Source organism: Dysidea avara, chromosome 1 (genome assembly GCF_963678975.1).
Source record: "Dysidea avara chromosome 1, odDysAvar1.4, whole genome shotgun sequence".
In the NCBI taxonomy this organism is placed as follows: Eukaryota; Metazoa; Porifera; class Demospongiae; order Dictyoceratida; family Dysideidae; genus Dysidea; species Dysidea avara.
In genome coordinates, this window is record NC_089272.1 from 50,177,895 (window position 1) to 50,231,064 (window position 53,170).

The following is a 53,170-nucleotide window of genomic DNA, read 5'->3' on the forward strand; positions in this document are numbered from 1 at the left end:
AATGACATCCGAGATTTGACTGCAGAATTAATGTCAGAGGTTTGCCATGATGTATCTACTGAACCTCCCCTTCAGCCCTTGAGTGGTGAATCTCTCTCCCTACGTACAGCTAACCAAGATGTCGGTGCTCGCTTGGACATCAAGGCTTCTGGATTCTGGGGTTCTCGGTTTGAACCTACTTTTTTTGATGTTAGAATATTTAACCCTTATGCCCCTTCAAACCGTTGTAATCCCTATCGCCAGCATGAAACTTCGAAACACCGTCAGTATGAGGAGAGAGTGCGAGAGGTGGAACATGGTAATTTTAGTCCTCTTGTTTTTTCAACTTCTGGAGGCATGGGTGCCTCCACCACTGTGGCTTACAAACGCCTGGCCTTCCTCCTATCCTGTAAGTGGAAATCACCGTACTGTAGGGTGATAAGCTGGCTTCGCTGCCGTCTTGGCTTCTCCTTATTGCACTCTGCCATCATGTGCATAAGGGGTTCTCGCTCCTCCTCTGGTCATCCCTTTAAGGGTCATGTTCCAGCATCAGTTGACCTTGCACTGGGGGAGGGGCGTCTTGGGGCCGTTTAAGCCCCATTTCCTTTTTTTTCTATTCTGTGTTCTGTAGGTTCTGTTTCAGTACCTCTGTAGGTGTAGGAAAAGGCTAAACCCATTTTATAGAACATCTTAGAGTAGAGTAGAGTGTGGTGGATGGGAACACTATCAGGCGTGATACAAGTGGGCGTGTGTGTGCAATAGTCACGTGTGTGCGTAGTGCCTATATATTGTATAAGTGTTCTGTCTCTTACATCCCCCACCAAGCATGGTGTGGCTGGATAGTCACACATGCTGATATTAGTGCCAAGTAGGGTCTTCTATCAGGCGTTGCGGTGGTCTGTGCGGCCGGTCTGATCGACGCATGTCTGCTGTCTGATCCTGGGATGGTTCGTGACGGTTGCGTCCTGTTGAATTAGGTTCTTCGTGTGGTAGGGAGACATCTAGCTGGTGTGGGTTCCTCTCAGATGCATCCAGAGATGCTGGAGTGCGACGTCTTAGGAATCTTAGGTTACGTACCAGTACACGTCCACCCTGGGTCTTGATCGAGTATCGGCGATAGGGACTAATGTGAACTACTGTACCGTATATGTCCCAGAGCTTTGTCCTCGGGTTTTGAAGGGCGACGTTTGATCCCAACTGGATGTCAGGCAAGATTCGAGCGTGCGCATTGTAACATCTCTCTGATCGTTCTAAAGTGTGAGTTGCTTGTTTCTCTGCATCTGCCACGTTTCGTTGCCACTCTGGCGCAAAGGAACGTCGGTGCGCTGGTAGTGTGTCCTGTATGGGTCTACCGTATAGCTTTTGCGCAGGGGACTGTCCATCTCTGCGGGATGGTGTATTCCTGTATTGCAGTAATGCGCGGTATATCACATCTGTGTTCAAAGACCTTCTCCCCCAAGAGGTGGCGATTAATTTCTTCATAGACTTCACCGTGGCCTCAACTTTTCCATTACTCTGTGGGTAATGTGGGGACGAGGTCTTATGGGCAAACCCCCAATGTTTGGAAAACTTACTGAAGAGGTTGGATGTGAACTGGGGGCCACCATCAGACCACACGATGTCTGGAACAGCTGTACGGCAAAAGGCTTGAGTTAAAGCTTAGGTTAAGCGCTGTGTGGATGTGTTGAGCTGCATCGGGATAATGTCAGGCCAGTCGGTACAGCAATCTACTATGATGAGAAACTGCTGGCCCCCGTAGCTACAGAAGTCCATTGCAATCTCCTGGAAAGGTCTTGCGGGTATGGGTTTGGACATGATGTATTCCTTGTTATTCGATGGAAGCCGGTCTTGACACATTTTGCATGAGAGCACAACATTATCGATATCGTTATCGATTCCAGGCCAATAAATGGATAACCTAGCTCGTTCCTTGGTCCGTACTGATCCCTGATGGGACTCATGGAGGCTGATTAGCACCTGGCGGCGCATTGAGGCTGGGATCAACAGGCGACAGCCATAGACAATCAACCCATCATCCACTGAAAGGTGCTCGCGTGCACTCCAAAAGCACCGGCAAGACTCCGGCAGCTGGCTACGGTGATCTGGGAAGCCATGGGTGATTGTATGTTTCAGCTGTTGGTAGGCAGGGTCATGGGCCGCTGTCTCGCGTAAATCTTGGAGCCGGATGTTGTCATGTCCAGCACTAGTACCTGCTCTAAGTTCTGTGATTGATGGTTCTGGGTGGTGTTGATGGTCAAATTCTGCGAGTGCGTCATCCAACTGGGGGTTGGAGACTGGGTTACGTGAGAGGGCATCAGGGGCACTGTTGCTTTTGCCTTTAATCCATTTAGCTGTGAGGTTGTATGCCGTCAAGCGAGACTTAAGGCGTTGGAGTCTGGGGTTCTCAATCTCGTCCAATCTCTTGGTATTAAGTATAGGGACTAAGGGATTGTGGTCACTTACCACTGAGAATTGTTGAAGGCCTGCTAAGAACATGTTGCATTTTGCCACAGCCCACGCGACTGCGAGTAACTCCAGTTCTATGATGGCATAGCGGGATTCAGCATCGGACAGGAACCTAGAGCCTGCCTGAACTAAGGACCAACTTTCTCCATGCTGCTGTTGGAGTATATACCCCAGTCCCTGCCGGCTGGCATCAGTGCTAAGACGGTTTGGCTTGGTGAGGTCAAAGAAAGAGAGGGCTGGCTGTGTTGCTAGGGACTTTTTGGCCTCCAAGAATGCTACGTCATGGCTGGGCATCCACACGAACTCGTTTTTCGTGCTTAAAAGAGGTCGAAATGGGGCCAGGATTGAGGCAACCAAGTTAGTACTGGATGATAATTGGTTAATTAATCCGACGAAGGAGCGGAGCTCGGTACGGTTGGTTGGAACGGGGTAGTTTGATATTGCTGATGTGATGGATGGGTCAATTTGGTAACCCTCCTCAGATAGCAAGAAGCCGGAAAAGGTGGTCTTGGTTTGAAAAAACCTGCTCTTCTCCAGGTTCAGTGCAATGTTGTTGTCAGCGCAGCATTTCAAGAATTGTTTCACGTGTGTGACATGGTTGCTAAGGTCGCCGTCGTATATTACAAAGTCGTCCACCACGCGCCTAAACCCTGACAAGCCTTTAAAGGCTTCTGTAATGCGGCGGTTGTAATGCTCCGATATCGAGGAGACCCCGTAGGGTGCTCGAAGGTACTTAAACTTCCCAAATGGGGATATAAACGTTGTCAAGGGTTGGCTTTGTTCATCAAGGGGGCACTGGTGGTATCCTTTGAGGGCGTCAATGACTGTAAAGAATTTGGCATCGCTAGCGGCGATGTCAGCCACGGCCTGAGCTGGGGTAAGTGATTGGTATCGTTCGCGGACGACGAAACGGTTAAGGTGGGATAGGTCGACACACATGCGGATTTTGTCTGAATACTTCTTTGGGGCAACCACAATCGGTGCACACCATTCGGTGGCTTCTGTGACTGGTGTGATAATGTGTTCTGACTGCAACAACTCGAGATCAGCCTTCAGCTTGTCGCGATAGGCAAATGGAACAGATCGTGGTGTGCTTACGCAGAAAGGCCTTGCATTGGCCGATAGTGATATGTGGAATTGTTCCCCTTCCATGGTTCGAATTTTCCCACCAAAAACTGTTGGAAACTCTCTTTTCAGGGCGTCCACCGACGGTGGGGCATGAGGGAGGGTGGTGGCTTTGATACTTGGGGACGAGGGGAGGACTGTTGAGGGGGACGGGAGCGGGTAGTGCGGGGGCAGGACGTGTAGAGCCTTAGCGTCCTTCCAAGACATGATGACTCCATCCAAGGTTGGGAAGATGTACATGTCTTCTTTATGTTCTTTGCCTGCAAGTTGGAAGTGGACACACATCTTTCCTATGGGGCACATTCTCTGGCCATTGGCTACTCGGGGTCTAAACTCTGATGGTAAGAGGTTCTCTTTGTACTCATTCAGGGGCGGTAGGATATTCTCTCCAGCAGCTGAGATATCAGCACCTGAGTCTGGGAGTATCGCAGTACGAACGGATCCATGGATTGTACTGACCTCTACCATGATGGTTGGTGCGGGGTCGATGGTTGCCACTTGCTTGACACTGAGGACAGTCATTGATGAGGTCTCCTGATCCACTTCATCTTCCTCGGCTGTGATGGCTTTGGCAGCTGGGTACTTCTGTCGTGGATGTTTCTGTGGTGGCTGCCGACTGTGGCAGGCTCTGGAAAAGTGGCCAACCTTGAGGCAGAAACGGCAGGTCTGCTTGAATGCCGGACATTGTGCCCGCCCGCCTTGGTGTGCTTGGGCACCGCACCCTGGGCAAGACTTGAGGACTGACTGACTGGCTTTGGGTGACTTGTAGTGCGCGTGCTGCTTGGTGATGCGCTGGATGGTCAGCGCGGGGTTGTCGGAGATATCCTTTCGCTGCTTTTTAGCAGCTTCTTGGGCACGGCATATGGCAATGGCATTGTCGAGGGTAAGGTCTTGCTGCCGGAGCAGGTGTTCCACTGTGTCACCGTCTATGAGCCCTTCGATAATTTGGTCCCTGATGCTCTTCTGAGAGCATGGCGCGGAACAGAAATTGCAGGTTTTTACCAGTTCTCGTAGGGTAACCAGGTAATCGTCAAAACTTTCCCCCGGCTGCTGCATGCGGCGACTGCGCGTTCCATGGACTCATTAATGTGGCCTTCGACATGCCGTTTAAGGGCAGCTATAATTGCGCTGGAGTCGTTTCGCTCCTCCGTTGTAAGGCCAAGGTTATCTACCACCGTGAGTGTTTCGCGAGAAAAGCACAAAGTTAATGCCTGTACCTTGGTGGCTGCTGGTTCTTCACTCAGGCCGGATAGGGTTGAGTAGGAGGTCCATTGGGCTGTCCACGCCGTGAAGTCGGTACCGCGATCCACGTCGAGGTCCAACTTTGGTAGGTCGCTCAGTCGGAACACATAAGGCATCTGGCCCGCTAGGAAGAAAACACAAGGGAGAAAGATTGTGTAACAATATGGCGTCACCTTTACGGGTGCCTCACACCGGCACCAGGGATTAATTTGCTCCGAGGGTTAGGTAGGTTACCCACGCTAGAACGTGGCTGCTCGCAGCGCCATGTAGAGAACAGTCGAGAAGCGGTACACGAGGCCTTAAGGACGATCACGTGATTATATCCAAAAACATATGCAATCTTACAACACTATCTGGCGTGATACAAGTGGGCGTGTGTGTGCAATAGTCACGTGTGTGCGTAGTGCCTATATATTGTATAAGTGTTCTGTCTCTTACACCCCTTACCTTGAGTCTGACAATATTGAACATGTGTGGTGCTACATTAGTGAACATATCAAGGATGGGATAAAACAGTTTATACCCACTGTTAGAGTCAATCGCTACAATCAGCCTAAATGGTTCAACTCTTCTATTAGACCAACAGCTACTTCTATTTCTACACAATGCATTTTCTTCTCGTGACCAATTTGATGCCATCTACTTAGATATCAGTAAGGCTTTTGATTCGGTTTCCCATTCTTATCTATAGTCCAAACTTCATAACTTTAACATTTCAGGTAGCTTGTGGCTTTGGCTTCAAGCCTACCTTAGTACCAGATCCCAGTTTGTTTCTGTTAATAACTGTTATTCTGATCTTTTATCTGTTGAATCTGGGGTACCCCAGGGCAGTATTCTCGGTCCACTTCTCTTTATCATGTTTATGAATGATCTACCTAATTCTATTACTGACAGTGAGGCTTTACTCTTTGCAGATGACACCAAATGTTTCAGGAACATTAAGACACCTCCTGGCGAACAACTGTTACAAGGTGACATTGACAACCTCTTTAGCTGGAGTACATCCTCTAATTTACATTTTAACTCATCTAAAAGCTGCCATTTATCTTTTAACCGGAAGTCTTCTACATCATATACTATTAGTGGTAACATAATCATTACTAAACAATCACATAAAGATCTCGGAGTTACATTAAGTGATAATCTTGAATGGAAAACTCATCATGACATTATTTTAAGTAAAGCTTATAAGACATTGGGTCTTGTACGAAGAACCTTCAGTTCATCTATACCACCACTGACTAAAGTTAAGCTATACGTATCTCTAATCAGGTCTCAGCTCATGTACTGCTCCCCTATCTGGCGTCCATATTTAGTGAAAGACATCAGTAACCTAGAACATCTTCAGAGACGAGCCACAAAGTATATTTTGAACGATTACATTTCTGACTATAAAACTAGACTTCTCAAACTAGAGCTTCTCCCATTAATGTACACCTTTGAACTTTCAGACATCATGTTTTTCATCAAATCTATCAAAAATCCAACCAGTAGTTTCAACATTCACCATTTCATTTCCTTCTCTACCAGTGCCAGATCAGGAGGCTTCAAATTACATCACAATCCCTCCACCACTAACAAGCAACGACACTTTTACTTTGTAAGGATCTGTTGCTTATGGAATGCGCTTACATTAATTGACGTTAACCTGTCTATTGACAAAATCAGGAACAGAGTCAAGTCCCACTTCTGGAATCATTTCATTCATAACTTTGACCCCCTCAACCCCCATACACTGCACTACCACTGTCCCTGTAGTCCAATGGCGGATACAGGATGGGGCATTTGGGGCAAATGCCCCCCCTTCACGAAATTGCATACAAGATCGAGATACTCTAATAGAGCAGTCAATTACTCTAATAAAGCAGTCACAATGTTCATGAGGCAGTGTAGCTTACCTATGAAGCTATAAATAGGATTTTATTTTACATAACAGACGTGATATAGTTGGTAAGGATAACTAGCTATTATTGTCGTGACTTTTTTTTTTTTTTTGGTCTTCAACTGGTTTTCAGCAAGTTTTTTTGGTCTTCAACTGTTTTTCAGAAAGGTGCCCCCCTCTTTCCAAACTCTGGATCCGCCCCTGTAGTCGGTGTGTTACTGATCATTTCTCCATTAACTACACACTGTTTTAGACAATTTATCATGTGTTCTTTTATTTCTATTTTATAATTACTACTTTTGGCTGTAGGAACAAGCCTACAGACCTTAGTACACCATGTGTATTGTCAATTCTTATATCTGTGTGTGTACCTAAGCTCATGCTTGTATGTGTGTACTATAAAGCATTAATAAAAAAAATAAAAATAAAAATACTAGGTGTTAGAAACGTACTTCAAACTATGAGCCGACGCTTTGAGGGAATTTGCTGGGTGTGATAGGCCATAACTGGCTCAAGTAAACACCTCGAACAGGCTCTGCCTTCTGTGTACACCCTCCAGTGCCTAACTGGTAAAGTAGATAATAACAATATTAATAAGCAGCTACCTACGTACTCTATACAAGTGAAGATCGAGATTGGGTCGCGTGTTACACGACTGAAAGAGCCAGGGAGAAACGCGAGGAAAAACGAAGCAAGAAGATTTGGGTATCACTCTTTTCACCCTATTTCATAACCCTACAGAACTTAAGACAAAATACGGTGAACCAAAAAGGCGAAAAAAAAAGTGCAGTATTGAAGGGGGGTCGAACCCAGGATCCCAGTGTGATGGGCCAGTGTGCTACCGATTATGCCACCGCTGCTAGCTCCCTTGATTCCCTTCTTTTGTATCTTATAAATGTGACTAACGAAATAAGCTGTATATAGTAAGAAGAACCTAACCCTATTAAAAGGTGAAGAAGAAACCAAAGCTGAACTCTAACCCTAACGCTAACACTACTAGACGCTTCCCCTAAAGTCTACTACTCGTGGCAACTACTGGACGCTTCCCCTAAAGTCTACTAGCGGCAACTACTGGACGCATCCCCTAAAGTCGACTACTCGCGGCAATTACTAGATGCGTGCCCTAAAGTCGAAGAGAGAGAGCAACAACTACAGTAGGAAGTCTGGATGCTTTTGAGCTTAATATTACGTAAGGGTTATGAAAGGTGGTGAAAAGAGTAAAACCCAAGAAGATTTACAGCGCAAAAAGTGTTGTAAGTTGCTTAGATTAAGTAGCAGGGGCGGATCCAGGGGGTTCAAAAGGTTCCATGGAACCCCCCTTTTCAAAGGGCCTCTCTTACTCGAGATATACTCTAATAGAGCAGTCAAGATCGAGATACTGTAATAGAGCAGTCACAGTATTCTTAAGGGGAGCAGTGTAGCAGGCTATGCGTGGAGTTATAAATAAGGAAATATAGTTGGTGAGGGTATCTATGGTGAGGGGCAGCTATTGTCAGCAGATGATGACCTTTTTTATTTGTTTGTTTGTTTGTTTGGTCTTCAAACTTACAGCTAGGCTGAAGTTGCAATTCCAGAGTGGAACCCCCTTTTAATAAGTCTGGATCCGCCATTTAGTAGGAAAAGGGTCCAAGAGATAGCATAAGAGAGATGTCAAACGTGTCGGATATTAAAATAGAGCAACCTATAGATGTTTTAATATAACATATCTTAATAGAGTAGCCATAAGGGCTCCATTCATTTTTTATTTGTTCCTTTCTTTACTACAAAATTGGGATTTTCCAATTTATTTCCAGTGAAGATGACTTTCACTTTAGACTGTATCACTAGTGTTGAAGGCAGAAGAGGTCTGTAATGAATTTCAGCCTGATAAAAGTACTTGCCCTTTGGTCATCGCGTTGTGTACTTGTACTTCATACAGTTTTAAATGACTGTAGAGACTAGTCAGCCTTTGTATAGAGTAACGGTCTGGTCATGCTAACATTCAAAATTTGTAGTGTGTTACTGAAAACAGATAACACCAATCAGATTGCGTTGCTGGTATATACAGTAAATACAAATATCTGTTATGTTTGTTTTGGAGTTACCACTTGATGCGTGAAGAGTTTGTGTGAAGGTGTGATATAACTGAAGCTTATTGTAGTCATCAATAGGATGCTCTTTAAAATGAAAATATGAAAGTAGTAAAACTAGTAATGGAAAGAAATCTTTGGTTATGTCAATCCGTATGGAAAAATATCTTTGGTCGTTGATCTATTTTGAGAACTACTCACTGTGTGGATGTTGGATACCACACCATTTGAGCTATCACTAAGCAGTATCCACATTGCTAGATGAGTGTTAATGTCTAAAATACCTTACTCTATTCTGTGTTCTAAGTTGTTCTGAGTTTGGACCGCACCAAAGTAACTTAATCCAAATGTCCAAATGTAAACTGTCCAACCCACTACTGAAAGAGTTAATGCCAATACTTTGTTCCACAATACTGAGTAGTTTTTGTAATCATGCACCGCATCACATGATCTTGCTTCTATTTATTGCCTTCTAATATTCATACAGTCAAGTTATTCATAGAGAATAGCCCCATTTCTGTCCATTCACTATATAGCTGAAAATGACATCTGTGAAATTGAACTAAGTTGTGCTACTTATTGTTGTATAATGGTTAAGTACAGTAGACCCTCAGTTATCTGACCCTCATTTATTCGTACCCTTGTTTATCCGAAGTTGGAAATCACTGCTTTATTTGAGTATTTTGAGTACAAAGGTATGTTATATCAGAGTATTTCAACAGAGCTCTGTATATAAATGTATGGACTTCAGTTATCCAAAAAATTCACTTATGTGAATACTTTTACCATTGTTTGAAACACATTAGATAACCAAGGGTCCACTGTAGCTTCATCAGCCCACAACTTTAATTACTCTGGCTAGCTGATGATGGAACAAAAGAAGTGTGACATATTTGGCTACACCATTGCTGCTGTGAAGATCTCAATCATCATTGTTAAGATATAATCCTGCCTTGTCACTGTATACCAGCAACTGTTTCCCATTTTGATGTTTATTAGAGTATTTCGTCATTAGGTGAACATTCTATTAGAGTAACTGTATGTACTATTAGAATAGTTGAACAGAACACTATATAAATGAAACACATTCATTTGTCTGAACAAATTCACTTATCTGAACACTTTTGTGATTCAACTAGCACACAGGTGTTCAGATAATGGAGGTCCTACTGTACTTGCATTGGAACTAGCAGTAATGGGAAAGTGTGCAGTGTACACTGGAGATGTGATTGTCAGTTTGCTTTGTCTCACCCTTTTTGGTTAGAAGCAGGTGGGATTGTGGGTGATTATGCCATCTCATCATGCCATCGCCTGTGAATTACCTCATGCTAAATGTCTTCATGAGAATTAGTCTGAAGTGGTGTTTCTATTTAGGGCACAGATACCCCATACCTATGGACAGACAGACAGATAATATATATCCCAGTGAAATTCCCATAGTATATTGCTATATATATAACTGCATTTCAGATGTGGAAAGAAGCAGTTTTGTGTATAATATTTGTTTTGTAGCATGATGAATTAATGGAATGCCTGTTTCAAGCTACTGTTAAGGTTACGGAATAGTTTAAAATGAGTGGGCGGAGCAAATTACGAAACCTACTTTAACATAAATAATTTCCAACAACTGTGTTGAGTTAGCAATACAACAAATTGTGCTTGTTTGTTTTTACTGTAGAACAACGACTGTTCTTGGGTGTGTAGTCCACTATAGAGGATTGTGTTATAAAAACGTGCCGCCAAAAACCAGACTAACAAATTACTGAATCCTTATAATTTTGACACAAGTGACTAAACAACTAAAATATCTAGGTCCTGCAAAGCGATTTTTTAAGTTACTGGTTGTATAGATGTTTATTGAACTTTTAGTAGTTTTTTCGAGTGAAACAAGCTCTTTGAAGGTTTGTATCTGAGTCACTGGGAAGAAACATTCCAAAAATGCTTCCACAGGGCCTAATAAATTTAATATACATGCAGTATCACTATGCCCCAGAAATTCCAATAGAGCCTACAGCTTTTGCTGTATTTGGCAGCGGAAAAACATGGTAGTGGCAGCTGGGGCTGAGCGATGTACGGGTTGGCTTACTTTGTGTTACTACAACAAATTGTAGTGTTGCACCTGCCTCAAATGTAGCTACATATAAAACATTAAATCTGAAGGGCTTCACCTTCATTTAAAACTTTTCACGTTGCTAGACTGGTTTTATGGGCTTCTCAAAAGTATTGATAGGCATTCAAAATTTTGAATGATTGCCCGTGACTATACCGTAACCTTAAGGGATAAAGGATGTGATTGTCAGTTTGTCAGTTTGCTTTGTCTCACCCTTTAATGAGCCTTCACCAATAATGAGCTGTATGATTGTCATGCATCACCACAACATCACCTATTTTGATTCATGTAGTGTTTTTATTGGTAGTGGTACACTGTAGTGCTCTCAAATTGTCTCTTCTCCACTGTCTTCTTTACTAGTGTAGAATTCCGAATTGATGTTTGGCCCGCTTGGTCATGATCAATGTGGCAGTACTTGTGAATTCACAAAAAGACATTCATTGTAATTGTTGGCCATACAGCATGATTGTGTCAAAGGCTGATAGATTTCTTCCATCCCTTCCATGTGATCATAAATGTGCGATAAATGACAGTTGCCTTGATCTCTATCAACAAACATGCAGTTCTTCATACTTTCTGAAAGCCAAAAGGAATACAGTACTTAACAAATCAACTGTGAGTTCCAAATGTACTTTCCTTAAGGATGCATACGTAAAAGACTCAGACCTTACTTCATTCACTCCTTGTCACTACTGTACTTCGACTTGATTAACTCATCCACCTTTCATATGTCTCTAATAGTATATATGTAACTCTAACGCGAACTTCATGGGAACCTTGGTTATAATTACAGGGATGAGGTAACTATCATGAAACAGCCATCACACCCAGGGAAGGGCCGCCAACAGGGGAGGGTAAACTGGGACATTTTGTCCTGGGCCTCTGCCTGAAAAGGGCACCAGGGTGTCCCATCAAGAGCACCTTGAATACCTGTTAAAATGGTCGATATACTCTAATAGAGCAGTAAAGATTTAGATATTCTAATACAGCAGTCACTGTATTCTTTAGAGGAGTAGTGTAGCAAGCTATGTATGTATGTATGTACATGTATGTAGTTATAAATAAGGAGATCAAGTTGGTGAGGGGCAGCTATTGTCATTGTTGGCACATAGCGACCTTTTTTTGGTCTTTAACTTACAGGTATGCTGAAGTTGTGATTCAGAGTGGAACCCTCCCTTCCTCTGGGATCCCACTTTAACTCTTTGTCCTGGGCCCCTTAATTTCTCTGGGCAGCCCTGATCACACTTAAGGGTTCCAGTCCTTGAATCTTGTCATAGACCAATTGTAGGTGTGACAACTCCTCTGAACATTTTGGGACCAGTAGTAGCTTCTCCAGGTGAGCAGCAATGGTTATTTAAGTCTTGCTGAATCATTCTCTTAGTATCTCCTTGGCTGCTGAAAAGTTTGCATCTGACAACAAAAGTCCCTGTATACTACAAGCAGCAGCTCCATCCAAAAGGTAGTTAAACTTGTCTATAGTAGATACAGTAAGTGAGGCTTGTCATTTACTGCATTCTCAAAGCTGTTTCAAAACAATCATAATGTTGCCACTGAACTTTAGTAAAATGATCTTGGTGAGCTTCAACTTGACTGGCGCCATCTCCCTTTGAGAGAGTTGTATTCCTCACTGCCATCAATCACAGGTTCTTATTGATGCCACCGTTGAACAACGTATCTCTGTCAACCCATGTGTCACTGAAGGCTGGCATGATACACGCACACCTTCTGTTTTCTTTCCCCTTTCATCAAAACAGTACTAATTTCTAACTTCAGTTGGTTAATTTGTTCAGTTAGGTCCTATGCCTGTCTCATTTTCTATATCCTCTGTTAGACATTTGGCAAAGGTCAATTTGTCTAGTGGTCTGTAAGAGGGTACATTTCTCTCCAATGTCTTTGCAATCAATTCTAATCAATTTAAACATTCTTCTAACAGTTCCTTCTCTAAAAAAAAAGAGTTTGCTTCATGTGTGCACTTTGTTACATTGCCTCTATGTCCTGTCCGCTTCACCTTCAATCTATCTAGGTCCCCAGACTTCTTTCCAATTCTTACTATAATTCCTTTTACAGGTTCTCGAGTCCCACATTTGGTGCCATGTTACAAATACATGGGGTTAGGAAGACTACATTATCATGTGAAATAGTTTGATACAATGACCTCACACATACATAATAAATAATGGAAATACAGGAAAATTAAAACTAATTGCCCTAAAACTCCTAAGATGTGTGACAGAAGAAGAATGCATATTGTGCACGTGGGCTTTCATATAGTGAAGAAATCAAACCCATAGCCTTGAGTTTGTTTGGCGACTTTCATAAGAACTTTTGACAGTCACAGTAATCAGGAGTTAGCATAAAAGTCAACTAAATTTTAACATAGGAACTTGTTGGAAGGGTTTGGAGTCCGTCTGAAGACAATTTTGGGCACCGATACTGCCAAGCTTTCATAAAGGAAAAGTGAGGCTGGTTTTTGAATGATATTTTTGGGCAAGTAAGTCCAAATCTCAAATATACAGTACTATCATACTGTATAATGAAATAGACCAAAAACAATTACCATCATCATTCCTTTTTTGGAATGGCCTCCTACAGAGAAATATTAGTACGATTCACTGTAGAATGATAAGTATAACTGTTATTACGCCATTTTAACCAGTTTCAAAATAAATATTCATTTATGCATTTTAACAGTAGGAGAGGATGACAGTAATTCTTTATTGGACGTCAGCACTTGTACAACACATGCTGTGGTTATTATTTTGCAAACCCTAGTAGTTCTAATCTCTCCAGAACAAGGAAGTATTTTCGTTGCAGTGCCTCTACTTATGGAAATTCAATCAATTCAAGATCGTTTCCTAGTAGCTTGAAATTACGTAACTTGTATTTGTCATTTACACTAAATCAGTGTACTTTAAGTAATTATGGGTGTTAAATTTGTATGTGCCCTGCTTGCATTTGTGTGTAGTGTAGTTATTATTGTTTTAGAACTAATATACTCATTGTTCTGTGTTTTGTATTTGTTTCTGCTTTGTTCTTTGTGTTGTATATGTATTTAGTTGCTCTGGTAAGGAAGAACAGTGTATGCCGATTACCTAGAGGACAAACAATAAATCAAAATCAAATCAATTAATACTCTCTGAACCTTGTTGGTCCCTCACTTCCTTGCCTGATGATGGAGAAATAAGGCTGAAGCATTTGTATCCCACTACATCATTTTTACAAGAGCAGCTTTCTTCTTGCAGCACCAGTGATGATAAGGTGCTTGCAATTCTGTCATTTCATGACAATGATAATAACAATACATCATTCATATCATCTGGCGTGACCACAACAAGGATTGTCAAATGGTTGTTTTACATATTTATAAGTATCTGTGTTATATAATCTATACCAACACAGTCCGGAAAACTGTAAAAAAGAATGGACCTGCATAATGTAGAGGGTGCTGCAAACCATTTACTCTGTAGAAAGTTGAGTCACCCCATAGAGAGTTCAGTTACATATACGGGTACAAACAAGTAGATTTCAGCTACATTCGCTCTATATAGAGATTTCAACTACAAATAAGTCACCCTGTAGAGAGTTCAGCTACAATAAGAAGTTAACCTGTAGCTAGGGAAGAGTTCATGTGATGATTTATATAAACATTTGTTTTATGTAGTTACAGGCACAAGTGCTCTGCCTGATATAAATTCATGAGCCTGAAGACCATTAGGTCTGAAGGCGAGTGTGTTTATACAAGTAGAGCACAAGTGCACATTGTATAACTGCTGTGTACCACTTGCATAATAGGTGGGTGGGGACAGTCTCACAGGATAGGTGTATTCATCTCTCATAAAGGTCAGGTTTATAGCATAAACACTGCAGTGACCTCTACAGTATCTTGGCTACCTGAGATATTTAATTTGCAGTTGAACAAAGCTAGTACATTATGGGGTATAACACTAACCTGCATTCACTGTTCAGCTCTCATCATGTGGCTCAGCATGAGTGATCACTTGATCACCTGTGATTCTCTCAAGTAAAACTAAACTCGAATCTAGTGGCAAAACAAAACTGGTTTCGACAATTGATCATAATGGTGAGGACTATTTAGAACATAATAGTTTTATTGACTCAATGTTGAAGATGGACTATGGTTTAATGTGGGTTCAGATGGCACCAGACTAGTAAGGTTGAAGATGTTCAAAATAATGTCCACTTTCCATTTACAATAAAATTGATAATGTGAGCTAGTGTATCAGTATCAACCATTTTGGTATCAAATATTGATACTCACTTTTAATTGTATCATATTGCTAGTATTGATACGTTTGGTATCGACTGACACCAGACACTAGTGTTTTTTATATATTTTGCATTATTGTATGGATTTGATTATGGCACAGTAGAATAAGACATCAAATTTATTACAGTGATTACTTAGGCATGTATAAAGTGATTTTGGAAGGGGTTGTGATTCCTTAGGCATGTATAATTTTGATTTCAGAAGGGGTGTATATACAGTAACTGTATTGCTGAAAGTTTATTAATTCAAGGACTGCAGCACAAGTTGCAGCAGACCTTAAGTGCTGGTCACTATAAAGGAAAAGCTGCCTGTCTGTAATTTGAATTTATGCGTTCTTCTCTCAGGTTGCAACACATGATATCAAAGTAGTTTTGGTGCCATACAAAGTGTTTATCATCATAGAGTAAAGCAGCAAAGATTCTACTGTAGTTTTGTAAGAAAAGATAGAGTGAAATATTACAGCATAATCTATTAGGCCAGCATTCCATTTGCTGTAAAATTAGTGAGTTTACGTGGAAGCCAGATTATCCCACTTACCGTAATAATTACATGGATATACACACAGACATATCATATAGGCTGTTCATTTTTATATATATATATATATATTTGATCAGAGTTTCCATAACACAGATGTGGGTTTGGTAATTTAAATTTGTGTTATTGGCTGTTAATCAAACTTCTTTGTTGGACATGCTATTTATATGCAGTATCTCATTCTGTAGTTGCTGCTTATGGCACAGCTAATGGGAATTCTTCGCAAGAGACATATCCCCACAATGTTGACATTTACATTTACAGTTGTCCAGTATAGATCCTAGTATCTTTAAACAGTAGTTAGCTGTATAGGATGGTCAAGTCTATCCTTAGTACCTTATTATATTTAAGATAAAATTAATATTCATTCTTAGTGATTATATTGTAATTCTAGACATTGTATTTGCTGGTGCTAGCATACTGTATGTATTTATACTGTATACGCAAATTCTGAATCACGTTGTTTTGATATCGCTAGTAACGTTAACAGCTACAGTAATCAGTTTCAAAATGATCTCAAAATCCTTAAACAACTAAATAAAGTTGCAGGTGTATTCATAAAGCTGGCAGGAACTGTAGTGCTTGAAACGATGGGTTTTTTTAAAAAGTAACTTGTGTTTTTGTTTTATCATCCATGGATCCAGTTTTCAAACTTGTACCATACTTATAATGCTGTTTCTAGCAGCACTGTAATTTTTACAAGTCACCCAGTAGAGAGTTTATGCTACAGCTATGTAACAAGTCACCCAGAAGAGAGTTCAGACGCATTACAAGTCACCCAGTAGAGAGTTCAGCAACATAACAAGTCTCCCTGTAGAGAGTTCAGCTACAGGTGTACATAACAAGTCACCCAGCAGAGAGTTCAGGAACATTACAAATCACCCAGTAAAGAATTCAGCTACATGAAGTCACCCTGTAGAGTGTTTGGCTATGCTACATTATAAGGTACACAGTAGAGAGTTCAGCTACATAATAAGTCACCCTGTAGAGAGTTCAGCTATACACTCCCTGTAGAGAATACCAATCACCAAGGCCATAGCCAGTATAGAGTTCATGAAGAGTGACAAATAAGTCACTTCGCAGAAAGCTATGCATCATCTATACATATTTCTTAGTCACTGTAACTTATATTTCAAAAACATTATCCTCTTCTTCTCTTCTTCCTACAGTGAAGGAAAAACCAGTAACAATCAGCCAAAAAAAACCTAGACTATGCCTGGTTTAGGGACTTATAATTACAAAAGAAGTGATATCTATATATACCAAAAATGTGAATCATCACTGATCATAAAAAATGATTGATGTTGCATCATTGCAGCCATTACTTGGTTGCCACTTCTGATTTCACAACCTTTTTACCCTGGCCTTCTTGGAGGGCCACACCTTTTTTCACAGCTTGGCTTTTTTGGTATATAGACACTGCCGAACAAAGAGAGTGTTAATCATGTTATTATTGACATGTTTGCATGGGTAGCAGTTATGAAAGTCAGTCAGCTCAATGATTGTTTGTTACTGGCTGTACAAGGCATGCTCATATTAATGTACACAACTGCTGAATAGGTAACAAGTTTTCAACAAAGAACAATTATGACTTACTTATAAAGTCTCTGAAAGTTAACACAATAATGTTTACCTATACTAGCTACTTATTGGACGTGTGATGTTATGTATGTACATTTATAATAAGGAGACACGTACTACAGTATTACAATAAAATCTGTTGCCTAATGTTGTTGTGAAGATTTACTGCTAGAGAGCTGAAAAGATTGGACAGGATCATTCGGTCAGTTAGAGGATTACAATGTACATGTGTATACATGTACAGCTTGATAAGTACTCACTAAAATAGCTGTACCATATGTAGCAGTAAAGTAACGTTTAGTAGAACTTTGTATATATCATGTACCACGGTAGTGGTACATAATAGGGATCAGGCAGAAATTTTTCAAAACACTCTAATAGAACGCACGCCAAAAGCAGCCTTCCGGGCTTTAGATTTATTTCTAAAACATTCTAGACCTTTCTTTTGTGTTTACAACACTAGCCAACAAGTATTAAAAGTAAGGGAAATGGTTTTAGGTGTTTTTTAAAATTTTGAAAATGGTTAGATTCTCCATCTTCTTCTTTCTTCTTTCTTTCTTGTTTCGCGCGCCTACAGCTCGTAGGAAGTAGATATCAGCCCTAAAAACGTATGGCGTATTTAAAAAACATTCGTACCCAGGTCTGTGTGGTATTAAAATCTTCCCTCTCTAATGCGATTGCGAGATATAGAGCAAGAATCACTCTTCGAGACGCCATTCGATCTAGAAGCCATACAGATGATAATATAGAATTGTTTAAAATTCCATTGCTTTAGCTCACAGGACTAAAATGCATCAAGTTGTATCACACTAAACATTAAACATAACTATTGTTCACTGAAACTCGGGTTTTAGACTTCCTTCATTACGAGACAGTGAAGGGGGTGTGGCCCGCACCTCGTCACTTAAACTATTACTGTACGCCTTTCGTGTATACTTTCTATTATATTCTTCAGCTGTTTACCAGCTAAGAGTCGACATAACAAGGCTTGTAAGCTATTGGAACACACTGGTAAATTTCGAATTGAAAAGGGGTGTGTCCCTTCCGTACGCGATTGAAAAATAAAAAGCGGGATACTCCGTATACTCAGCACTTTAATTGGAGTCGACCACGTTTTGTCAAGCGTGTGTTTTACTCGTGTTGAGATTTCGCACCGCTTCGTTGCAGTAAACGGTCACACTAGTGGATTTATCTACTCGTCAAAGGAAAGTGGTATTGTTTACTGTATTGTTAACTGTATTGTTAACTAATTGTTTATTAAACTTATTTATGTAATTGTTTATTGCCAGTTGATATTACAATGGGTTTCTTTATTAAACAATCATGTACTGTTGAACGTATATTTAAGAAGTAGTCCATGTACATGGACATGAAAAAAATCATGAAACTAGTGGGGCAAAAAAATTATTAATTTTCAACAAGTAGAATAGGGATCAAAGATTTGATTTTGAAAAAAACTGCGTAAACAAGAAGTAATAGGGATGATAATCCACAAAATTCTATGCATCATCAGTTCAAAGCAAGTTATTTGAATAGTGTACACTCAATTTGCGATTCCTATTTCAACTTGTGGTTAAATTTTGTTAAAATGTTGAAATAGGAATCCCAAATTGAGTGTACACTATTCAAATAACTTGCTTTGAACTGATGATGCATAGAATTTTGTGGATTATCATCCCTATTACTTCTTGTTTACGCAGTTTTTTTCAAAATCAAATCTTTGATCCCTATTCTACTTGTTGAAAATTAATAATTTTTTTGCCCCACTAGTATGATATATACTTGTAGCCAAAAGCTAGCTAGTGCAATAATTTCTTTGTGACTTGTACTGCAATAGTGTGCTAGTTGTCTTTGTCTATACATAATCTACTAAAATACACAGACGGTACAACTGTCAGTACTGTAACTATACTTTTTTTTCAGTGTTTTCATTTGGCAACTTGTCCAACACATGTAAGTTGTAAACTTTAACATTATGTAATTATTTCATATTCTGATCATCAGTAGTGTTATCATAACCACAGTGATATTATGTGACCAGTCCTGGGCATGTGGGTACTTTAAATTATTTTGTAAAATTTTTATGATTCAACTTTTATTTAATAGTTATACCATGGCTATGAGGGATTTGCCTGATATATATGCCCAAGCCCGAGGGCCACAGGCCCGATGGCGCGGGTATATATATATCAGGCAAATCCCGAGTGGCCATGATATAAGTAATATATACCAGGGTATGCTCACCCAGTAGGTAAAGGAAGACAAACCTGCATTCACCACATTACTTTTATACAGAGGTTTACAAACATCGATAGTGGGTGTAAATTGTGGGCAAAAAAAAAGAGATGATTTTGGGTTTCACCGGTGGTAGTGATACCATTTTAAACCAAATAACTACTTCATGGATGAATAAAGTAATCTAAGGTGCTAAAATAAACACTTAGACATATAGGTTGTGAATGCTTGAGGAATCTTTTCATGTAGTTGAAATGTATTGTGTAGAAAAATAATCCATAAATTGTAAAAGCGATTTTTTATTGATGCTTAGTAACTGAACTATGCAATGTTGACTCACGCAATTCTTTTTGCTTCACAACAATGCCCCTAACTAAACCAACACAAATTTAACTCAAACCCACAATGCAAAACTTTAACCAGCTCTAATTCAAACCCACAATGCAAAACTTTAAGCAGCTCTATATACATAATCAAAGGGAACTAATGCTTCGTAACTGCCTCAGCATCAAAGGCAGTTGGGGCAGTTGGAAAAGGCGGATACGGTTGGACACGGATGGGGACATGGACATTTTCAAAAAGCATTTTTACATTTATATAACAATTATTTTTCATACCTAACGCTGTTTTTACAGCAGCATTCTCTTTCAGACCCAGGAGTCGATCTTGTCATAGCACTTATCCATATATAAGCGCATGTGCGAAGGATACACTAGCACTCTAAAGACCATATAGTGTTGTATACGTGTGCTAGAAATCAAATTCAGAGTCATAGAGATTGTCCCAACCTAATCTCGTAGGCCAGGTGCTTGAAACCCTCCACACTTGGTATAAGCACCTGCGCCATATACTAAAAGGCGTAAGATTGTGGATTTGGCCTGCTAAGCTAAGTTGCATGGGGCATACAAGCTAATCTCTACAACTATATAACTCTGTATTAGACTTTAGAGCATGTGTACAACACTATATGTGGCTGGATTTGCGAAAAGGTACCTTTTCCACACATTTTACATATATACCAACGAATAAAAAAATGAACACCTCATTCCTTATACTGAATCGCTTGCTCTTAGTCTCAAAATGTAGCCAGACACTTTAGCTGCACTCATGGAACATTTCAGGCAATTATATACAATGATAAAGAAGTTATGAATCTTCAAAGTTCAAAAAATGGGTCAAATTTTGCGTGTGAAAAAGGTACCTTTTCGCAAATCCGGTCACATATATGACCAGATTTGCGAAAAGGGGTCTTCCACACACATCCAATTCTATGAACATGGAAGACCATAATTTAGTGATAAAGAAACCTATTACCCTGAAATTTTCTTCATCCACTAAGCCATGTTGGTATTAACTACTGACCAAATTTCAAGTCAATCTCCATTTCCAATCTGAAGGTATGACTCATCAAAGTTGGTAAATTGGATGTGTGTGGAAGACCCCTTTTTGCAAATTCGGTTACATATGGTCTTTGGCATGCTGTGGAGTGCTGGTCTAGTCCTTCGCAGATGCACTTTGAGCACTATGACAAGATCAACGCCTGGGTCTGGAAGCGAAGACTGCTGTAAAAACAGCGTTAGGTATGAAAAATAACTGTTATATAAATGTAAAAATGCTTTTTGAAAGTGTCCGCATCTGACTATATCTGCCTTTTCCAACTACCCAGGCAGTTGTAGTCAGGACTATATCATGACATCACCCTAACCACAGGGCGATATCTAGACATCGCCTGTGGTCAGGGCAATATGTGATATATAACCCTGTGATATGAGGTATATACTAACTTAAAGATATGATATGTTACCTGATGGGTCTTATAGTTTGTGCTCACATGCCCTGTTTACAGTCACACATTTGCTACTGTATGTACAAGAGCATTAGGCATAATGTGAGACTTGTAGCAGTTATGAAGAATAATTTTGTTAAATACTAAACTAGCAAAAGCATTAGGAATAATTTTCAAGATTTAATTTAAAATGAAATTTACAACATGCCAAGATGACACATGCTTATTACCGCAATTCATATCATCATATGTAGCTCTTGGCTGCAGAGATATAATGGAAATTTCAGATACTCAAACAGAGCAGTCACTTACTCTAATATAACAACCTGGAAATTTTGACACTCTAATAAATCGGCCGGCCTTTTAGCATATGATTTTGACAGCATAGCTTTCAGCATACTAGACTTGATTTTTCAGTACTGCAGAAAGCAAGACAATTAAATGTTTACAACTGCTAAAATCCTCATTAGATAGTCTCATGAAAATCGCAAAGCTACGAATCATGGCATGCAATTAACAGCTATGAATCATAAACTTTTAAAATAATTATGTGCTCATATGTATACCCTGTTTCCACAGGCCCAGTTGCATTAGTGGCACAATTGACTCTAGCCTACACAGTGCATCACACAACCAGAACATGTGCAACTGCACATGAGTATAAGCACTTGCGTGCACAGTATCACATGCACACATATACATACATATTACACATATTATGACATATGCATCTAAATACCTGTAGCCACTCATGATAATCCATCTGCTTTTCATTTTAAAAGAAATAGCTTTGGTATTGTGCCAAGAAGGTCAGTCTGGTCAGATAGCTAACATGTGTCTAATGAGATTTGAAACTAGTCAACCACATACGTACACAGTTAATTAAAATCCTGGAGAAATACACAGGTGTATTCTGTCTTGTTGTATCATATTGTAGCAACTTACATAAATGACAGAACTAGCTGTGAAAAGGTCACTCAGATTGTTCTGAAAATGAATTATCTTAATAAACAAACAAACTTTCTGTGACAACCTCCTGTCATTGTTCGCCATGATATGGTTACTAGTTGTATAAGATTTTGATACCAGAGCCCATTCTATGTAGCCACAACTTCCACCCTTTGCTACCTCGTGTATTTACACAGTTCTATATCATTATAAATACCAAAGACTATTGCTTTACAGTACTATTGCTATACAGTGCTAAATTGCTACAACTTTATGTTAAAAATCTTACTATAATTACTGGACAGGGAGTATGTATTTACAGTGAAAGATTTAAAGCACAATCAAACAAAACACAAAAAATATTAACCTTAAATTTAATGTTTTTCATAGAGTTCTTACAAACTCATGATCGTCTTGAAACTCCTCATATCTGGATAGTGGTATTGCTTGAAATTGGTCACAATGGGTCATGTGTTTCTGGCACCTATTTACAAAGTATTGAAGCAGCTTAGCTAAAGTCTTGTTCTTCTGTAAGTGATTGATATAAAAGTAGTATAGAACAACACCTCCAAACTCCATAAGAGCAATGATTACCAGCAAATGAAATAAAATGCTGTAAACTTTACTTACCTTAAAGTTTGTAAAAATCGACAAAATCATAACACACTGTGTATTGCACAAAAAGCTGACATACAACACTGTATTGAAAGTTTTTTTGAATGGCTTAAATGTACAGAGGTAAATTAGAATAGCAGTGTTAACCGATATGAGCACTGCCAATGTTTGGTGGATTTCCAAAATTCTATTTCCAAAGATTAACATCACGCAGCGAATGACAAACCCTAATCCAAGGAAGTAGCGACAGTCATCATTAAAAGGAGCTTGATACGCATCTAAAAATGGTTTCAAATACTTGCTAACAAACTTAAATCTGTATGAAAACTTTGTAAACAGCAGAAGAAAATTTAAAGGTAGCAACACAAAGAGAAACACTATTAAACCTGCCAAAATCAGAAAAATAAATTTTACGCTGATCAAGGATAAGCTAGAGTCCCACATCCAAATAACTTGTTTGCTGTTATCATTCAGTCTGTACACTGTTTTGTATGAGAAAAGTGCCTTAGTTGTTGCCATTAACAATTTATTGTATGATAACAGTAAGATGGTAGCTATCACAGGTATTACCCTTCTTCTGGTGAGCCTTTCTATTGAGCTGCAATATCTGCTTGTAATGGCTAACACTGAAACAATACTTATAAGGTAAAATGGAAAAACAAACTGTAGCCATGTTTTGTCATATTCTGTCATGCCATGATAGAAACATGTCTCAATTCCAAGATCTAAATTGCACAACGACATTAAAACAAACAGCACATTCCTAGTTGGAAAGATATTGTAATTATTTCCTAACATTAAACTCACATATAATAAAAAGCCATTAATTTTGCCATCAACCACTGTAAGATTCAGAGTAAACAGTAAAAAGATCAACAAAATTCCAGCTAGTAAAAATACTGGCAACAGAAATAGCCAGAAATTTGAGCACTTCTTACATTTTAGGGAACCAAGAACAGAGTCAAATCCAGTAGGGCAGTGTCCACACATCACTCCTACTCTGTTGTTAATGCACTGAGTATCTGGTGACTTTAGTTGAATGTTACTGGGTTTTGTCAAACAAAAATGTGCTAAGCAGTATTCAACATACAAGGTGTCATTGTTTATACTCCCTATCCAACTGCTCATTGGTCTTGTAATTGTTTGCGTATTGATGTCACACATGAGGCCTGGGAAGACTTCTAACAAAAGTGGATTACAAATACATGATCCATTGATATGCTGAAAACCTACAGGGCAATCTTTAAGCTTGAGGTAGTAAATGAATAATGTTACTGGCTTATCTGCAGTCATCAGTTTTAAATAAATGGAGCATGCTTTTGAAGAATTTGAGACAATTTCGTAAACTAATGAAGTGCATATGTTTGAAACTAGATAAACCTTTGAAAGTGGCACTTCACAAGGAGGAGAAATGGAATTATTGAGTACTTGGGATGAGTCGATGTGTACAGCAGTCTCTGGAAGAGGGGACAATAATACTACATTGATAGTGATAGTTTCTCCTGGAAATGCTAGTGCAATATGATCATTGAAACAATCTATATCAGTGTTATTATTGCAGGTACAAATGAAAGCTCCTTCTCTATTGACAAGTCTCTTTTGATTTCCATTGTAATTAAATATCTCTTTGTACACTTTACCAGGAGTTGATGAAAGCTCATTCTTTACACCAATGGAATTAAAAGCAGTTCCACTTTGCCAGTAGCAGCTGTTCAGTTGTGTCTTATACAGTGCATATGTATAGTTTAGGTTGTTCAGTATGCTAATACTGACATTGATGAAATGCCTGTACTTGAGAAATGTTTGACCAGTGCTAACCTGAAAGGGACACTGAAAGAGACTATTTATTGAAGCATGCACATATATTAAGAACAAGTGTTTCTTTGAGACTCTGTTCACATCAGAAAAAGCTTTATTATTAGTCATGTTTATTACAGTTCCTTCTTTAACAGTTGCCCATCGGTAAAATGACAAAATAGGATTGCCAGTGTTGTTGGAAAATTCATTATAGCCATCAAAAATTGGATAACTTTTGAAGATTGAAATAAAGAATCCATTATTTGCAGTGTTGTTTTGGAAAACATTGTAACCACTTATAACCAATTTTGCAATGCTTTTAAACTCAATGTTCAACATGTTTGAGAAAAATCTACATTGTTTGATGGTTATCTCCACAAGGCTATCAAATCTCATGCTTTTTTGAGTACTTAATAACTTGTAGTTGTATGAAAATTCTGTTAAAGTTATTGTTAAATTTATGAAGAGAACAATTTCCTCATCAAATGGCTGCCAAAAAGCCATTGCATTGTAAGATATGGTACAATTTTTAATAATAAGAAATAAAGTGTTCCTATCCAAATGATTTGGGATCTTCATGGTTCGCACTTTAAAAAGTGAAAAATCTAGGCGGTTAGTATTGTTTGTAAAGGAAACATTGCTAAAGTTTACAATGTTCTTTACATATGGTTGATGGGAAATACAAATGTGTGAACCTTTGTAAGATGTAAGGTTTGTTATACTACTATGTTGTATTTGAATATTAACAGGGTAATTGCTTTGGTAGAAAGCAATGCCAATTGCTACTGAATCCGTGAGTTGATTTTTTCTTTTTAATTCGCTAATTGACAAGTTTGAAAATATATGTGTAATTTGCAAGTTATTTATTAACACACTCTGTATCTTTGACATCCTTAAATTTACTTCATTATCAATAAACACCATTAAAATCCCACCAGTGACATATGTTGTATTCAGTTTTCTGTCTTCAGTAATTCTGATCCTATCTAGAACAAACCTTCCAGTCAAATCATATCCAATTATGCCATGACCATGACTGTTTATGAATACCACATCAGTTATCGCTGCTGATAACACATTGTACAATAGTAAAGCAGCACTTGTTGTATCTGGAAATAATACATCATAAACCTTTATCAGTGATGTTCCACAGTTGATAAATGTTATATTGTGTATCTCAAACAAACTTGAATTATAAATGCTCATAAAGGAATCATCTTTTGTACAGTTGATAGTAACAGCCACATCATCACTGCTGATGCCATTCAATGATATATTGACAGCATTAACTATAGGAAAGTGACCATCCAAGTTATATATTCCAGGAAGAAACCATATCTCAGTACATGACACAAAGTAATTACTAAAATTATTAACTACATTTGACCAATTGTGACATCTTCCAGAACACCTGCTGAAGTTTCGATATCCATTGGACCCTATGCAATGTGTTAAATTCTCTTGTTTTCTAGCTCCCTCGCCTTGTACAATGCAAAAAACCAACACCACGCCTACTGCAATATTCATGGTTGTCCAGCTCAGTATGGATAGCACACATTACTAAACTCTTGCAGCACATTATTCATTATTATGTCTGTAAACTATGAGTCATGAATAAAATCACAATGTGCATTGGTTTATTGTTAATGTAGAAGTTGAAAGTAATTGTATTCTCAATAGATTTATTGTTCTATACACAACATGTTTATCCACACCTTTCAATAATTTTTCAATGTAAATGAAAATTAATATATTACGTATTGTTAACATGCTAACTTGAGCACATACAAATGGACCACGACACATTACTGCATGCTTTCCTACACAAACCACCCTTCCACCGTAACATTACGGCATGCAACCACGACATATTACAACAACACATCACTTTACAGACCAGTTATACAGACATACGTTCATATGCATACAACTCTTTGGGGGAGGTAAGGTATGATACATCAGCCCAAATAGGCAATGGGTATGTGTTGACTGTCACACCACACTTTACATAATACATCCAGTCACTCCAGTATTACTTATGTCAACCCAGCAGCGGCAACATTCAGCAACCACATTGCAAGCATACAATTGTAACAAGGATTAACACATTCAGTTGTGACACATTAAATTTAATGACAGTTAGCATTTTAGTGATAACACACACACAGAGCCTTGGACTAGGCAACTATTAACTATAATTATTTGGCAATTTGTGCCCACACCTCAGTTACCAGAAGCAACATATAAAAAAGCAGGCTATCAGGGTGGGTGGCTGGGAAATTTTGATATCGTTAACTTCACAAGCTTAGATCCTCTACTACCTGAGAAATATTTGAGGCTCAGTGATCCTGCATGGTAGAGCACCCACCAACAATCATAACGTGACAGTAATAATAATGATGAGCAAAGCCTGACCTGTTACTATATTAGGATTGTGGAATTTAATTATGATGTGCACTTATGCAACCAGGTGACAGATGGTCACACTTGGTGTTACATGTTGACAACTCAATGGAAGCTAGCCTGTTAACTTTTGTTTGTTCCTGGGTCAACAAACTACATTAAATGTGACTAGATCTGTGAAAAGTAGGCATATAGCCTTAAATCTCAAGACTTCAATAATGCATAACTTCACATTGAAATTAGTGTGAGACAAATACTATTAATAATACTAACCAGCATAATATTATGTGACTGGGCCTGCAAAAATAGGACATGTGGGCACATGATTTTGCCTACTTTCAAATTTCCATCGTTCATAACTTTTTGTGCCATTATGCTATGGCAATCTAATTTCCAGCTTGTAGTAAGCATTTAGTTGGCTTTATGATGCAAGTAACAGAATGTAAATATTCTGTTCAAGTACTGAGATATGATGTGTGGAGTGACAATGTGTAGTTTGAGCCCACATTCCCTGTTTTCACAGGCCCGGTCACATATTTAAGAATTCAGTATTAATTTCAAAATGAAATGGAATTCAAGTGATAAAAAGCAATGAAACAAGAAATGAATGAAGGTATTACTGCATAGCTTTGCGAGAAATTCCCTACATTGGCATGTTATAACAATTATTTGTGACCAAATTTGACAAAACCAGGCTTCCACACACATCCAATTCTTTGACTTGGACCAACTGTAATGTTAACTGCCGGCATGCTATTAACCTGCAATTTTCACACATGCAATTAGGGACCCGCCGATTATGCTGGCATAATTTTGAGCATAATAGGTACCTAAAAGCATTGAGCATAATTCCAGCATAATAGGTTAAATATTTGTACGATAGTATAAATTCTTGCTGGAAAAATGACAATTGCAAAATAAGATCGACATACTCTAATAGAGCAGTCAGTAAATCTAATAGAACAATCATCAAACTGACTGTTCTATTAGAGTATATCGATCTTTTCTCTTACATGCAGCAAGAATTTATTTGTGTTCCAGCCACTCATTTTTTTCTTTCTATACTGACAGTGTTAAACTAGTAGCAAAGCATATGAACTAAGGCATGAACATTGAGCATAATCGAGCATAATAGGTAAATATTGAGCATTAATTTAAGCATAATAGGTGAATTTTTGAGCAGTGCAGCATAGCATAATAGGTAAAATTATGAGCATAATCGGCGGGTCCCTACATGCAATTATCACACAACAACAGGTGAAAATTTTAAGCTGATAGTATATTCCTATGTTGAATTATGATCTCTCAAATTCATAAATTGTGACCGGATTTGCGAAAAGGTACCTTTTTCACACATAAAATTTGACCCATTTTTTCAACTCCCAAACTTTGTAACTTTCATATCACTGCAAGCACGTATCTGTAATTTTCCATGAGTGTGCCTACATTATGTGGCTACATTTTGATACAAAAAGAAAGTCAATCAGTGCAAGGAGTCAACAGTTATGACATATTGTTTGCTAGTATGTCAAATGTGTGGAAAAGGTACCTTTTCACAAATCCGGTCACAATTGTGGATGCCTGGTTTTGTCAAATTTGGTCACATTTAGTTCAATGCCAAAGTAGACATTTTCCCACCAAGCTCTGAATACCATCGTTCATCTCTTGTTTCACTACTTTTTATTTCTTGGACTCTACATCATATTATAGTTTGTTTGGTTTTTTTGCCACAGTATACAGCACACGTGTCATTTGTATCAGGGTGACTGCTGTATTAGAGTATCTCAAATCAGCCTATCGCCTACCACTGGCTACCAGGGGACATGCCACTATTTTGTAATTTCACTGTGCTAACATTAACTAGACAAATAATAAGGTGTAATTGTGATCACGTAAATAGATTGTTAAAAGAGTGGTCTCCACGCTTGATCATTATTAATCCGTTAATTGGCGTGGTCTTGTTCCAATATTGAAGTTACAGGCATTTACCAAGCATAAACACTTTGAAAACTTTTGTGGAGTCTAAATATGCAGCTTAAGGAAAGTGTTGACACAAAAAATTAATGCCTTGATATAGTTTCATTATGGCAATGGAAGATAAATGGAAAGACAATTAGGTACAGAGGGCACACGTGTATCAGGAGCCCAAAAGGCACATGCCACTGGTGAGAGTTTGTTTACTGTTTTGGCATAAAATGGTGATCATGTGCTGGCCTGCAGCCTTGCAACTGCAGTCAGGCAGGCAGGTTTGAATACAAAAAATTGAATTTCGGTGGTTTTTAAAAATTCTATATCAAGCCTCCTGTATGTGTATTATTGTTTTTAATGCTGTATTTGATGTTAGATAATTCCGTAAAGGTGCTTTTCTTCACATAAGATGTCTTCAGGATGATTTTAAAGTAGAAATTTAGGTGGCATGTATCACTTTTGGGGTTATCACTACATCAACAGCACTACCATACTGTTTGATGATCGGTGTGTTGTATGTTGAATTTTACCAATTAAAATTATAGGCCAAAAATGTGTATAATCATATTTCTGGAAAGGCCATAATACCGATTTTTGCAGTGCGAGTTACAAATATGCTTTAAAGTAATAACACTTTTATAAGAACAGCAAAGCAAAGGAGTTCTGGTAGCATCTCAGATTTGATTCTTTCACAAACTTCTGAGCCACTGATATACTAACCACTCAATGGTGGTAAATAATAGAAACACACAATCAGCCATTTGTCTCAAATTGATATTAGGATTGTTAGCGTGGCCTTAGAAATCCCTGTGGCTTCAAAGTTGAGAACCCCTACGTGTTTCACCCCCAAGACTCATGTAATTGAGAACCGCAATTTGTAAGTGATCATACAGGTGTATATCACTAGTACTGGTCCTATTTGCATAATCATGTACAGTAGTAAGATAACCATAGAGTCTTGCACAACTACCAAAACAACCACCATCATTGCATCGGCAGTTGACAAGTGAGTAATATTACTTTAAACCTCCTGTTTATGAACTAAGTTAATACAAGATCGTAGCAGTTTATATTAATGGAAATTGAGCTACAATTAGCTACAGTACATGCCTAAATTCGAATCGAAATCACTGTTAGTTTTTCAACACATTACTGTCCTTAATACACAGTATGCAAAGTATCTTTATCACACTTGGCTTTTATCACAATGACATTGCAAATCAACGATTGATGTTGTTGAATGTAAAATTTGTAATTTCAATGAATGTTATATGTGACCCGGTCTGCGAAAAGGGCTCTTATAGCCTTTCCAATTATCCATGTTTGGCTAATCATAACTCCTAATCTACTAAAGCTATCACCATGTAATTACACCCACAGCTACTGCCAGGTTAGGGTTGTTGAGTGACCAAATTGTAGGCTTGTACCGTATTCACCAGTCAAGTTATGGGTTACCATATATATGCAATTGGAAAGGCTATAAGAGCCCTTTTCGCAGACCGGGTCACATATTGGAAACCAGAAGGGTCTGATATGTTAAGATGATGAAACACGCTACCACAACCATTTAGTGTAAATCACTTACTTAAGGATATTGATATGTTTATAAAAACTAACAACAATTTTGAGTTTAGGCATGTCATTGTAGCTCCATTTCCATTAATAGTTAAACTGCTACAATCTTGTATCAACAAATCTATGTGCCTCATTATTTGGTTGTTTATAGTAAGTATTTTCATCATATTGATTGGACAATTATGGAAACAACTTGGTAAACAGAACAGGGGTGTAGCCAGGATTTTCTGGAAGGAGGTTCAGATTTGAAGTGGAATATCTTTGGGGGACCTGGGTGCTTCCCCTGCACCACATTAAAACAAAAATAATGCATGCCCTTAGGTAGTAAAACATTAAAAAGTACTGTTTGTGAATCTTACTGGCTATAAAACCTACCTACAGTGCATATAGAAAATTATAAATCTATTGTAGTACTAATCTTCACACATACTGATAGCCAACTTCAACTTCCTAGCACATGGGAGCCTCCACACTTGAGTCCCTTAATTTTATTCCAAAAGTACATGTACAGAAACTATTTTCAGCAGGTCCTCCTATTCAATTAATGGTCAGAAATGTCAGACTTAATTGGCTTTTACTCCACTATATTCGAGAAATCATGTACTCGCAGAATGTGATAAATAAACAAAACATTCATCAGGTAAATACACACCAACTCTTCACAGTTTGTGCTAACCTGACACATGTATAACATGACCACTCAAGTTTATAGCAGCTGCTGCCTTGTAACAATTAACCATTTCCACCATTAATTTTTATCAATGATGTGACCCTCAAGAGTACTGTAGTACAGAGCCACACCAGGGTGCAGTTAGCTACCAGAAAGCTCCAGAGCTGTAAGTTTGGTGTGATTTTTTAAGTTAAAAAATTCTTTCTCTGAAAAGCATTTTGTCTGAACCATCTGAACCCCCACTGGCTACGCACTTGCAGAACTTGCATGTACAGTATAACTACATACAGTATAGCTATGCCAGCACTAACAGACACAATGCAATGTTTAGAATTACAAATTACAAATTTTGAATAAATAAGAATCAGTATTTCATCTTGAATACAATAAGATACTGGGGGTAGGCCTGTCCATCTTTTACAGCTACAAAGATACTAGGATTGGTTATGTTGTCCACTAAGGAGTCATACAAGATGGATGCATTTTGTCCTGGATTTTTAGCTGGTGGCACAGTCATGGAATAGCTTCCAGTTGTGTACTCTCCAGTCAGTACAAGACAGCTGTAAATGTACTTGAAGCCATTTTCATCTTTAGGGGAGTATACATCTTGTGAAGAGTATTTAGCATGAACTGCAAAGTACACTCCTTTACCATACATAGCAGCTACAGAATGAGATATAGTATATATACAGCATATCCAACAAAGAAGTTTGATTGGCAGTCAGTAATCAGAGTTAATTATGCAACCCAAATCTCTGTTTTGCAATAAGTACAGCAGTATAACTCTAAAGCCTATTATGAATTGTCTTTGGCAGTCCAATATGTAACTAAGTTTGGGATATCCTAGTTTCCACGCACACAATATCAACTCACACTTCTACCACAAATGGATCGTTGGCCTTATGATCTGGTCTATAGTATTGTTTGGTATATACATCACAGATCCTTGGTAAGATTATGGGCACTTATGATAAGTCCCACTGGAAGGGTCTGTGGTGTACCAAAACTAGTTCGTGGTAGCTAACCCTACATAGCTACAGCACAAGATAAAATTTATGCTTTTTAACTGAATAAGCTCTTAGAACACCTCTGCAGGGTATAGGAAGTGACATAATTCCCTACTGTTTCAGTACATGCCATGTCAAGGGCAGTATCTGGGGTTCCAGAAATAATTTACTGCAAAGAAGTTGACTTTGTCAGGCATGCCAACATTTTTACCTGTGTCAGAGAAGGGAATAAATCCCCTTGTACATGCAAAAATTGTTTGTGATTAATATTCAAGTGTGCTAGCTAAATTTATGAAAATCAACATGATTTGGAACTGAAACATGGCTCGTCAATTGTACAGATTTTTTTCCAACTGGCTATACTCAGTTCTGACAAGATAGATCTTATGGATATGGTAAGGTTTTTAGTTTTTAAAAAAATTCAAATAAACCAACATGAAATAATCACCTGTACCCTCCCTTAGGTACGAAAAACAACAAGTTATTGTTTGCTCTGCATACAGACCGTCGTTGTCATCAGATGTCACCTACTTTCAATACCTAAAGTAATCTTGAAACTTGAAGAAATCATACTAAATAATCCAACAACTACCATATGGATAGGTGGTGACAAATCTCCCCAATATTATACTGGAATAACAACACAGTTATGAATAACTGTTACTAATCCTCTTTTCTTAAGAACATGTGAGTCTGGTTTCTGCAGCAGCTTTTGTCAGATCCTGTGAAACCATGAGTGGTGCCATTCAACGGCCATGGCTTTGTTGGAATTGTGATTATGTGCAGAGAACTAGGAAAGCCTCAGACTTCCTCACTTTGAGTGCAAAAGGGGCCAATGAAGAGCTAAAATTGGACCTCTGGATTTCACTACAACCCTGAAAATTAAAACTGCAAGCATATTTTTTGTACAAACTAAAATATGAAAAGCGTAATCAGATGGAGTACTATGCCAGCACAATTCCACCATATTGTCAACATAAAGTTAGTTAACATGACTGAAAATAGATTGATGCTTCTTGATAGAGTCAGTTAAAGATACAGTATAAAACTGTAATAGAGCACTCAACTGTATAATTGTAATTAGCTAGACCAATACTCTATGAACGTACAACCAGATTAGTGAAACACTCTTATAGAAAGTTAACTGATTTAAATGTAAAGATTGGGTAAGAGATGTGGAGCATGATACAGTGATAATGCTTGCAAATTACATGGAAGCATAAGACTAGAGCATGATAGATGAATTGTTTGAGAAACGCTATAAGGATACACACATTACACAGATAGTACAATTTATCAACATTATTGGCTAGAACAGACCTAAGTTTCAGATGATTTGTTTATATGGTGCTATACAGTAGGTAGTTAAATACTGTAACAGGATCTCATGTAACTTCACTACTCATGTGACATAATTTTATTGCCAGCTTGTCTACAAAAGTTGATAATGTGGTTGCAAACTATCCCACAGTCATTACTGGAGTGGATCCCATATGTAACATGCCGCTATTTTAATAGTTTAAAAAGTTTGAAGAATTGTGTAAGCAAATTTTATGTGCCCATATGTAAAGAAGAGACACTGATTATTTGATTTCCTTTTGACATCAGAAAAATGTTTTTGTGAGAAGGCTTTCAATTCAGAAGCACCTGAGCATTATTGTAATTATAAATTCTCCATTAATTTTTATAGCTCAATGTGCTATTATGTGTTTTGCTATACTCACCATTTGTCCCAGCAAACATCCTGTTGAATCCTTGATGATTGATATTATCACATGCCACGTTTTTAGTGCCATGAAATAGCTCCCTTTCTAGCTGAAAATTTTCTGGTAGATTTTCTTTCATGTCAGCCTTCATCGTGTTGTACTGTCGAAACAAATGAGGATTCTGAATCCGCCTTACTGAAACAATTGTACACAGTGACGGTGGAAGTGTGTCCTGAAATTTTTGCAAGGCTCTGTTATACTCATCTGTATCTCTAGCAAGTGTAACAAGGTGACATATTTCTGGTTTGCCATTGGTACCAATTGGCTGTTCATCCCAGTGTGATGGAAGACTCCCCAAAGCTGTATACAATGATATCATTACCTCAACATTACTTGACATAAATTTGTACTAACCTGTAAACATCTCAGTGTTTTCCATACAATAGAATTCTCCTCTGTATGGTAAGTAATGCTAACATCATGGTGAGAAAATTTTTAATTATCTATTTACTGTAGCAGAGGCCAGGGACAGTGGTGCAAACTAAAGAGTGGGGGACAGCAGAAGTGGATCCAGACTTATGGAAAGGGGGTCCAAAATGAACTGAGGTACTACATTGTCTAGTTTGATAAGGTAAAAAAAAGGTCACAGCCAGCTGACAATAGCTGCCCATCTCACCAACTATGCATTTATCGCTGATAAAGTACATAAAAATCCTTACATAGCTCGCTACACACTGCTCTAATACTGTGATTGCTTTATTAGAGTGACTGCCCTATTAGAGTATCTCGATCTTGGTATACTAAAAATATTTGGAGGGGATCAGGAGCCCCCCTTGACCCCCCCCCCATATCCACTCCTGGGGAAAGCCTTGGTAAAGTCATACAGTGGAAAGCATAAAAGAGGCGTACAATATAATAATTATACCACAACTTTGTGGAGATTCTGGCAATATGGTTTCAAGATTACAAAGGCTTGGTATGCTATTTTCACTCTGTATACATGTGATTAATTATGGAGATTAACATAGGCAGATTTAGGGATAGGGCCAGGAGAGCCATCCTCCACATCAGAGTTATTATAGTATTGCCTTAATATGCATAGCTAGGTACATTAGACATAACAAACACTTGTATCTAGCATAGCACAAGAGCATATCATGGGAAATTAGAGGCACTCTGCATTTAAAGATTGAGATAATCTAATATAGTAGTCATCATACAGTATGGTAGCATAACTGACTAGTTAACTTATGACTTCAGCCAAGTATAATTCAACCATAGTTAACACTACAGGCTTGATTTCTTCACTGTTTTGATTTCTTCAATGTTTTATGACACTTCGGTCCAAGACGTGACTTTTTGTCAACTGCAACAGCTGCAGTGTATGCATCATGGACTTACCTTTGTCCTCCTTTATGTCCCATTCTTTCTCCATTTCACTGCGATTTCTGTAGTGAATAGATTGATTGCAAAGGTGCTTCTTGTACTTTTTTCATTTATAAAGCTGTATAATGGGTGAAACAAAGATGAAAACTAAGTGGAAGTGAAACTAAGTGGAAGTGGCAACATTGCTTTCCAGTAATTGATAGTCAGAATGCATAAGGTTGATCAATTAATATTTCTAATATATCTGGCCAGCACCATTATTTCCTTTGATGTTGTATATGTTGATTTAGCAGTCATAAATTAAGTTATAAAACAGTATGTGTAAAGTAAAATTAGAAATTTTGTGTTTGAGTATGTATAAAACGTAATTAAACAAGGGAGGTCATCTATACCTGCAGCTATACTAGCGGGCATTTAATCCCTATGGCTACACACACACACACACACACACACACACACACACACACACACACACACACACACACACACACACACACACACACACACACACACACACACACACACAGACACACAGACACACACACACACAGACACACACACAGACACACACACACAGAGACACACACACACAGACACACACACACAGACACACACACATATGTGACTGGGCCTGCGAAAATAGGGCATGTGGGCACAAACTACACCCTGTCACTCTACAGGTCATATCTCAGTATTGGAACAGAATATTTGCATTCTGTAAGTTGCATCATAACGCCACTTAAATGCTTACTAAGAGCTGAAACTTTCATTGCCATACCATACTTGTACGAAACGTTATGTACAATGGAAGTTTGAAAAAGTTGAGTATGCATAAAACGTAATTAAACAAGGGAGGTCATCTATACCTCCAGCTATACTAGCGGGCATTTAATCCCTATGGCTACACACACACGCACACGCACACGCACACGCACACCCACACCCACCCACACACACACACACACACACACACACACACACACACACACACACACACACGTGACTGGGCCTGCGAAAATAGGGCATGTGGGCACAAACTACACCCTGTCACTCTACAGGTCATATCTCAGTATTGGAACAGAATATTTGCATTCTGTAAGTTGCATCATAACGCCACTTAAATGCTTACTAAGAGCTGAAACTTTCATTGCCATACCATACTTGTACGAAACATTATGTGCAATGGAAGTTTGAAAAAGTAGGCAAAAATCATGTGCCCACATGCCCTATTATCGCAGGCCCAGTCACATATATATTATTCTGTACATAACTGAAGTAGGAATTATATTAAATCTTCACTAGTATAGCTGTAGGTGTAGATAACCTTCGAGTCCTTGCTTTTAATTTCTAAGATGCCTACTCAAATATAAAATTTCCTTAGATTTCTACTTCTAATAAAACAGTCAAGAGTAGTACAATCATACAAAAAGTTTTTAAAATTAAAATTGATCAATTAGAATACATAATGAAAGTCCATAAACTATATTTTTATTCTAAAGAAATGTTTCCATTTTACCTTGAGGATTTGTCTATATCCTGTAGTCCAGGATCCAGTTCCTTCATTCGTCTTAAATAACTTGACAAACAAATGGTAAAGATCAGAGTTGGAATGAAGAATAGGACACATAATCCAATAGCTAGCCAGAACCCATTCTAAGCACAGTATATCAGTTTAACACATGCACAGTTACCATACAGTTATAAAAATGCTTACTATTCCATCCACAGCATCTATACACGCTTCATAATAAAGATTGGTGTATGTGGCATAAAGTGGTCTACACCTTCCAATCTCATTCTCCAGCTATATATATATATATATATATAATATGTTTACCAATACAATATTGATATGTATTCATTTTGTGAACTTGTGCAGTTTATAAATTGTGCTGCACAATTTGTGCAGAAAAATGAAAATCAAATTATCCTAGCTTTTGGTGAGTTCATAGGAAAAATATGGCCTTCCTCTGGTTTTTGTCAGGTTTGGGCAACACACAGTATTTCATATTCCAATTTGTGCAGTGCAACTTACAGACTGTACAAATTCACATACTATGGCTAACACATGTTATACTAATACACATACATTATGTACAGTGCTCACATTATCTACAGCCCAGTTTGCAAAGTCAGTAGCAAAAGCAATGAAATAGTCTAATACTCTTCTGGTTTGCTATTATAAAAATCTGCACCACACTACTCCTTAATGCACAAACTTACATTTATCACAAGCTGTGAACCAGTTGGTCCATTCAGTAGTGTGAAGGTTGCATTGGCATCATCAAGTATCCCCTGAACCGTTTCCTGAAATATATAATACAAAACAGAATGACTTGCCTATTTTGATGGACATTGCATATGCTCACATTCAACAACAGAGCAGTTTCATTTAGCATTATAATCTGCTGTTCCAGGTGTTCCTAAAGTACAGCATTCAATCATGATCCATTGCCGGTTAATACTTAGAAATTATTTTAATAACTCACAGTATAGTTAGTAATCTCAGCAATAGTGGTTTGGTTGATTCTGGTGATTTCATTGATAATATCCTGAGTGTCATTAGCTAAATCTTGCTGCAACAGGCAACACACACAGAAATGTTTTGTGCTTACTTCAAAGGATGACAATAATGGAGAAAAAGCAACAGTTTAACATTTTGGTACCAACTCACCTGTGAAAATCCAATGAATCCATTTTGTACTGTTTCCAGTGTACTAATAGTATTATCAACAGCTAATGTGCTTATTTGGGATGTGATTTGATTGATGTATGTAGCATAGTCAATGGACTGTAGTCCTGCATCAGAAAAGGAGTTAAGACTATCACGTGTCTCCTGAGTGAGGATCTGATCAAGATTGAATTCTACAGACTCTTCCAAATCAGTAAACAACTGGTCTAAGTCAGGAATTTGCTAAAACCAGTAAAACTTTATAAAACAGTAAACTAACACTCATCAAATTAGCATATAGTTTAGCATTTAAGATGCTAGGTATAAAAGTTAGCCATTGTGCAGTGAAAAATTGAACGTATAAGGAAGTAGGAATCTGAGCAATAAGAAGTAGTGAAAAAAGAGATGAATGATGGTATTACAGCATAGCTCTGTGAAAAAACCTCTACATTAATTTACTCTTAAAGTTTGAAGTTTTCCCATACATAGATATAGGGGCAACAGTCTCCCCTTCTGGGAAATCACTTAATTGAGAAATTGCAACATATGCAAAAACCAAAAATTCAAAACATATGTCTCAATTTTTACATAATTTGTAGGTGTTAATGTCAACAATAAATAATCTCTACAACTTTTTAATGGATAGTCATCTTTAAATCCCATGGTTTTTGTGATTTCCCAGAAGGGGCAACTGTTGCCCCTCTCATTGACAATGTATGGGGAAATTACAGCTACAAAATTAGGCTTGAGTACCTTATGCTTTTTAAATTGCCTATTATTCTTTCTGGGATTTTTTATTTACCTATTATTCTCAAATATTTTCTGGAGTGCTTCCTGAAATAGAAGAAGTCACATGGATTTTCTTCTGCAGCTGAAAATAAAATCGCTTGCATGCATAAAGATCAAGGTACCCTAATAGAGCAGTCACATAAAACTTGGGGGACTGTTTTATTAGGGTAAGTGACTGCTCTATTAGAATATCTCAATTTTTCATGATTTTGTTCTAGCAATGCTTGAGGATGTGTCTTTAAGAAATTCTCTGCAATACTAAAAGAAAAATATGTGAATTATTCCTGAAGATCATCCTATTATTCCAGAATTATTCCTGATTCTATTTGCCACCTATTATTCCTGAAATTATTCCAACATAATGTACGCATGCTTATTCAAAAATGTGATCTCATGACTTATATATGCTATCCAATTAAAACTTGGAGAGATGACTTTAGAAGCTGATGCCTACAAATATTAGGTTGCTAAGGGCAATTGTTAATTTTTTCATTATTATGAAATTTGTCCATTGTTTTTAGTTTAAAACCAAGATCGTTAATACAGCAAAATTTGCAATAATGGTCTGTGGGCAAGCTACGGTAAAATTCTATCCAAAAAGCTGATTGATATCTCTCTGTAGTGCAAGTTGGTCTCAATAATTTTTGCTTTCCTACAGCACTTGGTGTAATCAGCAAATGTGAACAATTTACTCAGAACATTCAAATAAAAAATGTCATTGGTATAGATAAATAATAGAGGACCAAAAATACTTCCTTGACTCAAGGAAAGTGTTGATACAGAAAATTAATGTCTCAATAATAGTTTAGTTGCTTGAAGAAGATGACAAACAGCCTAAATGAAAATGCTGAAAGGAAAGACTAGGCACAGAGGGCACACACTCATATGAACCCCAAAAGGTATGTGCCACTGGTGAGTTTGTTATTGTGGAAAATGGGAGCCATGTGCTGCTTTGTTTGGCCTCCAACCTTGTGACTGTGGCCAGCCAGGCAGGCAAGCTGGAAGACAAAAGTTCGAGTTTTGGCAATTTTGTTTCAAAGTTCCATATCCAACCAGCTGCAAGTATTTTTAATGCTGTATTTGATGTTAGATGGACTAATATTATTATTCCTCAATAAAGGTGATTGTAAGATGTCTCTAGGGTGATGTTTATAGGCAGCACACATCACTTTAGAGCCAATCCCTTCTTAAACAGTACTACTGTACTGCTTGATATTCTAAATTCACTTGTTCTTTTAGCTGTTCAAAGAATATTACTATACTAAAATGCACACAACTAACAATAAACCATCACCCCACAAAATTTTATTGAGTGAAAGAAACAAATGTTTCATGCTGTACTCACATGGGTTATATTGGTGACTTCTTCTAAACTAAGGTTTGGTCTAAGTCTGAGTTGAGCCACTTGATAGATAGGCTGATTAGCTTCACACCCACTGCAACAGATAGATACTTGTAAAGTCAGAATATGCATGCATTTTATCTTCAGTTACTTCAACATATCAGCTACAGTCAATGGTATACTGCTATTATCCAACAAGAAACATCCTAGTAAATATCCACCCCATACATCATTGTTATCAACAATCTGCGAGTGTAAGAGATATGTATTATGTAAAACATTGTTCTCTTGTAAGTAATTAGCTGGATTACCATAGAGTCAGGTTGTTAAGTGCATGTACTTACAATTTTCAAAGAGAAAACTTTTGTAAAATCATACTATCTGTTAGGTATATACACCTTATAAATAATACATTTTTTTATGGTATGTTTAACAAAATCACTATATACATTGTAATGGAGTAGTTAGTAGTTTGTGCTGGCCACCATGCCAGCGTATAAGGATATTTGACTCCATTTCTGGTGAAATTCTTTGTGATGAACAATCCAATCTAGAAGGCTGATTTGCAGTATACATAGACTAGTGAAGGGAGACATCAAGGAATACGTAAGCACTCAAGGAAACATTAATTTTCCAGCACTTCCAGCTTTTCTTCCTGTGTGTAGCTTTGTCACGTGTTGAGCCTTGCATTTGGTCATGTGCGCTTATCAGCCATGGTTAATTACAAGAAATGTGTATGTGCTTAACAAATATCATGCACTTAATAGATACATATGCTTAACAACTTGACTCTATGGTATACAACTCAAAGTCAGTAGTCTAGGCTACTAAATTTGTGCCAAGTCAATAGTTAGTATAGAGCAGCATAGTACATAAATAATATTGTGATTTTATACACTTTGTATAGGTAATCGTACACATTTGAGTGCAATTAGGAAATAATTGTATGAGTAACAATCAAAATGGCACCAAACAAACAAACAAACAAATTGTGTCCCAAATTTGATGCGTTTATCACTAATCACATAAGTAATGATTTAGTTTGCCATACATTTGTTCCAATAGTAGGATACAATTAATCTCAAATCATATGGTCTGTTTTAGCAATTGCACTGTAAAACAACCAATGAGACAGAAGCCATTTAAGTGTGATAATAAAGTGATATAATACATAATCAATCAAAAACATTGCAATAGAAGCTTATTAAGTGCAACAAGTACCATAAATTCTCTAAAAATTTGGCCCCTCTATTTATTCGGCACCCGTATTCTAACAGTGAAATAATTTCCTCTAATAAAAAATTTGGCACGTTCCCTATCTTTGCGATGGATGCTGATAGTGACGAAAACGTCAGAGTTGTCTAGTCTTAATATCGATGATACAAATTATACTGTGACGAGTGGTCGATCAACTAAAATTAGTGGTGATTACCATCTAATTATAGGCCGAAATTCGGCGAGACAAAAATTATTGATTTAAAAATATGCCGAATTTTTAGAGAATCTACGGTATTGATATTTTGAGTAGTCAATCAGAATTGCTGACATACAGTATGTAGCCTACCCAATAACTGCTTTAACTTGTCATATAAATATGGCTAAACTTAACACAAGTGTGAGGATATTAATAATAAGGGGAACCATTAACTATAGTGACTTAAATCAAAGAGTACAACTTTATAGTTCTTACCATTGAGAACAGCTCATAGCTGGGAATATCATCATTTGGAGGATCTTCTGCGATGGAGTAACAAACTTTGAGCATGTTAGCTCCCAAAAAGAATGTGATTGATGCCAGAAATAAAAGAATAAAAGCAAAAATAAAGGTGAGTGGAACTCCTCTGTAAAATGACATAGTAAAAACATCACATAACAAGTTGTGCTTACAAATATAGTAAAGTTACACCACCGCAGTTTGATAACCATGTTCTTTCTGATGGCATAGTATTTCTTCTGAAACCAAACAGTCCACATAGTAGTCCCACAACCAATATTATTATCACAATCACCGTCAGCAAGCAAATCACAATACTGACAGCATAGCTATGTGTTAATCAACATGTTTGAAAGTTACCTTCATAATTATTGACTAACCGCGAAGTATCATACTGGTCTAGACTGCTTTGGATATCATGTGACTGGCTCCTAATATCTCCAATGAACCCTTGTTCATCAAGAATCTGGTCAACAATGATGAAGGCAAACAGTTATTCATAATCAATGCGCATGCATTCTAATCATTTCTATGGGGAGCTTAGAGTTAGCAGTCTAACCCTAAAGTGGAACTGGATTCTCTGGAAAAGACTCACAAATAAAAAGGCTTTTCAGTCTCTCTCCTGTGGCAAGCATTTACCTATAGTATATTTGAGCATACATTGCAGTTGTGCACTGTATAGGGATGCGCCGATTTTGCAGGCAAATTTTTTCAAAAATACATTGGTAAAAGCAAAGAGCAAAATGCTGGGAAAATAGGTAGAAAATTGGACAAATGGGAACCAAGGAATGGCAACTTAGCACATTTTGTAAGCAAAAGATTGAGATACTCTAATAGAGCAGTCACTATGTACGAAATACGAAATATTCTAATAGAGCAGTCAAACATGCTTGTAAGCTTGAGATACTGCAATAAATTTTTACTGATGTTCAGCAAAATAGAAAAATTTAAAGCAAAATATTGAGCAAATTAGATGAGAAATAAAAGAATTGCTGGAATGAAAAATAGGTGGAAAAAAAGCAAAACAGGCTCATCCCTAGCACTGTAGTTTAAAGTTTGCATATAAAAGTTTTCATATGTATACAATGGAACCCCTATTATCTGAACTACGTAATTGGGAAAGGGTGTTTGTAAGTATGTAAAATTAAGCATCCATACATTTATAATTATACAGTTTTCTTCTAATTAAGCATCACTTGTCGACAAAATACTCTAATTGAGCAGTCAGTATGGTGCTCCGATAATCAAATGTTTAGTTAATAGGTGTTTGGATAATCAAGGTTGCCACTGTAATGACACAAAGCAAATTTCAGAACATACATCATCTAATGTCATTTCAATATCATTAGCAATATCCATAATGGTGTCTTGAAACTCGTCTGCTCGATCTAATATTTCTAAAACAACAAGAGTACCATATTTTGCACCCAATATTACCTTAAGGTGACTAAATTTAGTGATATATACACTAAATTTAGCAATTTTGCATATTGGTGAAATTAGCGCATACAAAATTTAGCGATTTTATGAATTTGTGAATTAACTAACCATAATTATATTTTGAAGGTTTAGCGTGTACTAAATTTAGCGAGAAAAACAAAATTGCTAAAATTGCTAAATTTAGTCACCTTAAGGTAAGCCACAGTGTATAGTATAGTCAATTCACATTCACCTTATTCCCTACCAAAACAGTAAATGTGACCCAGTCTGGGAAAACCGGTCTTATCACCTACGTATTTAAAAGTATCAAGAAACGCCAATTTTAAGTATTTAGTGTGTTGTAGCTCACCAATGTTTGAAGCTATGTGTATCAGATTTTCACACGTTTTACACCAATTCCTTACCTTCCAGAGCATCCACTGTGCAAGTAGCCAACAACAAAGTTTCCTGCCATTTTAGATAGTTTTTAAACCGAGGTTGACTGTATCAGGCGAGCTGCAAAAGGGGTGGGAGGTTGGGGGGGGGGGGGCTGGACGTCGGGTAAGATGGTGTTCAAACATTGAAAAGGAAGGCGTAGGGATGAATTAGGCCAAGTTTTGGGCCATTGAGGTCTCAGAATTGGCTAAAATGAAAGGAAATTCACAGCAGAGGTACTTATTCAACACCACTGCAACTTTTCAAACACACCTTATGTAGCTAAAGTCTTTGAGCAGGCTATAGGACCAGGTGTCCTACAGACCTTCAGCACTTGTGCTATAAAGCATTAATAAAAATAATTAAAAAATAAAAAACCACAGAGCTTTACAGCCACATACAGTCATCTCCAGGCTGACCAGAGCTCCATTAAGGCCCCACACCACACGTACAGATCGCCACTGGGCTTGGGAAAAGCAGCCAGCAAAACCAGACCACTCAAGTCTGGCTGATTTTGATTGTGAAATTATATATTTTGTTCATGTAGCTTTGTGTCCTGGGTGAAAAATCGAATCTGCTGACATGGCGATAAGACCGGTTTTCTCAGAGTGGGTCACAAATAATATTCAAGATCTGAACATGTGTTCACTCCAATGGTTTTAAAACATGTTTTTATGTTGTAAACATGTTTCTGTGTCTGAATTGTGCATACTGTATAACAGGAAAGCTTGATGAAAAGAAGATAAGTAGTGTTTTTTCCTAACTGAAATCTGCCTAATCTTTTGTCCAATATACAAATCTGTATTAATTTTAGCTCAAATTTGCTAAACCCCTAACTCACTTGCTTTTAAATGAACAGTTCTGGTGTTTAAAGTGCCTCACAGTTCTACTACTGAACCATGTAACAACACACTGCTTGAAGTTTCTTAGTTTACTAGAGTGGTATATCCCCAGTATATGGAACAGTTAATTGTTTGGAATTTTAGTAGCTTTTCAGTAAACCTGCATTCACTGACGTTTACTGAGAGTTAAAAAATTAGTAAAACAATTATGTTCCATATACTTAAAGTTACTGACATTTTACTATCAACTTAACTGGGTACAACTACAGTAAAGCAGCTTAACAAATTAGTAAAGTAAGAACCTTCAAGCAGTGACAGTTATTAACAATAAACAAGGGTTTGGGTGAATGTGAATAAATTATAGTCAAACCTCTTGCTTGGTCCTGTATTTGGTTCCTAATGTCACATGGAATACCATAGAAAGTAGCATTAGCCTGTCAATATGTCAGAAAACTAGCATGAAAACTTACACAAAGCTTTGGCTTACTTCAAGTACTTGTTCTTCAATATCATCGATTAGCAGAAGCTGATTCAGAACAACAGTCACATCATCAACCTGTAATTGATGCTGGACATGATAAGCTGAGGGCGGATACAAGACCTGGCACAAAGAAGCATGCCAGGATGCATGCAGTCACAGTGAAAATTTCTTATCTATAATTCTGTAACAAATTTCATGTAAAAACATTTTCATTAAAAAATGTGTAAATATAGTTTGTATGATCCATGTGAATGACTGCTCTATTAGAGTATCTCAGCCTTTTGCAAATACTTTAGTGCAAGAATTATTATATAATTTTTGCATATGAAAAATATTTACAATGATAATAAAGTGCAATATCAATGCTGACTAGTTATGGTCTTGTTGTAATTCAAACACAAAATTACACAATGACTGTACTATAAGAGTTATTGACTGCTCTATTAGAGTATAATGATAAATAACAATATTAGTAATTTAACTCAGATTTGTATGTCATTTTAGCAATGAACTTAGTCAATTATTTAGCATGACACAATTACTTATTCTTCACATTGAACCACCTCTCCAGGATCTAGGTTTCCTCCAGTTCCTCTATACACATACTTAGGAGAAACAAAGTCCCTTTCATGTTGATCATTTTGTTTGTGTACTATATGCATACAATATCATCAATTCACAGGTGCACAGCATTGTAAAAAAGGAATTGAGGAATTTATTCTAGCCATACTTTAGCTTTACAACAACTGGTAATTACACATATATTACTTAGTAACTTGCAAACTTGATTTCCTTGTGAGAAACCATATTGCTTTTGATTTTGGCTACTTATTGACAGTATCAGAAAGCACGCAAACACACATTATACAAGTGCACAAAAATTTTAAACTAAAGTAGGGACCGTAGCACATTGATAAATGGTACTGAAACAAGCTGGAGTAGTGGAGGATATTAAATTGCAGTAAAACAATAAGAAGTGTTATATCCCTACTGTGCTCAAAATATACCGTAATGGAAATGCACAGTAGGGATATAACACTTCTTATCGTTTTACTGTGATTTAATATCGTGCATTACTCCAGTTTGTTTCAGTACTTTTTATCGTCCCTACTCTAGTTTAAAATTCCAAATCTTTTTGTGTACTTGTTTGTTAACTTTTTGTAAAACAAAATCATTATGACTGGTGAACCCATGCATACTGCATCAAAAAGAAAGAAATGGCGCAGTGCACCCAACCATCAATTATCATCTGAAAAGTGAAGTACGTATCCGTTACTTCATTATCAGCTATGTTCAACCCATTACACAGCATTACAAATCAATCGAAAAGCACCACTGCAAACAAAGTCATAGGCAGATCTGAGGGGGGGCCAAGGAGTGCTGTGCCTCCCTTGGCCCTTCTCTTGCCCCCCTTGGACTCACAGTACTACATTGATACCAGAAAACTGGAATCATGCATTCACTCTGTATTCAGAAGTATAGAAAGCCAATGGGCAAATAGAAGACAACAGTTATAAATGTACTTTACAGTTATACTGTACATTGTAAAGAAAGTGAGACAAATAAGTTTGAATTTTTGTGCCAAGATCGAGATACTCTAATAGAGCAGTCACCACTCTAATAGAACAGTCACAATTCTAATGTCATCATAACAATACTAGCTATAGCTACACCTTATTTTGATTTAGCACATTTTACCACCAAACAAGTTTTATCTCAGATAGGCTAACTAATCTTTATATGCATTGCAAGCATACACTTCGTTAGCTAAATGCTATCAAAAATGCTCCCAAATTCAAACCTAGGAGGTCTAATTTGTAAAAATTTCTCTGACTACAGTCTTAAAACTGTATGTCTATCATTCATCCAGCTATACTGAATAAAGCCATGCAACTGAATATAACTTGTGTACTAGAATTCCTCTTGGTGGAATAAACACTGTTGTACACTAAAACTTCTGCCCCCCCCTCCCTTGGCCCCCCTGACAATGCCTCCTAGATCTGCCTATGATCAAAGTAGCCACTAAGAAAATATGGACGATTTCCATTACAAAGGGATGCCATCACGTACTACCACCAAATCAACACTTTTCACTGTCAGCCAAGATGAATGGGAGGACAATGGTAGGTAAGTCCATGAAGAATACAGTATACAGTACGTACTGTGTTATGTCAAAAGGCACCTGACAAGCTGAAGCGAAGCCCGTAGCCTTAGCCATTATCGAATTACACTTGTCTGAAGGAATCAGTCAGTCAGTCACTAGAAAATTCCATTTAATAATTTTTTAAATAAAATTTTCATAACAACTTGTTGAAAGCATTTCAGGTCGATCTGAATTAGGCTTCTTTGGGCATACTACTTCATTGTTGTCAGTGAAAAGCCGGTGAGGCTGGTTTTTGGGTGATGTTTTTCATGGGCCACGTGCAAACCTACTATACAGTACTATCATACTGTATAATACATTATTTTACAGTGCACTTTCATGCTGCCTTGTTAGGTAGTTACTACTGAAATAAAATGACTTTTTTATTGCTTATGTTGTGCAGTCAGTGGTGTAAAATGAACTTTTAAGTTTTCACCTCAAAACATTTGGTTACCATAAAACTGCCTTCTATATGAAAGAGCTGCAACAACCACATCTATGCACATTTCTTACCAGTGTGTAGTTTACTACATTGTATGACTGGGTGGGTATAGCAGTACAGCTGCTGCCAAGACCAGCATTACGACAGTTGGAATCCAATGTCTGAAGCATAACTGCTAAGCCATCTAACTCTGTTTGCAGCCTTCGAGTCAAGTTTTGTAGTCTCAATACTGTATCATTGACTAGCTGTAATGAACTTATGGAATTGTTGAGATCTACAGTGTACAAAAATATGCATGTATGAGCACTAGTACTGTAATATATTAATAGTGTAGCATGTGACATAGCGTTATTTGAGATACTGTAACAACGTACGTACATACAAAAATACTTACCAACAGCCAACTCAAGACTGCTGTTTATCAGAGGAGCAACTGCATCCTCAAATACATCTAAAACAACTCTACCAATAGTAATGTGTGCATCTAAGAAAGAAAAGAATGTAAACCCACATAAGCATAGCTACAGTATATGCAGAACACAACACTTACTGTCTACTTGACACTGCAAGAATGTACTTATTTCATCATATCGATCCACAGTTGTATTTGCTTGCTGCATAAAGTGTGATTTTAATTTAGTAACCATGACTATATTAGGACTTGTTCCTACCATTTGAACATCATAAATAAAGTTTAGGGAACTATTGAGTGCTGTGTTGACAGTGTTTTCAAAATTACTAATGCTGTCATTAACTTGCTCATTGGAAATGTAAGCAAACACAACACCAACACTACACAAAAAAAACAAAAAGTTATAAACATAAACTACCAGTATAATATGTATTAAGTACGTATCATCAAAGAAGCACCAAAATTAATGACATACCTCAGAACAAAGACACAGCAGATAAGCATTACATAGAGTATGACACATTTTTTATTGTTGCTGTTTCTGTGCTCTTGTTTTAAAGATCCTCCACATTTACCACAAAGCCGACAGCAGCAAAGGCAGCAACCAGTGATAAGGAATACCAGAGCAAAAACTGGTCCCAGAGCAGTCACTACAAGTATGGGTGCCCACCACTCTCCAAACTACATAATGCAAACAAAGATATGTAATTACGTATATACATGAATATTATAGTATTTTAGCACTTCCACCTTACATATTATATGCAATGTGTCTGTGCTAAAACCAACGTAAATTGGGATGCATACATCATGAAGTGTACTGAACAATTCAATAGTTAATAAGAAGGATTTTGGAAATCCCCCATATGGGCACATTGTTGATTCACAGAAAAATTTATTTTAAAGCATTATTACTCACCAGCCTTGGCAGCTACTCATATGGATTTTTCACTAAATATAGAGCTATTCATAATGTTTAAGAGCACCTAGTGGCCAAGGTAATCCTTGCGGAGTTTCTGGCCATTTTAGATAGGTTTTTCACCAGTGTTGCTGTATCATGAGTTGTGGAGGGTAGGAGTGGGCTAGAGATAGACTACAAAATGGACGAGGATGGTAAATGAAGGCACCAGACCACAAAATAGCCAGTCAGAAGTGGGAAAGCTGAATTTTTTACAAAACGGACATATATCACACATTCAGCTCCCTGTTCATCTGTCCAGAGTGTTTGAACCCTCTACAGCACGTCCTTGGTGTTCACAGACCTGTACAGATGTCTGGCGTGGATATATGTACAGGCCAACATAAAACAGTCTACCAAAAGCAGACCCAACAGGTTGAAGGCAAGTTTGATGTGGAAATTGTCAGCCTGATAATGCAGTTTTGTGCCCATATGGACTTTGCTAAATCCAGTCACATACGATAAAATAACAAGGACAAACAAATGTATCTCTGGTGATGGCTAAAATTAGAACTGCTAGTGCATACACTGTAAGAAACATAGTATGAAATATTAAAAATATGTTCTCCATATTGCTGGTATATTTTGTTCATGTACACATGCACACACACACACACACACACACACAACACAACACACACACACACACACACACACTAAACATACATACATACTGCACATTCACAAACACTGTAAACACACTGTACACACACACACACACACACACACACACACACACACACACACACACACACACACACACACACACACACACTAAACATACATACATACTGCACATTCACAAACACTGTAAACACACTGTACACACACACACGCATGCACGCAGCACACGCACACACACATACTGCACACACACCATACTCACACTTTGCACACATACCACACATGCACGCATGCACGCACACACACACACACACACACACACACACACACACACACACACATACTGCACACAAGCATGCGCACACACACACACACGCACACAAACACACACATACACACGCACACACAAACAAACATCGGGGGAGGGGGTATTGTTCTTATTACACCTGCTACTGTAAGGATTTTTACATGTAAGGTTCACAGTTATTCACAGTAAGCCACAAATATACACATTCAAGTATTTGGTTACTGTTACAGTAATAGTCAAAATTCTGAGTAAAGTATCTTGACATCACTCACCAAAAAGCCAAAAGGAATGTGGGTATAATTTTCAGAAATCCCACATGAACACAACTATGTGAATATGTAGGGGATTTATCACACTAGATATCAGTTAACAAATTACAGCATGAAGACATAATTTTCGTATATGGATGGCTTCACAAATTATTTGCTATAACTATGTACATCAATGTTACAGTAGTACCCTATAGCAACAGTGCCTACATACTTCTGATTCTAGTTAGTACTGTGCAATGGAACAAACAGTAGCTATTGTTATGTATTTTAATGCTCATGTATATAAGTCCAAAACTACTTATACAATAATGATACTATGAGAAAAATTTTAACGCTTGAACTCACTTCTTCTAATATATCACTGAACTCAAAATCACCACTGCCAGTGTGTCGTTGGTCTGACAAACATTCAGCTGTTGCAATCGGACTGTCCACAGAGGAATTAATGACAGGCAAAATAATATCTGCAGTGATAAATTTTAAAGGATAACTACCCTGTTCTCATCAGTCATTTTATCATTGATGTAAACTTTTCCCTTTTGTTAAAATGAAACTTTTTTTTCTACCCTGGTTTTTTACTCTAGGTGTATGTAGTTAATCATGATCTAAATGCACTTTGACATTATGTGCATGTTGACTTTAGCCATCTAGCAAGTTATTATTGTATAGCTATGCTACAACACTACAGTGATCGACCACATTTATTATCCAAAATACAGATTATCTCTCTCTATAGATATAGCTATAATCTGACACTATTGTTGTGCTTTATATCAATACTTATAATTGTCAACGTAGTAGCTAAGAAAGTACTGAGCTTAACTTCACACTTACAGCATACGTATAGTTTCTAGAGTATATAGTTGTAGCTACATGGTTTAAATACAATAGCTACTGTATACAGAATTATACCTCATTAGTCATTATATACGTCGTCTACGAGATAGCCGAACTGTTTAGCTAACTAGCTATGTTATAGCTAACTATCTATTATGTTACATAGCATGCAGGTTACTGAGCTAATCATATTAGTATAGCTAGGTTCGACTCACATACCGTAAGGTAAACTCCCACTCCGAACGCTGTCCACAAAATTGTTAGCTAGATTGGACCATGTCTTCAATCTGTTAGAGCCATCTGTCATTTCCATGCTGATCACGACTTGGCGGGTAGGTGGTAGCGGCTCAAATACGAGTGAGCCATTCTCAGCCAAGGTGAAGTTAAGCACTCGAGAAAGTAGTCGTGCAGTTGTTTCTTGTGCTGACAAACATAGCTCCGGCACTGTCACTTGACCAGTAACTGAAATATTACAGCTGCTACCGCTGTTGTTGCTGCCAGCTAGCGCAACCACACCTAATACACACAACACGAGAAAATCATATAGCCACAATGTCCTCATCTTTGCTAGCTATAGCGTAGTCTTCAGCGCGGATTCATTGAAGTTAAGGTTAAGAATCAGTTGCCAAAACAGACACTGACTGTTCAGTCAAAGCTTGAGGACTCAGCTGAGTTAGAACTGAGATTCCTGGAATCGCGGCTATTGAGGGGATTTCACCCTAGTTAATTATCATCATGATAGCTATTCCTCCTCCGTAGCTACAGTATTTATTTATTTATTTATTTTAACAGAACTTTATGGTGTAAACACACCAAAGGCCTGAAGGTAACTTGTACCAACAGCCTTGTACATTACCCTATGTTACTTATTTACATATTTATTTACATACATACATACATACGTACAGTTGCTAAGGAGAGTTTAGATTGAAGGTGGGTGGCTGTAACTGATAAATTCTTGAGAAAGAAGTTAAGTAATATGTACATTTGCTCTTATTGTCAAAGTTAATTGATACTCTACCCACGGCTGTTAATTTATGGAGACAATCCAGTGTGAAGTAAGGTGTTTGCTTTGTGACTCACAGCGTCCCCAGCTACAGTACGTAGCTAGCTATCAGTCCTGCTGCGCTTATCGTAATGATCAAGTTCTGTTTGTTTTGACCTCGGTTTTGACCACAAACTTGTTGAAGCATTCGCTGATATTCCATTCTGATACCTATAATTATCATGTTGATAATTCCTCGCAGTCAACCGTGAATTGCAACTAATTAATTAATTCAATTATTAGCTTTATAGTGCAATATTACAGGTGTACATGGTTACACAACAATAAAAGTGAGTTAGTGTACAATTGCACTTAAGGTAATCTGGTAAGCACCAGACCCGATAACTTAAGATTAAAATTACGGACTTATTATTACTTATATAATTGCAATTAGCTAGCTGCTAAGTGTACCAAAGTTGGGTGGCTTGGGGTATTTGGAGCAGATGCTACAAGAACATGTAAAATGGAAACTATGTTGGTTGTCTGGATCGAATTTTCTCATAAAATGTTGCCATAGGATTTTAGTGAGCTGAAATTTAATGGTAACAAAAGGTCGACTTACGTGCAGTAAGTCAATTACTGGTAAGCTGTTGAAAGTTCGAGGGAGTCTGCATGTTGAAGTAGAAGTTTCTATTTTGATTAGATGATGTAAAACATGTTCAAGTTTGTTACTGGAAGAAGACCTAGTAGAATGATGACAGAATGCTGCCAAGGGTGCTCCCCTGGGGCACACCTGATAAAACTGGAAGTAGAGTTGAGTAGGAACCACTGAGTCGTACACATTGGTATCTACTATAGAGATATGATTTGAGCCACCACCACAGGTTGCCAGTAATGCCAATTTGCCATAATTTAAAAGTAGTTCATTGCAAGGAACTCATTCGAAAGCTTTTGAAAAGTCTAAATAGATTACATCTGTTTGGGTTTTATGCTCGTAAATATCTTTGAGGAAGACAAGAAGTTGTTACAAAGTTGAGCGCCCTTTCATGAATCCAAATTGTGAGGTATAGATATGACTTGAAATAGAATTCACTGCACGAAAAGTAAGATGTCTTGCTTGTG

At 37.7% G+C, this 53,170-nt stretch overlaps 2 protein-coding genes across 3 annotated transcripts; both read right to left on the bottom strand.

Moving 5' to 3' along the window:
* Positions 1-22,221: 22,221 nt before the first annotated feature.
* Positions 22,222-27,126, bottom strand: LOC136267860 (uncharacterized). The gene has a single exon (XM_066063028.1). The coding sequence runs from the start codon at positions 26,185-26,187 to the stop codon at positions 22,633-22,635; it is 3,555 nt and encodes a 1,184-aa protein (XP_065919100.1). The 5' UTR covers positions 26,188-27,126; the 3' UTR covers positions 22,222-22,632.
* A 4,404-nt stretch (positions 27,127-31,530) lies between these two features.
* On the bottom strand, positions 31,531-51,796 carry LOC136267868 (prominin-1-A-like). 2 transcript variants are annotated; one of them, XM_066063040.1, is made up of 25 exons: positions 51,283-51,791; positions 50,572-50,690; positions 48,541-48,746; positions 48,325-48,445; positions 48,204-48,267; positions 48,048-48,137; positions 47,725-47,927; positions 45,075-45,143; positions 44,958-45,021; positions 43,212-43,288; positions 42,272-42,357; positions 42,065-42,220; positions 41,868-42,018; positions 40,329-40,423; positions 40,181-40,271; positions 38,050-38,289; positions 37,865-37,951; positions 37,745-37,798; positions 37,599-37,682; positions 37,483-37,551; positions 37,090-37,179; positions 36,892-37,028; positions 34,404-34,444; positions 34,008-34,349; positions 31,531-31,939 (listed from the first exon to the last, which is right to left on the bottom strand). In XM_066063040.1, the coding sequence occupies exons 1-25, from the start codon at positions 51,623-51,625 to the stop codon at positions 31,641-31,643; spliced, it is 3,378 nt and encodes a 1,125-aa protein (XP_065919112.1). In that variant the 5' UTR covers positions 51,626-51,791; the 3' UTR covers positions 31,531-31,640. The 2 variants fall into 2 exon arrangements, with proteins under 2 accessions (XP_065919112.1, XP_065919120.1); XM_066063048.1 differs by lacking the exons at positions 31,531-31,939; positions 34,008-34,349; positions 34,404-34,444 and adding an exon at positions 34,451-35,437 and having other exon boundaries at positions 51,283-51,796.
* Positions 51,797-53,170: the final 1,374 nt, after the last annotated feature.

Coding starts and splice junctions, on each gene's coding strand:
- LOC136267860 (XM_066063028.1), bottom strand. CDS start 26,187: ATGAATATTGCAGTAGGCGTGGTGTTGGTTTTTTGCATTGTACAAGGC.
- LOC136267868 (XM_066063040.1), bottom strand. CDS start 51,625: ATGAGGACATTGTGGCTATATGATTTTCTCGTGTTGTGTGTATTAGGT. Junction 40,424..41,867: donor GCTATGAGCTGTTCTCAATG/GTAAGAACTATA, acceptor TTACACTCGCAG/ATTGTTGATAACAATGATGT. Junction 37,552..37,598: donor GTTCACAGCTTGTGATAAAT/GTAAGTTTGTGC, acceptor TTTTTATAATAG/CAAACCAGAAGAGTATTAGA.